Source organism: Melitaea cinxia, chromosome 16 (genome assembly GCF_905220565.1).
Source record: "Melitaea cinxia chromosome 16, ilMelCinx1.1, whole genome shotgun sequence".
Lineage (NCBI taxonomy): Eukaryota > Metazoa > Arthropoda > Insecta > Lepidoptera > Nymphalidae > Melitaea > Melitaea cinxia.
In genome coordinates this window covers 16334355-16406443 of record NC_059409.1, presented here as the reverse complement: position 1 = coordinate 16406443, position 72089 = coordinate 16334355, and the positions used below count along the sequence as shown (strand labels likewise).

General features: G+C 35.3%; 2 protein-coding genes across 2 annotated transcripts; one reads left to right on the top strand and one right to left on the bottom strand.

Moving 5' to 3' along the window:
* The first annotated feature begins 5546 nt into the window (after positions 1 to 5546).
* On the top strand, positions 5547 to 9458 carry LOC123660992 (piggyBac transposable element-derived protein 3-like). Its single transcript, XM_045596008.1, has 2 exons — positions 5547 to 5638; positions 9113 to 9458. Exons 1-2 carry the CDS (start codon positions 5547 to 5549, stop codon positions 9456 to 9458), a joined length of 438 nt encoding a protein of 145 aa, XP_045451964.1.
* A 23412-nt stretch (positions 9459 to 32870) lies between these two features.
* LOC123660991 lies at positions 32871 to 43233 on the bottom strand. The gene is made up of 13 exons (XM_045596007.1): positions 43107 to 43233; positions 41951 to 42152; positions 41620 to 41818; positions 41346 to 41492; positions 40885 to 41092; positions 40144 to 40285; positions 39748 to 39859; positions 38187 to 38274; positions 37143 to 37562; positions 35918 to 36045; positions 35433 to 35541; positions 33579 to 33713; positions 32871 to 33133 (listed from the first exon to the last, which is right to left on the bottom strand). Exons 1-13 carry the CDS (start codon positions 43231 to 43233, stop codon positions 32871 to 32873), a joined length of 2280 nt encoding a protein of 759 aa, XP_045451963.1.
* Positions 43234 to 72089: the final 28856 nt, after the last annotated feature.

Genomic DNA, 72089 nt, shown 5'->3' with positions numbered 1-72089 from the left:
GACGCATAAAAATTATTGTGTAAATATTAGTTATTAAGAATAGTCCTCAGGCAGTTATGCAATTTTTTGTATGTCTTTTTCAATTTAGTTATATTGGGTTGTACAACCGTTTGATACAATAAAAGTGATATAGAACTATATGCATACTTTTTATTTACACAATATGGAAAAACTGATTTTTAAATAATTATTTCTTTCGTTTTCAAAGATGACTAAGCAAACAACTATAAATAAATAAATAAATAAATAAATAAATAAACGCTTCACACTCAAAGGCCCCCAGTAGGATTTTCTCCTGTGTTGGGGGCCTGGAAACGACGCGACCGCCAGCGCAACAGTACTGTGACCGCTGCGCCAACGCGTCGTCAAAATAATCAAATTCAAAATAAATAAAGTGAAATTACTAAGTATAAAATTAATTTATTTTATATTATATTTTTAGAGTTTTTTTTTTTTCTTTATTATTTACGGAGGGTTTCGTCAGTCTGACGATGCCACCCTCATAGGTCTTACAAAATATTCAATACTATCTACGCTTAAGAGCTACTTTCACAATTTTATACAGCATTCTGGCTTCCTCAGATAGCGGGTAAGCCAGAATACAGTTACACTTGCCAACCTCATACATCTCTGGTTTCCCTTCAAAACGCATAAATCTTTCGCCTTTTATATTTTTTGAGTTCTGTGGCCAAAAATGCTAAGCCCAAGGACACAATAACGTAAATTATATCGATATTTATATACCCTACTCGTGTAGTCCCTCTGTTGTACTAATGAATGGATCCTTTTCACATTATGTATACAATTGCGATCGCTACGCCCTAAGCGTCAAATCATAGTCGAGAAGTCAATGCGGTTTTATAAAAAGTGTTGACTTTTTTGTTACGTCACAATGACGCCCGCCAGTGCGAGCAGACCCTCTGTTCTTTATTATTTTCGGGCAACAATGCTCCAAAACGATTTAAAAAAAAGCACAGGCGACAATAGGGAAGAGTTGAGACATGTGTGTTTCCAGAAATATTATAAATCATATTTGTATCAGAATAACATTAGATACAACTTTAGCGCTCAAATCTATCTGATACTGGTCCTCATACCTTCTTATACCTACACAACTATAAATAAGTCAATTTCCAATTTTCAATTCAGCTTTTTAAAACGAATTTTGATCGTTGCAAATAATCGCGCATTAATATAAATAAACGATCCCAAAGGGAACAGATGTTTTCATATTTATAGAAACATGATTCTTAGAAAGCTTTCTTAATCTTAGGATTTTGAGATGGAGATTTTTAAAATGATCCTCTCAAAAAAAATATTCAAGGCACATTCGAGGTTATCTGTTACTGAGGTAAGCAACCTACTGTCTGTGTTAGGAAACGTGCCCACTTCACCGATTGCCAATAACGCTAATTGACAGATGACATGATCCAGTCGCAATTGTAACTCGTAAAATTGAAGTAACCTGCTGATGTTTAAGTCTATCAGTAACTTATGTGCAAGATAAACTTAAAACGTGTGGCTACGGTACCAAAGAATATAGCCACCCCCTCTCTTCCCGTGGGTGTCGTAAGAGGCGACTAAGGGATAACACAGTTCCACTACCACCTTCGAACTTAAAAAGCCGACCGGTGGCGGGATAACCACCCAACTGCTGGCTTTGAAATACACAGGCCGAAGACGGGCAGCAGCGTCTTCGGTGCGACAAAGCCTGCGGTCACCAACCCGCCTGCCCAGCGTGGTGACTATGGGCAACACACATGAGTTCACGTTATTTTTGGCGTAAACTTGTGGAGGCCTATGTCCAGCAGTGGACTGTATAGACTGTAATGATGATGATGAGTCATACAGGACCGTTTTATTTTTGTAGTCAGTATTCGATTTTTTAAATCAACCATTAGGTCACCATGGGAACGTCTATGGTGGTCTTACCCCTTTGCTACTAATAACACAGTCTTTGTATATTTTTTAATTTCTAATTTTTTTTGTCTTTGTCATGTTCCATAGAAAATATTTATGTATATATACGGGTATGAATCATAATTTTTTTTCTCCCAACCTACTATAATAATTGTGTTTTCTCACAAACGAAAAAAAACCAACTTCAATTACTTCGACAAGTAATGCAACGTAAATAGACGAAAAAAATAACAAACGCACTCGTTACTACGATTTTCGAGGGTTTCCCTCGATTTCTCTGGGATCGCATCATCAGATCCTGATTTTTTATCACACTACCATACTTAAGATATCTCCTTTCCAAAAAAAAGGATTATCAAAATCGGTTCATAAACGACGAAGTTATCACTGAAAAAAAAAATATATGCGGTCGAATTGAGTAACCTCCTCCTTTTTTGAAGTCGGTTAATAAATCAAAGACCTTGAAATACCAATGGGACAATATTTGAAATATGACTAATATGTAAGTCTTCCGCTAGCTTAATGTTATACGAAATCTATATATATACATAATTGTGTTTGCTTATACACACTTGATAAGTAATAATACAACGTTGGTAGACAAAAAAAATAGTTAAGTACATAAGCATTCTTAAAGGTAACACAAAAATTGTTCGTCACATCTTGATGAAATTTAAATGGGACTACATGATAAGTACCAGCTTCTGATTAAAAAAAGATATATCGAAATTCGATATAAAAAAATACAGTCGAATTAAACCTCCTCCTCTTTTGAAATTGGTTAAAAGTTTGATACGTTGTAGATTTTTAATACATGGATGGACTGGTGCTAAATTAATAGTCAACGCCACCGTTTTGTGAAATCTCATTGAATATTTCAAAAGAGCTGCACACAATTGAAAGCGCTCGTCATCGTCCGGTGAGCCTCGGTTCAGTTTATCGCAGCGATCCTGAATGTGCCACAGACTCACAACATGCACAAGACGCGCTGTGAATGAGATCTTCATCAGCGGTCAGCGCCAACTCATGCAACCCTTATTGACACTTCGTGTACAGATAGCAGCGATCAATTATCTTTTTTTTTTTAAGTAAAATAAATAATTATTAGAATGCAATTGAGTTTTTTTACAATTCATGTTATCCACATTCGTCACTAAATTCTTTGTTTTTTTTTTGATAGTTCTAAGCTAGATGGATATGGTGGGAACTTAGATTTGTAGCGACATCTATCGCGCAACATACGAACTAAGTACTGACTTATTCTACATCGCGATATCAAAGTTATCAGAGCGATTGAACAGAGTATACAAGAGCCCGACAATAACCGTCGGGGCAGTAGCCCACCAGACCAACACACGTCTGGTCGGAGGGGGAGGTCCCCTCTCCCTCCAAATATACCACAGCATGTCTTTATATACAACGTTCACAGCTTTTTGTCATTAGACAATTAAAACATATTTTCTTTAGAGGTTATTCTTGAAAGACTGACATATAATTGGCTATGTGAAAAACACTAAAAACACTTATCGTTCAAATCTTAGCCTGCGACGTTGAAAGTTGACCCTGCGATTTAAGTTTACTCAGTTCTTGTTGAACCTTAAAACTATTCTTATGATTATAAACAAATTGCCATATGATAAGTGTGTGCAGCAGTAAAATATAGTTTACTTAATATTCGTTCGAATAAAAATAAAAGATAATCAACAATTATCAACAACAAAAGATATCTTTTATCTTTGGTTATATTTTTATCGACGTATTACAGATTAAAATAATGTTTTCAAACAAATTGTTATTAAAATAATATCAAAATTTAAGTCGATTTATTTTGAATAAGAAAATAAGTGATTTGCACATATTGTAAATAAATAACAGTATAAAAAAAATCCAAATAACTGGAACTTTGTTTACTGTCTGTACCTGTCCCAGTGGACATAATCCCGGTCCACGCGGAAGGGTTCCACGCAAAAGACGGGCGCGATGTAATCCCTCGCAACAACAAACAAAACAGTAGCAAAATATTCTTTACGTGCTAGGACTTAAAGATTAATTTCTCTCGTGAGAAATTTACAGCTGCGAAATTGATGCAGATGTCGATTCGTTGCAATATGACACGTTCTCTAAATTGACAGTTATTGGTACGGTTTCCTATTTACTAGCGGACTTATTTTTCATATACATATTAGCTATTGAATACAACTCAACCGCGAACGACTTTTGTTAAAACTTTTGTAGATAACTGACAAAACATTAAATTTATAAATGTTCTCGATAAATTTTAATGTTTTAACTGTAAGGACTGAGTATCAAAATTAATTTTAAATTACCGAGATAGTCATGAATGATATTCGAATTTATTTGATCTAACAACAAATCAAATTTAAAAGTTTTAAAGCACGTTTTAATTATGTTGTATATTAATTAGTCTCTGAACATTGGATTATGTGATTGATTGAATAATATGAAGCTGTCACCGATTCTTAATCATAACAAACGTCTTGATATACGGCGAGGGTTTAGGTTGCAGGTCTTTATTAGATTTTCCCAACTGTATTTACTTTATAAGCTTTTAAAATACAACTTGTTATAGTTTTATAATTCCGATGTCTCTTAATTACGATGTATGTATTGTGGTTCATTCATGCTTCATGATTTTTATCGTCATTATTTATTATTATACGTATGTTTTTATTATGAAATTTGGTATATTTGTTATTGGTCATTTAATTGAAAATGATTTTGTTGTGCATAACTTTATTTCTATGTTGTACGTCTGTTTTCTCTTTCTGAAATGTGTGTAATACCTTTAATTATGGCAACACTTATAATTAATATTTTTATGAAATAAACACACACTTTTCCTGATTTTGTTACAAGTGTATATCTGGTTAGTGTAAAATTATTCCTACTAATTATATAAATGTTAATATAAGTTTGTTTGTTACGCTTTCACGCAAAAACTACTTAACCGATCATCATGAAACTTTGTACACATATTTTAGGAGGTATCAGAAGTAGCATAGGATACTTTTTATTTAATATAAAATAAATTATAAAAGTTCTATGCGAGCGAAGCCGCGGGTGAAAGCTAGGATAGGATAACGGTCGGAGCTAAATCCACCACGCTGCTCCCCCGCTGGTCGACGGATATATTCCCTACCATGAGTAACGATTGCTATCAGATGTATAATTATGATAACAACCGAGACCGACTGCTCAACATTCTCTCCGAGGCATGGCGGGGAGACCCACAGAGACAGACAACTGGGAAAGAAATACAATAGGTACAAATACAAATATATGGAAATTCGGAATTGTCCGAGCGGGAATCGAACCTGCATTCGCCAGAGTGTAAGCGCCTACACATTACACCCACCACTACACCAAAGCGTAACATCGCCTTAACTTAGAATTTAGATACTAGCGGGTAGGAAAATGACTTTAGTTTAGTTTCGTTAGTCAATGTTACCAACATAAACATTCTGCGTTTTGAATGACGGTATTAGAAGAAAAAATAATAATGAAATGGTTAGTTCATACATTTATGTAGTTTATGTCGTAGTGAAATAATATTTAATACAATTTACTTAATTAAAAGTAAAAGAGAAAAATAACACGTCGTCATAATGTCGGACTGCGTTTATTTTTACACAAAACATATTGTGTCTCAATCAGAGGAGATGGCGTTGATGGCGCCTTCTGGATCACCGATGAACAGGTATCCTTCTTTTAATCGTACCTATTTTTTTATATATAAAGACTAGCTGACCCCGAAAACGTTTTTTTGCCATATATATTATTAACCCCCTTAATCCTTTGCCCTTTGAACTTTGGGGTATGAAAAATAGATGTTGGCCGATTCTCAGACCTACCCGATATTCACATAAAATTTCATAAAAATCGGTCCAGCCGTAGTTTTTTAACTAACATTGTGACAAGAAAATTTTATATATAAGATAGGCTTGCGTTTTACCACTATTTCACCTGATGTTAAGTGAAAATGTTGAAAGGATGGAACACGCGTACCTAGAAGGAGCCTATTCACTCGCGACTTAAATTATTTACACACATACTATATATATACTATATATTAATTATTTATTGGAATCGGCTTAGTCGTTATCAGTAAACAAACTGATTCTATAAATGTAAATAAAGTGACTCGGTGGCGGTAGCGTTGCTTGAGGTGCTGTGTTACAGTTGACCCTAAATTTATAAATATTAAATAAGATTAGGACAAATAAAACCACGTTTATTTCTCCCAATCTTAGGGCCAGTTACAGCAGTTGTGGATAACGCTATTTGACGGATGACTGTATCCGACGGTAATTTTTTTTAATCATTATTCTTTTTAACTGTCGAATTCTACTATATTTATGAGATATTGCTATTCGCATATTATTATTGCAGTTTACTATTATTATTATATCATTCGATAATCCTACTAATATTATAAATGCGAGAGTTTGTATGTATGGATGTTTGTTCCTCTTTCACGCAAAAACTACCGAGTGGATTTTAATGAAAGCTTACAATAATATATCTTACATATTAGAATAGCACATAGGCTATAATTTTTAAAGATAGTGTATGAATTGTACGAAATATAACGATAATTACGAAAATTATTCGAAAACGGCATATTTACCATGTTTTATTATTTTCTCGACTCACGAGAGTCTCGTGATCAAAACATTCGAAGTCAATGTCGAAACATCGAGCTCCGCAAAGCGAAAATAATAAACGAGGTAAATATCCCGTTTTCGAATAATTTTCGTAATAGAAGTAGGTAACCATGTTAATCTAAAATCTTCTATAACGATAATTGTCAAGTAGGTCGCAAAAAAATCTGCCATCTGCGAGCTATTCTGGCGTGCGCTGCAAAAGCTGTAGAGTTTACATATAATATCATGTATAAGAGAAATGTTTGTCTAATTAGTCCTACAAAAAAGTCCGCGACAGCATATATCTATCTTTTATGATGATGGCTTACCATTATCGCAAAAACAGTGAACCATAAATACAATAAAAATTGATAATATAATAGATTTCTAATGCACATTGGTAGTAACAAATTGATTTTTATGTCGGAGAACCAATTTTGATGAATTTTGGTATAAAGATAGATATTGAGGAGATAATAAGCTGCTCGAAGTACTTACTAATCCTGCGCAGACGAAGTCGCGGGTACCAGCTAGTTAGTAAATATTTTCGCAACCCCTTTTGTGGTCAATCATTCACATCTCCAGCAGTACTAGTAGGCGGCCCGTGGCCATGTTGTTGTTAGAGACATTCACGCGGGAATGTTTGTGAATTGTATGACACGTGGTCTTCAATGTAGTGTATCGTTCAAATGTAGTGTCTTGTCTTAGTGTCTGTTATAAGTATGGGTGTATATTTATTTAGCGAGAAAAAGTTTATAATATTGTGTCTTATTTTAGATCTAGTTTAAAGTCTGACCATTTACAAAGACCGTTAATATAAAAAAACGGTAACAGTTAATGGACAACTGTAGATCGCATTCCGTCCCTTTCCTTTCAATGGGTCTCGCTCAAACAGGTAGCGGGACCAACCCTTTTACGGTACTGCGTCAGCAAGGGGGAAGAGTTTTAAAATTTAGACCCCGCCCTCTTTTGTATAAAAGGAACCGTCAACTTCACTCGTCCAACTATTCTCCAGTTACTCGCCAGCCGTCGTGACACATCTTTTTATAATGTCTCTCTGGAAGCTAGTCATACTAACAGGTCGAATTGACGTAAATATGTGTTAAAATGAAATCTAAATACTTGTCATCAGCATTCCCACCATACTTACTATTTCCATCGAATCTAAAGCTCCGTGTCTCCGTGGTTCTGTCGTGCCTACCTCCTTACTGGTTTATCAAATAACAATCATAGTTAGTTTTAATAAGTCAAAGTGAAGTGAAAGTACATTGGGAAGTGCAAGAAGCAGGAACTCGAGAGGCACTTCGAGTGAATAGTTCAATGGTACGTCGAGTTGTACGAAAAAGTCATTAGAATGTTTTCATTAACCCTATACTTGACATTGTGAACTTAAATGCACATTTATTTAAGTTTTTTTTTTAAAATGGAATATTAACATTGAACCGCTTTAGTAAAAATTCAAAGTGACTTCGTAGATGTTTCTTTGCATAAGAAAAAGAAAATTATATCCCTCTCGCACACATATTGTCAGTGGTGAACAAAATGGCGAGCCATCGGTCAACGCCTGCGCAACACCCTGTAAGTATCTTATTTTATCTAAATATAATTAGGTTAAATGTATAAAATTTTTATAATTTTACTTTCTGAAAGCTTTATGCAATTATTTGGTGATATTATTTTTGAGCTATTTGTTTTGTATATATAGTTATTCACAATTTTTGTTATGTGTGCATTAAAATACGCACTGCCTGGTTCACCGTGAATGACTCAACATTTCTTGTGTATATTTAAATGCACACTGCCAACGTCACAGACTATAACTGTTTGTAAATGTTGTGTCTTAAAGTGCACATTGCCTACTGTGCTACTATATATTCAAGCCTTTGCTCAAACCGAGTTTTTTTTCATAATGCATGACAACAATTTATATTACCCGTTTTACCAAATCCCTATTCCTTAGCTTGCAACACTTTTCTTTCAGATGACTAGAAGTAGAAAAATACTAGCTTTGGTGCCTAAATGCGGAGTTAAGTATCTGATGTGGAATCCAGCGAATCTTCGGAAGATGAATTCCAGATATTATTTATTATTTATTTTATACTTTATTGTACACCACAAATACATATACAAACAAAGCATAAAAATAGTTACAGACAGTGAAGTACAATAGGCGGACTTAGCCATTTCTTCCAGACAACTCATAGATAGATATGTAGGCCTTGTCAAGACATCTCAGAAGACAGTTCCTCTGTCCGATCAGTAGCGTCTTCTGTCGAAAATGTAAACATCTCCGATAGTGATGACTGTGAGTATCGAGAAATATGCGCCATTGCTTCTGTCCATGAAGAGTCGAGATTCAGACAAAAAACTGTCGATTCTACTACAAACTCACCTTCTATTCTTCTTCGAACTGATGCATCATGTGAGGAATGAGTACGGTATATTCTCTTTAAGTACTATTAGGGCAAATCGACTTCGAGGGGTAGAGAAAAATAACCAAGTGATAAGGATTTGAAGAAAAGGGGCAGAGGGGCTTTTGCTCAAGTCGTGTCCCACGAACATAATATCGCTGTTGTAAAGTGGTTTGACAATAAGTTTGTTTTAGCTGCAAGTACTTATGTTGAAGCCCATCCTGTACAGAATGTAATGCGGTACAAGAAAGAAGAAAAGAAGAATGATCTAGTCACATGCCCAAATTTAATAAAGCACTATAACGGAAATATGGGTGGAGTTGATCTAGCCGACATGCTAGTCGCTTTATACCGTACTGAGTTGAAAGGTCATCGTTGGTATTTAGTATTATTTTCACAGATTCTGGACATCTGCATCAATAATTTCTGGCTGCTGTATCGTCATGAAAACAGTGATAAATAAAAACTATTGCCACTCAAGAAGTTTCGAGTCGCATTATTTAGGCAACTGCGTTTATTTGAGAGGAGTTCTTCAAATCTACAACCTGTTGCATTTTCCAAATTTGTGAAAAAAGTAAAAACGCCAGTTGCGGAGAGACCTGATGACGCTACTCGTTATGACCTGACGGGACATCTTCCTACTTTTATGACAAAAGACAGGTGTAGAAACTGTACCAAACACCAAACCAAATGTTTTTGTCCAAAGTGTAACGCATGACTATGTATAGTTAAAGGGCGAAATTGCTTTATGGATTTTCATACTAACAATAGTGATTAAGTTTTTTATATTTTTACACGGTAGATAGATAATTAAGTAAACTTTGATCTCAGAGCATTATGACTGCATTTTGTGATAAAAATTAATATAAAGTTTAACATTGTTTTTTTTTTAAAGTAGAACTATATGTGATAATTATGTCGTCACATACCATACTCATAGATTTAGTTCCTAAAAATTCTCAAAACTTGTTGATATGTTATAATTTAGAGGCTTTTATTTTAAGTATTTTAAGAAATTCATGTTATTTTTTATGTTTTGTTTCTTTTTTAGTTTAGTGATTACATGGCAGTGTGCACATAAAGACACATAATATATCCTGAAAACTGAAATTCAGGGATTTTTTATTTTATTTTTCCTTACATCCTTTTAATCCAATTAAAGCAGAAAAGTAGCAAAAGTTTTTTTTTTTTTAAATTAAAATTCTCTGCCAAGTATAGGGTAATTCCGTGTGACGAGCGGAAAAGATAACTAAGCCAGTGACAACGCTACATCGTTTTTGCTGGTAAGCTAAAACACTGTGTCTGTATGTGTAATATCGCGCTAAAAGAACCTAATTCACATTACAATTATTATTACCTACATATCCTAACTGTATTTTCTAAGTCGTTTTCTGTACCTGAAGATTGTATTGAAGAGGTCACTGTTCTGGGGACAAGATCGCGTTTGTTAATACTTCTTTGAACGTTACTATTACTAAGTATTCACTTTTCTAAAATGGTGTTACACGTACAGCTATAACTATCCACGACACATGAAATTTTAACCATAAAACAAAAAAGAAAAACAAGGAATTATTCTAATGCAACCTTTTGTGAATTTATTCCAGATGACCGTCGATGGCGTCAGGCAGAAACGCTCTGGTAGCAGCGGCACAAGAACCTCGCCTGCACGTGCGCTGAACCGACAATATGCGCGGGGCAGCGACACGTGTGTGATTACGGTAAATACGGTAAATAATAAGTTATTGATATATTGCAATTGTAAAGAACTCATCATTACAGCCTATACAGTCCACTGCTGGACATAGGCCTCCACAAGTTTACGCCAAAAATAACGTGAACTCATGTGTTTTGCCCATAGTCACCACGCTGGGCAGGCGGGTTGGTGACCGCAGTACTGGCTTTGTCGCACCGAAGACGCTGCTGCCCGTCTTCGGCCTGTGTATTACAAAGCCAGAGAATTTATATTGACTCGAAAATGTTATAAGGTATAATACAAAAAACAGTCAAAAAATACGCGTTATCAAAGATTATTCAAATACTAGTAAGCAGATCTCGATCAAATTTTAGTAATACTAAATGACGAGCATTCGTTTTCGATTAAAGTAAGAATTATCGAAGTCGGTAAACCCAGTAAAAAGTTATGCGGCTTAATATAACGTAGATTGACGAATAAATGTCAAGTAAATACGCATCATAAGATAAATATCATAAGAAATTAATAGATGTTGGATCAAATGACACGCAACACCTTTCGATTTAAATAAAATTCATTGAAATCGGCCCAACCAGTCAAAAGTTCTGAAATAACACAATTGTGTACTATTTTATTAATCTTATAATTTAAATCAATTATGGTAGAATTTCAACCACAAGGTGACCACTTGTATATATTAATACGCTAATGTTAAATGTTTGCCTTCCTTTTTAGAAAAAAAAACCTCACAATTACTCCACGTATATTATCCTATTACCTACGTGAAACGGGCTTTAGATCTATTATTTATTTGTTTAGGACTTCTTACTATCTGTACCACCACCTACATACCTAATATTTGAGTAAGTAAATTTATAAAGTGTACGTAACAGATATTGTAAGATTAATCGTTTAAAGAATACGTCTACCCCAGCAAGGTTTAATAAAATTATTTTTTTTTTTTTTATATCACTAGGTCGGCAAACAAGCGTACGGCTCACCTGATGGTAAGAGATTACCGTAGCTTATAGACGCCTACAATACCAGAAGCATCGAAAGCGCGTTGCCGACCCAATCCCCAATCCCCCCAGGAGCTCTGGTCACCCTACTCACCAACAGGAACACAATACTGCTTGAAAACTGTATTATTTAGCTGTGGTCTTCTGTAAGGTCGAGGTACTACCCCAGTCGGGCTGCTCCATATTTTGAGCAGGAAATTCCTGCTGTGCCCTACCTCAGTTAATATTTATTAATAATTATATTTTATTGTTACATCCAGTTATATTTTAGCCACAGTTATATAAGAGAAGAAGGCTAACCTAGCCTGTCCCCCGCACGAGGCAGTACCTGCTCTTCTTAACCGACTTCCAAAGAAGGAGGAGGTTCTCAATTCGACTGTATTTTTTTTATGTATGTCACATCAGAACTTTTGACTGGGTGGAGCGATTTCGACAAATTTTCTTTTAATCGAAAGGTGGTGTGTGCCAATTGGTCTCATTTAAATTTATTTGAGATCTAACAATTACTTTTCGAGCTATATCTAATAATGCGTTTTTACTTGACGCTTTTTTCGTCGACCTACGTTGTATTATACCGCATGACTTTCTACTGGATGTACCGATGTTGATAATTCTTTTTTTGTTGGAAAGGGGATATCTTTAGTTTAGTACCATGATAAGAAAACCAGGATCTGATAATGGGATCCCAGAGAAATCGAGGAAACTTCTTGAAAATCCGCAATAACTTTTTACTGGGTGTACCGATTTTAATAATTTTTAATTTAATCAAAAGCTGATATTTGTCGTGTGGTTACATATAAATTTTATTGAGATCTGATAACTACTTTTTGAGTAATCTTTGATAACGCGCAGTTACTTGACTATTTTTTCGTCGATCTACGTTGTATTACTAGTCGATGTAATTGAAGTCGGTTTTTTTCGTTTGCGAGCAAACACAATTATTGCGTATTATAATCCGCTAATAGTAGGCATTGTCCGCAGATGTCGAACTTGTCCCTACTGACGTCATGGTTACGGTTTTGTTCATAAAAAAATCAGATAATAGAAAAGAGTTGAGGCACGTGAGCGTCGCATGTTACCTGAAATATTGTAAATCATATTTGTATAAGAATATCGTTAATACTACTCACAAATATTACAACTGTATTACGTTCTGTTCGATTGTTAGAAACATCCGCACATCACTATGAATAACTTGTTTAAAGTACAGTTATCTCGGTTTCATTAAAACTTTTAGGAAACAAGAGATTTTTACTAAAAGTGTCGTAACATTTGGCAGAAAAGTAAAAATGAAAACTAATTAGGTATTGTCTAGGATTTCATTTGGCCGAAAAAATTCGCAACAGTACAAGAATTGATCTGTAGTTTGTGTGTACATGTATGTAAATTTACGACTCGTACTCTTATATTAGGAACTCTCTAATTTAGACATACACATATTTGACAGTTTCGAGAAATTTCGAGAAACAAGACCGTAGCAATAATTTGAATGGTTCTAGGCTCTAACAAAGCATTGACTAAACTTAAGTAAAATTTCAAACAAAGTATTTAAACGTTAAAAAAAAATTAGCAAAGTATTGCTGTAATTCAAAAAATATTGCATTTGGTAGACACAAAAAAGGTTCACAATCTGTCCTCTTGCTGAATGGCAAACAACAGATTGACAAAAAAAATGTAAGGATAGACAGTGCCGGCGGTCTCATCCATTCAACCGTTTTCTTTGAACGGATTTATCTGCTTTGTATAAGACCTTCACACGAACTTCAAGCTAATGATTACAAAAAAAGTTTATTTAAATTATTTTTTATTTTATTTTCTTATTTTTTTTTTCAGTTTTCCATTCTTGGTTAATTTCCTCGTCATCGGTCACCTATCAACAACCTTCTGTACGATGTATCACTGGATCCACTTGAACGTAAGAAGAAGAAGAAAGAACAATTGTTATTATTTAACATAACCTCATAAATTAAGTATTCTTCTCATCATTCCAGGTGAATGGCAGTAGCTACAACAAATATAAACAACAACACTGAGAGAGACATAAAACAATGTATCAGAGAGCGTTATTATCACAGCAAGTCATCTGACGGACAATAGTCAGGAAGACGGACGATTGTGTTTTAGAGAAAGTAGAATGAAAGTGTCTTTCAGTTATTCAATTTGTATGTATTGTATAATTATTTAAGTTCGTCATTATTTTGAAATTATTATGATACTTGCAGTTTGTAAGTCACAACTAAGGTGCACAATAATGGACACCCTCACGCGAAAAGTGAAGGACAGTTGGCGAAGAGCCTAATTGCTATGGTGCCGCTCGACCTCCACGCACTGGTGTTGGCGAAACTAGCAGACGTGTGTAGTGTAGAGCACGCAGGTGGGTTTATAGACGCTTGCCGTGTGGTGGCATGTCTGTGTGTATCGCTGGATCCACTTGAGCGTATTGTAATACGAACATGCAATCACTTGAGTATTAGATAATTATAAGCTACTTCAAAGGAAAATTACAAAATGTCTTTAAGGTAACTACATAGTTAGTAATTGTAGAACATTATCGATAATTACGCAAATACTGCATTAGTTAACAGTACCTATACATAAGTTTATTTCCCTTTTTAGGGTTCTGTACCCAAAGGGTAAAAACGGAGCCCTATTACTAAGACTTTGCCGTCTGTTCGTCCATCCGTCCGTCTATTACCAGGATGTGTATTAAGAACTGCAATAGCTAGACATCGAAATTTTCACAAAGTATGTATTTATGTAAGGGGCCTCAGCAGGTAGGCACTTGAAATATTCACGAAAAACTTAATTAATTATCATCATCATCATTACAGCCTATACAGTCCACTGCTGGACATAGGCCTCCACAAGTTTACGCCAAAAATAACGTGAACCCTTGTGTTTTGCCCATAGTCACCGCAGGGCTGGCTTTGTCGCACCGAAGACGCTGCTGCCCGTCTTCGGCCTGTATATTTCAAAGCCAGCAGTTGGATGGTTATCCCGCCACCGGTCGGATTTTTAAGTTCCAAGGTGGTAGTGGAACTGTGTTATCCCTTAGTCTCCTCTTACGACACCCATGGGAGGAGAGGGAGTAATTAATTATAAATATATATAATTTAATAATAAGTAATAAAATTAAAATAAAATAAAAATATTTGGAAAAAAAAATTGTACAAATATTTTACCTAGTCAATGGTAGATACGGAACCCTTCGTGCGCAAGTCCTACTCGCACTCGATTTTTAATTTTAATGATTTTTTATCATCACTGGTAAATTAAATATAATTAATAACTTATGAGTGCACTGAACATTATTAGATACTAAGAATGATAAATTGTTTAAAAACATTATTAAGTTAATGATACACTCACACAGACACACACAGAGAGCATGTCGGACCTACATATAAACCAAACGGACAAAAACTTGTCATTCGACCGCGTTCACGTTCGAAGTGAAGACCGACCGACCCCATATTATCATTAAACAATAATGGACACCCTCACGTTCAAGAGTGAAGGACAATTAGCGAAGAGCCTAATTGCAATGGTGCCGTTCGACCACCACGCACTGGTGTTAGCAAAAGTAGCTAACATGGTACTGTCGTCAAATATCCCAAAGAGGTTCAAGACAAGCCTCATATTGAGATGTCTCGATATCCTCAGAGACATGCTCAATTATGAGTTATTTGACGACTGTTTTGTCGAGTACTTGCCACATGAGAAGTGTGGCAAGATCGACAAAACCGTGTTTCGCGAGCTTTGGGAGCTGCCCACAGGCAACCAATACATGTGCTTCGAATGTGGGCAGCCTCTATACACCTTTTTCGTGAAGAGGTGAGAAGGTGCACCATGCAGAAGGCGCAGGACCAGACTGAGTAGAGAACATTGTGGAGGCCTATGTCCAGCATTGAACTATTAATGGCCGATGGATGGATAGATGGATGACTGACTACAAACGATCACCGTAGCAGTATGTCGACCTAATGTGTATCGCAGAATAGGAGGATCGTCTCAACAAAGGTATTTGCGTTTATATTTTTGCTTTATTTTTTTTAATATGTAATTAAATATTAAAATAATTTATTTGAGTGAGTAGGTAATAATATTCAATTTCCCACCGTGAGATGCGCCAATGTTAAGAAATGAATGTTATTTATTTATTTATTTGTTGTTTTTAAAACAGTTTTGAGTGCAAATAATCATATAGAACAACTTTGTCCATAACTTTTAGGTTTTATTTTATAACTATTTAAAATTATTTAACTGATATCTTTTTAAATGATAGCCACATATGTCTAATTTTGTTATGAGGTCAGCGTGTAATCAATAGTAAACTAGAAAATATTGTAGTTTAAAAAGTATTTGAGTGTTTAGGTACGGGAGCTATCAGTGTAGTTCTGAATAGTAACGAGTTTGTTATTATAGCTTCGTTCTGTCAAACACGACTCGCGAACGATCATTTTCTGTCAAAGTTCACCTAAAGAGTGCTTAGTTCATATGAAGAACAAATTTTGTATTCAAAAATATTTTTTGTTCAAATTTAAGCTGTTGCAATACAAAAATAAGTTGAATAAAAATATATTTTTTAAGCAAATATGAAACAACTTCTGCATAGACATGTAATGATTAGAATTGTATTAATTTGTAACCACTTCACGCATTGTTAAAAGGATAAGGGAACATGAACGTTATTCTGAATCATATTGCTGCTGGATGGAATCTACCGTTAAAAACAAAAAACTCAAAATCTACTAAAATTTGACGCCAAGCGAAGTGGATTAGATTCGGAAAGTAGTCACGCAGAAGTATTTTATTCGAACAATCGGTAAGCCGGTACGATCCGGATGGATCTAGGAGTAAAGCTTTCAGTGCAACATACTCGTGTTCAGAGTAATTTATATCATTAAACTTTACACGCATTTGTTAGATTGTCACATTCATATTTAGTTTAAAAATAATTTCTATATAATTATTACAGTAGTGGATTATTCCACTTTTCTGATAGCAAATTTTTGAAAAATTTATAAATAAATGTCGCCGCTGTGCCGACATCTCATCAGAAAAAACAAACTTGTATTTTTTGTGAGTTTATTGTATCGGTGTAACGGAATCCCTCGCGTGCGAGTCGACTCGATAGTAGATCGACGGGCGTGGCTTGCGTCAGCGTCGCTTTGTTATCGCTTTATGTGCGTTAGTTCCGACCAATAACGCGCGATGACGACCGTTTCGTAATTGTATCATTTGGTGGGGTAGCGTGGGGGGTGCCAGTGGAGCCATGGCTCCGGGTGGCATACGAAAGTGAGGCAAAATCACCACAAATTTATCAATTGATAAAAGAATATTCTAAATCGCGTAAATAATAAAGTATAATTGAGAACCTCCTACGTTTATAGGTACTCGTAGCATTCTCCGACAGCCGAACTTTCTTGTAATGTTATAAAAATAGTTTAGTAGGTACTGCTTTGGCAACTCCACCTCTAGTTTGTGACAATAAAAACAGTATTCAAACGTGACAAGCAATAAAGCAATGAACAGACGTTGATAAATTAATGCGAGCAACGTTAAACAATGAGAACATACAAGAACTCTAATGTTTTGGCAATCATTAAATAGACTCAGGAAAAGAAAACTATTGTTGCGTTAGAAAGTAGAGCTCTTTCAGAGACAATGTCCCGTTAGTTACAAGGAAACCTCGCTGCGAATATTATAATGCAAATTAATCAATTCGTACTTAAGTTTTTGTTTTACACCGAATGTATTGTACCGCAGTAATTGTACCTGACTTCGTTATTTTCTGAACAAGTTTAAAGCTTCTTTTTAACTTCAATTTTATTTCTATTTTATTGGCTTGGTTCCACACTATTATTAAAAAATTTAGATAACAGACGACAATTTTGCAAACAACAATGAAATGAAATTGAATGAAATGAAACAATGAAATGAAAATGAACTTGAACAATGAAAATTGTTCTTCATTATCAACAATGGCTTCGCACAGCCACCGTGTTTATTTTTTTAAAGTCATCTATCTAAGAACACTTGGGCTGCTAAGGAAAATCTAACGATTCCTCAAATATGTAAATTACAATATCATACTGACATGACATTCTGTATATAAAAATAATTTATACGTACAAGTTATTACCAATTACGAACATTTAATATGTACCTATCTATGTATTTCGCGTATTGTACGTTAAGTAGGTTCACACATTTTTTTAATGTTGTGTAATTTTAATTGCAGGATTCACGGCGGAGACTGCAGATCTTCAGCACTGCGACAACTGCACGGAGCGATAGGGAGCAGGCGACACTGCACTATTCGCCGAATTTGTTGTTAATACTTATTGAAAACTTTTAGTTATAAGGCGGTAGTGCAATTTTCTGTATCAATTTTTTTTTGATTTGATGTAAATGAATTATTAGTCGTTGAGTTGCTTACATACATATTACTTATTTAGAATAGTTAGTAATAGTTAGAATAGGTAGGTAGTGCAATTTTTTTGTATATTGTTTAATTGAGTATTAGTCATTAGTCCTATTTTGTAAGTCTTAAGATAGTGTAGTGCTTCAGTAAATACTACAAATGGATACATATAAGAATATACTAAAAATTATTAAGTAAATAAGTTTAGGATATATTTTTTATTTACATAATAAAACATATTTAATCTATGATAACTGTTTTCTTATTGAAACCTTTTTTCGTTATCAAAAACATTTTAGACGTCGTAAGACGTGATTAATAATAACAATAAATATTCTTTATTGTTCATCACGGACAAATACAACGTATTATAGGTACTTATTAACCACTTCCAAAAAAGGAGGAGGTTCTCAATTCGACTGTATTTTTTTTTATTTTTTTTTTTTTAATTTTTTTTTATGCATGTTACATCAGAAGTTTTGACCGGGTAGACCGATTTCGACAAATTTTGTTTTAATCGAAAGGTGGTGTGTGCCGATTGGTCCCATTTAAATTTATTTGAGATCTAACATCTACTTTTCGAGTTATATCTAATAATGCGTTTTTACTTGACGCTTTTTTCGTCGACCTACGTTGTATTATACCGGATAACTTTCTACTGGATGTACCGATTTTGATAATTCTTTTTTTGTTAGAAAGGAGATATTCCTAGTTTGGTACCGTGGTAAGGAAACCAGAATCTGATGATGGGATCCCAGAGAAATCGAGGGAAACTCTCGAAAATCCGTAATAACTTTTTACTGGGTGTACCGATTTTGATCATTTTTAATTTAATCGAAAGCTGATGTTTATCATGTGGTCACATATAAATTTTATCGAGATCTGATAACTACTTTTTGAGTAATCTTTGATAACGCGTAGTTTCTTGACTATTTTTTCGTCGATCTACGTTGTATTACTAGTCGATGTAATTGAAGTCGGTTTTTTTTCGTTTGCGAGCAAACACAATTATTTACGAAATAGTCTTAGCTTTGAACAATGGCGGCCATATCGCTAACAACTCAACTACTACTACCAGGCAACAGTGTTGCGGAGGATTATAAACAGTGATTACACACAGGCATACATAGGTGTACTTGAAATCTCTAAACTAAACGATCTTGAGAATATAACAGGTCATGAGCTGGGTGAACGAGTTTAACTCGGTAGTTTTAGTAAATCTTGTTTTTTGGAAATCATATTTAGATACGAATTAGATATTGATTAAATATGAATAATATTTTTCGATTTTACCGACATAATAATAAAAAATATGAACTGGTTATTTAAATAAAAAATCATGAGTAAAATTATAAAAAAGGAAAAAAAAAAACCACAAGACAAGTATCCGCTTTCGATTAAAACGAAATTCATCAAAATTATTTATAAAGAAAAAATTGCTACCTTAGCTAATGCAGCTCACTACATTATAAAAGATGTGGCCACGTTACTTCCTTTGATCGTTATTCATTGAAGTAGTTTTACCTGATTCAGATAGATGGCGTTGGGCATCTGGCGTTTCCACATAGTTACGCGCCGTCTCATGAATACGCGTCATCAAAAATTTCTAAAAAAGTACTCATTATGTCTCGATCTTATTCAAATGGGACCACATGACAAGTACTAGCTTTTGATTTATGAAAATGGGACTATATGACATGCAAGACCATTCAATAAAAAAAAAACATCGAAATCGGTCCAAGCAGTCAAAAGTTTTGAAGTACATAACTTAAAAAAATATATAACCGAATTGTGGCGACAGAACGCCATTATATACCCTGACTATTACGAGAAGCCATTGAAATTACTAAATATACTGATATCAATAGGAAAGATGGGTTGCAACTAACGTGGGTGTGGAATCCGGTGATTAGGTTATGAAGAGTTATAAACAATTGGCGAATCGATATTGTGAGTCACATCTGTAAAACACGGGATCGAGTATCGAATGTGCGCAAAGCAAGGGACAATGGTAAGGGTGAAAGTGATAATGGTAGTGGTTACCAGTGTTTACGAAGCAAATGAATGAGAAAGGAGGTAGTCCGATATGGACACTGCTAAAGCCATCGAGATCTACCCACAAATTTCATTCTCGTGACCAAGACATTTGCAGTTAGTGTCGACTTTTTGAATTATGTTGTATATCAGTGTTTGAACATTTGTATATGTGTCTAAGATTTTTATTTTTGTGTTACCCACATTAGGAATTCTAAACATTTTTGAATATCATATCAAAAATTGACCGCTCCAGCGGGGTTCGAACCCGCGTCTCCGACGTACCGTGTCGGCGCTCTAGCCAATTAAGCTATGGAACGATACACCCGCTCGAGCGAAATTTTCGATATGATAATTTTTAAATTACGGTTTAAGCGAACCGTGGCGCCGTCTATAGTGAGCTCTTTACAGAAACCCGTAACTATTCAAAGTTTCATATTACAATGAAAATCTTTGACAGGAGACGACACCGTGCTATTTTTAATATCTAAGATTTTTATTTTTGTGTTACCCACATTAGGAATTCTAAACATTTTTGAATATCATATCAAAAATTGACCGCTCCAGCGGGGTTCGAACCCGCGTCTCCGACGTACCGTGTCGGCGCTCTAGCCAATTAAGCTATGGAACGATACACCCGCTCGAGCGAAATTTTCGATATGATAATTTTTAAATTACGGTTTAAGCGAACCGTGGCGCCGTCTATAGTGAGCTCTTTACAGAAACCCGTAACTATTCAAAGTTTCATATTACAATGAAAATCTTTGACAGGAGACGACACCGTGCTATTTTTAATATCTAAGATTTTTATTTTTGTGTTACCCACATTAGGAATTCTAAACATTTTTGAATATCATATCAAAAATTGACCGCTCCAGCGGGGTTCGAACCCGCGTCTCCGACGTACCGTGTCGGCGCTCTAGCCAATTAAGCTATGGAACGATACACCCGCTCGAGCGAAATTTTCGATATGATAATTTTTAAATTACGGTTTAAGCGAACCGTGGCGCCGTCTATAGTGAGCTCTTTACAGAAACCCGTAACTATTCAAAGTTTCATATTACAATGAAAATCTTTGACAGGAGACGACACCGTGCTATTTTTAATATCTAAGATTTTTATTTTTGTGTTACCCACATTAGGAATTCTAAACATTTTTGAATATCATATCAAAAATTGACCGCTCCAGCGGGGTTCGAACCCGCGTCTCCGACGTACCGTGTCGGCGCTCTAGCCAATTAAGCTATGGAACGATACACCCGCTCGAGCGAAAGCGGAGCGGTCAATTTTTGATATGATATTCAAAAATGTTTAGAATTCCTAATGTGGGTAACACAAAAATAAAAATCTTAGATATTAAAAATAGCACGGTGTCGTCTCCTGTCAAAGATTTTCATTGTAATATGAAACTTTGAATAGTTACGGGTTTCTGTAAAGAGCTCACTATAGACGGCGCCACGGTTCGCTTAAACCGTAATTTAAAAATTATCATATCGAAAATTTCGCTCGAGCGGGTGTATTGTTCCATAGCTTAATTGGCTAGAGCGCCGACACGGTACGTCGGAGACGCGGGTTCGAACCCCGCTGGAGCGGTCAATTTTTGATATGATATTCAAAAATGTTTAGAATTCCTAATGTGGGTAACACAAAAATAAAAATCTTAGATATTAAAAATAGCACGGTGTCGTCTCCTGTCAAAGATTTTCATTGTAATATGAAACTTTGAATAGTTACGGGTTTCTGTAAAGAGCTCACTATAGACGGCGCCACGGTTCGCTTAAACCGTAATTTAAAAATTATCATATCGAAAATTTCGCTCGAGCGGGTGTATCGTTCCATAGCTTAATTGGCTAGAGCGCCGACACGGTACGTCGGAGACGCGGGTTCGAACCCCGCTGGAGCGGTCAATTTTTGATATGATATTCAAAAATGTTTAGAATTCCTAATGTGGGTAACACAAAAATAAAAATCTTAGATATTAAAAATAGCACGGTGTCGTCTCCTGTCAAATATTTTCATTGTAATATGAAACTTTGAATAGTTACGGGTTTCTGTAAAGAGCTCACTATAGACGGCGCCACGGTTCGCTTAAACCGTAATTTAAAAATTATCATATCGAAAATTTCGCTCGAGCGGGTGTATCGTTCCATAGCTTAATTGGCTAGAGCGCCGACACGGTACGTCGGAGACGCGGGTTCGAACCCCGCTGGAGCGGTCAATTTTTGATATGATATTCAAAAATGTTTAGAATTTGTATATGTGATTGATGGAATAATATGAGCTATATTAACTTGATTCTTAATCATAACAAACGTCTGATATGTGGCGAGGGTTTAGGTGGCAGGTCCTGATTACATTTTCCCAGCTATATTTATTTTATAAGCTTTTTAAATGTAAGTACACCTTGTTATGTTTTTATAATTCCAATATTTTTTTATTACGACGTGTGGTTCATTTATGCTACATGATTGAATTTATTAATTTTTAACTGACTTCCAAAAAAGTAAGAGTTTCTCAATTAGATTGTATTTTTTTTAAATGTATGTTACTTCAAACATTTGACTAGGTGGACCGATTTGACAAAAATTTTTTATTAAAAGGTGGTGCGTGTCATTTGGTCCAATTAAAATTTATTTCAAATCTAACAAGTATTTTTTGAGCTATATCTAATAATCCGTTTTCACCTGACTATTTTTTCGTCGACCTACGTTGTAATATACCTCATAACTTTTTACTGGGTGTACCGATTTAGATGATTTTTAATTTAATCGAAAGCTGATGTTTATTATGTCGTCACATCTAAATTTCATCGAGATCTGGTTACAACTTTTTGAGGGATCTTTGATAACGCGTGACATTTTTTCGTCTACCTACGTTGTATTGTAATTGAAGTCTGTTTTTTTTTCGTTTGCGAGCAAATATAATTATTATTGTTATTATCTTTTATCTATACAAAAAATATGATTGGAGTGTCTGTTTGTAATATTAAAATAGCTGCTTTTTACTAAATGAATATGGATATACTCGGCACATATACCAAGAATACATTTGTCACAATTTTTGTCTGTCTGTCTGTTTGTTCCGGCTAATCTCTGAAACTGTTGGATCGATTTTGACAGGACTTTCACTGGCAGATAGCTGATGTAATAAGGAGTAAGTTAGGCTACTTTTATTTAAGAAATTCATTTATTTTATATCACTGCAAACTGAACAATAATTTTTTGTTAAATTCCACGCGGATGAAGTCGCGGGCACAGCTATTTATATATATAGGGTAAAACCGGGATAGATGCCTCACTTTTTGAAATAGCCACCGAATTTTAAAAATATGATTTTTATACGGATAATTTTTATTAATGTAGCTAGCTCGGTCCTTTATGTTGAATTATTACTATTTTCTTTTAACCTACCCAATGCAGATTAAGCAGAAATTAGCTTTTCGTGAACCCCTTTTTTTGAGGATAGATGCCTACCTATATGGATAGTTGCCCCATCATGAAAATAGTGAGTAGGATAGATGCCCTTTAAACCGTGTAAACGAAAAACCCAAAACCAAATGTTAGGTAGTTCTACTCCTAATACATCGATTGTCTCCAAGAAACATGGGTCATAGTAATGAAAAACATTTTGTGTTTTTTAATATTTTTTAATTGTTATAATTAGAATATAATTTTTATATCACACATATTACTACACCTAATTAAATTTTTAGAGCTTTTGTTTAACTAAAATATAAATTCTTAAGTTTCAACATGAGTATGATATATATATATGTGTGTCCGTGTGTCTTTATGTGCAATATCGCGCTAAAAAAAACCAATGCACATTACAATTATTAGTACCTACACTTCCTAACTGTAATTTATAATTTGTTTGATTTTATTTTTGCGTTACCCACACATTAGGCAATTCTAAACATTTTTTTTAAATATCGTATCAAAAATCGACCGTCGTTTTCTGTCCCTGAAGATTGTCTTGCAGAGGTCACTGTTCTGGGGACAAGATCGTGTTTGTTAATACTTCTTTGAACGTTACTATTATTATTTTACTTTTACGCTGTTACGGCAGTAAGAATATAGCCATCCCCTTTCTTACCGTGGAAGTCGAAAGAGGCGACTAAGGGATAACACAGTTCAACTACCACCTTAGAACCTAAAAAGCCGACCGATGGCGGGATAACTATCCAACTGCTGGCTTTGAAATACACAGGCCGAAGACGGGCAGCAGAGTCTTCGGTGCGACAAAGCCAGCCCTGCGGTCACCAGCCCGCCTGCCCAGCGTGGTGACTACGTCCAACGGCCTATGTCCAGCAGTGGACTGCAATAGGCTGAAATGATGATGATGAAAATGGTGTTACACGTACAGCTATACCTAACTATCCATGACAAATGAATTTTTTACCATAAAACAAAAAAGAAAACAAGGAATTATTCTAACGCAACCTTTTATGAATTTATTCCAGATGACCGTCGTAGGCGTCACGCACAAACGCTCTGGTAGCAGCGGCACAAGAACCTCACCTGCACGTGCGCTGAACCGACGACACGCGCGGGACAGCGACACACTGATTACGGTAAATGCTAGAAGTTGTTAATATATATATATGTACAAGGAACTAATTACGAACATTTAATCTTCTATATATATAAAAATTTCGTGTCACAGTGTTTGTTAGCGATAAACTCCGAAACTACTGAGCCAATTTTTATCAAATTTTGTAAGCATCTGTGATTTGGCCCGACTCGGGACATAGGGTATTTTTTTACCTCAATATTGGTTATTGCAAATTAAATATTTAGTATACGACTTTAGTGTGTAGTTACCAGCTTGTTCTATAATATCCTAATAGATTACGGTTTCGCGTATGTCCGGTAGATGGCGCCGTATTTTTATTTCTAGATTATAGATGGCGCGTTTGAAGAGAGAATTTACATATCTCTAGATAAATAAAAATGAAAGTTGCTAAGCCACCAATTCGACTAATTTATTTTTTGTATGTTCTTGAGGCCCACGGTAGGTTTAATACAAAAAATAAAATAAAAAATAAAAACAATCTATACAAATAAAAATCTTTTAACTTTTGACACAATGAAGTCTGTCCGGGCAGCTAGTATTTTAATAAATATTTCACGCTTAGTATGTTAAGTGGGTTAATTATTATTTTTTTAATGTTGCGTAATTTTAATTGTAGGATTCGCGGCAGAGACTGCAGATGTTCAGCACTGCGACAACTGGATGAAACGACAGAACGGAGCAGGCGACACTGCACTACTGACCGAAGTTAATTTATTAATATTACTTATTGATAACTTTTAGTTATAAGGCGGTAATACAATTTTCTGTATTTAGTTTTTTGGTTTGATTTAAATTAATTATTGGTCGCTGACTTGTTTAAATGCTACTTATTAAGAAATATTAATTAAAGTAGATAAGTTATTAGTGGTAGTGCAATTTTCTGTATTATTTAATTGATTATTAGTCATTAGTCCTCTTTCGTATTGCTACTTAGTGCTTCAATAATAACTACAAATGACATATGAAATTATTAAATAAGTCTAGGATATAATGTTTGTTTTTAATTAATAATAGCAAATATTTCAACATATTCCTAGTATAATTGAAATTGAAGTCTTGAATCAAGCTCTGTAACCCATTTGTCTTTTGGTAAAGATGAGACTATTTCATCCTAGGATTTTCCGAACACATTTGCGCTTCAGCCTGTAATATCCCACTACTGGGCATAGGCATCTTTCCTCATGTAGGAGAAGGATAATTATCGTATAATAGATAATTGTCGTATATCCAAACTTTTTTAATATTGCTTAATGGTTGTTGGTCTACCTTATTTAAGTCATTAAGGACATTATCGACAATTGCGCCTAAGGATATAAAGGAAATAATAGGCTATAGAACTCCGTAAACAGGACTATTACTAGCAACTGTGATTGTGCAGGTCAAGGATGCGTCCGGATTTATGTAAGCATTTCGAGCCTTGTTTGACAGTGGAAGCCAATATAACTCTATGATCAAAGCAGCAGTAAATCGTTTTGCAACTGGAAATACCTCCATCCTCTTCTCACATAAGCGGTATACGTGAAGCACAAACTTTAATCGTTGTTCAATGTACGTTGGCAAAGCGCTCATAATGATAAAATTATATTTAACTTAAATATGCATATCATTAATTCAATTTGCGGGTACCAACCCATCACCAAATTGAAAACAATCGAGTGGTCACATATCCAATCACTAACTTTGGCGTATCCAGGATTCGATAGTCTTGGTTCGATTCAATTTAATGCAATCAAATGCAGAATTTTTCGTGATCAATACACCGACTTTATGGAAGAATATCATCACAGTAATCATATGTCGCTCGTTCCAATAGATGAAATGGGCAGAAAGAAATACTTCATCCATCCTCATTGCATTTTGCGTCCTGATTCCGTAACTACTCGTCTCCGTGTCGTTTTTGACGCTTCAGCTAAGGATCTCCGTTCTCGATCTCTGAATGATTCACTGCTTATCGGTCCAAAATTACAACTAAATCTTTTGGAAATTCTATAGCGATTTAGAGAACATGAAATCGTATATATCGCTGATGTTCGCGCCATGTATCGTAAAATCCTAATTTTACCTGAACACCGCTATCATCATATTCTTTGGAGATTTTCCCCTGCCGACCCACTTCGTGAGTATCGACTAAATTCCGTACAGGATACTTATAGGGATCGAATCCCTTTGAGCGCAGCTTATATGTGGTCCGATTCTACAGTTGTGTTATCGTGTTTAAGGTCTCATTCATTACGCTGGGTTACTTTTGTTGCAAATCGGGTGAGCCACATACATGGTATAATACCAACTGAATGCTGGCAACATGTGTCCTCAGGAGAAAATCCAGTCGATGTTTGTACAAGAGGACAGTTTTCGGATGAAATCACTCACAATTCCCTTTGGTGGGCGGGGCCATCATGACTATCAAAGGGTCGAACTACGTGGCCAAATTTATTTGAAAGTCTATCTCCATCTAACGAGGCAGTCGTAAAAGCTGAATCCAAATTATCATCAGCTCTTTTAATTAAAAAGCAATTAACCGAATCAGATCAACGTAATTTAGTAGTCATTCAAAGTACTACTTCAAATGTTAGTGTCTAAATTCTCAACTTTACAAAAATTGTTGAACGTTCTGGCATACATAAATCGCTTTATAAGAAATGTAAAACTTTCTAATCGCACTAATTCTAACCTTTATATCACTAACGTCAAGCGACATAATGCGCTCATGCAGATCGTCAAACACGTCCAACAAATTTCATTCTCTCGAGAATTTTTAAATATAAAAGCTAAGCGACCGATTCTTAAACAATTAAAAAAAAAAACTTGACTTCACCTAACTTTACTCGAAAATAATTTTTGCAGTTTTGTACAACACTGACAGTCCAATGTCCATGGAACAAAAAAAAAAACAATTTTAAAAACTTACCCCCTTTTTTTGGACGATTGCGGTATTATTCGTGTTGGAGGTAGAATATCGCGATCAGGGCTTGAATATGAACATAAGCACCCTGCATTGTTATCACCTGACCATCCACTAACCATTTTAATTATAGACTTCGCTCATCGTAACTTCTGCCATACGCGAAATGTATTCAATGTCATCGAACAAATCCAAAACCGTTACAGCCTTTTATGTGTGACCTTCCATCCTGTCGCATTTACCAAATAAAACTTTTCTTAGTAGCAGGTGTAGATTTCGGCGGACCCTTTCGTATTAAGCTCGGTTCTCATCGTGGAGCAAAAATTGATAAGGCATATTTGGACTTGTTTGTCTGTCTCGCCACGAAGGCTGTGCATCTCGAGGTAGACAACGAACGTAGACACGTTATCTACATAAGGATTTATTGCTGTACTATGCCGTTTTATTCGAAGACGCGATCGGTGTAACGGGATTCATGCTGATTGTGGCACTAACTACGTTGGTGCTAGAAATCAACTGCCCGCTCTTATGGAAAGAGGCCCTTTCTGAGAAAATAAGCCATTGCTGCGAAAATCGATTTCAAATTTAACCCGCCCTCGGCATCTCACTTCGGTGGCGTTTGGGAAATCCAGATTAAAACCGCAAAATCACACTTATATCGAATTGTAGGCGACCAATTGCTCACTTTTGAAGAACCGACTACACTCTTCGTTCAAATCGAGTCAGTTCTGAATTCGCGTTCGTTATATCCCCTAGATATTCTGATCCTATCGATCTGACTGTGCTTACGCCCAGACATTTTCTCACCTTAGAACCGTTAACTGCCGATGCTGTTCCCGATGAGGATCTCACTAATAATAAACTCCACCGGCTTCATAGGTGACTGCTGTTATAAGCTATTCATCAAAATTTCTGGTCTAGATGGAAACATGAGTATCTTAATTAATTAACCGACCGCGCCAAGTGGACCAAAGAATCGAAACCGTTATCAGTAGGTTCAATGGTGATAATTAAAGATCATAATTGTGTACCACTTCAATGGCCACTAGGTAGAGTGGCTGATCTACAACTTCGCAAAATCACTTGACTCATCATCCATTTATTTATTTATTTATTTATTTATTTACACTTTCGCACACTAATACAAGGTTTTAACAGCATAACAAATGAAATATAAAAATAAAATTTGCATCAGCTGCAACAGGCGGCCTTATCGCTAATACAGCGATCTCTTCCAGGCAACCTTTGGGCAGAGGACTAAATAAGAAGTGTGGGATGGGGCGCAAAAATTTTATGTAACATACATATGAACATATTATAGTCACAAACGTACATGTACACCAAATACATTTACTTACATATACATAATACTTACTTACATATACATACATTCAGATATATACATATACATATATATCAATAATAGTAAAAAAAAAAAAAACCTGATAAATTTTAAATGACAGACAGAACATCATAGCATAAAGTACTTATTGAAATAAAATTGCTTGACATACATTAAGACGATAAATACATTTCTTTTGTGAGTTTTTTTAAATGTCTCTAATGTTTGAGCATTCTTTATAGACAGTGGCAATGAGTTCCAAAGACGACAAGCTTCCACAGTAAAAGATTTAGAATAAAAGGATGTAGAATGTGGAGGGATCTTCAATATCCAGCTTTCTTTCGAACGGAGTGGCCGTTCGTGAGAGTTACTGAGAAACTCAAATCGATTTTTTAAATAGTGCGGAGCAGAAGGATTGAAGAGGATAGTATAAAGAAGAGTCAATATGTGAGTATTCCTGCGAAGTATATAGGAAGCCACTTGAGTTTTTTTTGAAATTCAGAAACGTGTTCATATTTGCGAAGTCCAAATATAAGCCGAATACAGAGGTTTTGTAGTCGCTCAAGTTTATTTACTTGTTCCTCATTTAGATTAACAAAGCACGTATCGGCGTAATCAAGAATGGGAAGTAGAAGAGATTGCGCTATCTTTATTTTAGTGGCAATAGGGAGAAAGTTACGTAGCCTTTTTAGCAATTTCATCGAGGCAAACAATCCTACTCACTTCATTATTATGAGGAATCCAAGAAAGATATTTATCAAAAGTAACTCCCAAATTTTTAACCTTATCACTTATCGGTAAACAAACCCCATCAATTATTAATGGCGGTAATTGCGCCCAGTTGATACGGGAAATCAACTTCTGACTGCCGACGACAATAACCTGCGTTTATGTAGGATTAACTTTTAAACCATAAGACTTACTCCATCGTTGAATAGATAAGATAGTAAGATCTTTATTCAACAAATTTATACATTGCGAGATTTCACTGAGATGAGATTGTGAGTAGATTTGAAGATCATCTGCGTACAAATGACAGAGAGAAGAGATGTGATTAGTGACAGATGATCCATTGCTCAAGTTATGCCCCTCTTCCAATATATTCTAATGTATATAGAAGCCCAGAATAACATCTTGTCTGATTGGTCTTATTTTTGTATTATTTTCATTGAATAGTGTTTTAATAATTGTTTGTTTCCAAAATAAATAAAATAAAATAAAATAAAACATGCGGCTATAATTATTTTCAGCAATTCACACATTCCATTGAAAGCATTTCGGCTTATAATTAGAAGGAGAGTCACTACAGGCGAGTACAGTTCTTTACAGTCTCATACAGTTTCATACTGTAGTGTCAAGGAGAGACCTCAGGCGAAGATCACACGTCATACAATTCACATAAATTCCCGCGTGAATCTCCTTAATATCAACATGGGCACGAGCCGCCTACAAGTATTGCTGCAGAGGTGAACGATTGACAACAGAAGGGGTTGCGAAAACATTTACTGATAATAATTATACACCAACATGCATACAATAATGTATTACACACATATCGAGAAAAGAAAACAGACGTACAACATAGAAATAAAGTTATGTACAACTAATTCATATTCAATCAAATAACCAATAACAAATATACAAAATTCTGCTGTTTAATTATTGAACACGCATCATTAAAACTATCATTAAAATTTATCAGCCAACATTGAAACAATAATAAGGAAGGACCTTAATTAATAATCAAAATATCAGTTTACTAAGCAATATTCATTCATAATTAAAAACATACGTATAATAATAGATAATGACAATAAAATCATGAAGCATAAATGAACCACAATACATAATTTAAAACACTAACAACACAAACACTTTAATCAAGAAACGTTGGAATTATAAAAATGTAACAAGTTCTACTTACATTTTAAAAGATTATAAAGTAAGTAGAGTCGCGAAAATCTAATAAAGATCTTCAACCAAAATCGTTGCCGTATACGCTTCTGCCTTCGTCCCACTGCTGGGCATAGTTCTCTTTCCCATGTAGGAAAAGAATCAGAACTTAATCCACCACGCTACTCCAACGAGGGTTGGTGGATATATTCCCTACTATGAGTAACCATCGCTATCAGGTGACACAAAAAATTAACTCTAAAAAAATAAGCAATAATATTTCATCATCATGTGGCTATATTCTTTACTGCCACACAGCGAAATAAAATTTATGTCGACCGATAATTAGTACCGAATAATTAGTATCTTTAGCCGACTTCGAAAAAAGAAGGAAGTTCTCAATTCGACTGAATTTTTTTACGTGTGCTACCTCAACTTTTTACTGGGTGGACCGATTTCGATGATTCTTTTTTTTATTGCTAGATGGTGCTTATCATGTGGTCCTTTTTTTGGTTTAACGTGAGGAAAATCCTCATGGGCACCCTCCGACATGAGGGGCACCGGTGGGGAGTCAGACTCCTACTGAATAAAAATCTCCACGTGTGCGCGCTCCCTCGCCATTGCCGCATCGCAGGAATACAGATTCTTCAAACCCCGGTGGCGTTGCCCTTACGGATCCTCCCCTTGTGTGTGGCGCGCGGCGGCACCGCGCGCACCAACCCGGGCCAGATTGATAGTTGGCCGAAAGCCCCCCGGAATCGACCGCCTGACGCTTAGGCTGCCCCGCACCGCCCGGACAGCGCCAACGTAAGTCAGCAAAGACCGGGGTAGCACTAGGGAAAGCGCCTAAGTGCCCTCCCCGGGGCGGGCGAGTGAAATCATGTGGTCCTTATTTAAGTTTGATTGAGATTTAACATCTTTAATAACGGGTATTTACTTGACGATTGTTTCGTCTAACCACGCTGTATTATTATTACTATTTTTAAATACGAAAATATATTATAACTAATAATATTAGACACGTGTGTACAATAACATTGATCAACAAAATTTACAGAGAGAAGAAAGCGCCTAAGTGCCCTCCCCGGGGCGGGCGAGTGAAATCATGTGGTCCTTATTTAAGTTTGATTGAGATTTAACATCTTTAATAACGGGTATTTACTTGACGATTGTTTCGTCTAACCACGCTGTATTATTATTATTATTTTTAAATACGAAAATATATTATAACTAATAATACGAGTATGAGATATGTGTGTACAATAACATTGATCAAAAAAATTTACAGAGAGAAAAATATGATAATTGACAATTTATTCTGTATGTAGAAAACGCATTATAATTGAATATAACGTGTTTTACAATGAACGATAAATCTACAATATGATAAAAATAGTTATTTATATATTAATAATATTTTTAAATATATTTGTAAATCTTAGATTTAGACACAACATTCACATGTGCATGCATTGTCTTTTTTAATGTATCAAGGAAGTTGCAGTAAAATTATTAGTATACATATAATTTTTTTGTAATAATAATTTTTATTTATTAAAAAGTTTTTTACACAAATCCACTAGTGATTGTTGCCTCCTTTTAAGCATTGCCAATCTTCGCTAGTCTCTCTCCGTTAGCGTCCACGTTTCGCAGGCGTACTTGACTACAGGCCTGATAATGGTGCGGTAAATAGTCAGTTTTGATTAATATAAGCTAAGCAATTTCGAGGAAAAGATTTTGCTTCACGCATAGAATCACTTATTACCGCCAACAATCCTTGCCTTTATCTCATCTTCAGTCCCACTCTGGCCAGTCAGCATTGATCCCAAACACTTGAAGCTCTCCACCTCTTCAATATCACTATCGCCAACCTTGATGTGATTTGCTGGTTCTGTCAGTCTACTAGTTGCTAGATATGTTGTTTTGGATGCATTTATCTGCAATCCATACTTTGCAGACTTGGCTTCGAGGTTCGAGCAACGATTCATCATGCTGTTTTGAGACCTGCTTGATATGTTCTATCGTCAGTGTATGCGGCTACTTGTGACGTATTGTTGTCGATTAGTTCCCTGATGTTCAGTTTTTGAATAACAGCTTCAATGGCAAGGTCAAATACGACGGACGTGATTGCATCTCTCTGCTTAACTCCGGAATGTATGTCAAAAGGCATTTCGTTTTGGATGGCCACCACAGATTTGGAGTGCTCCAATACGGTTTCGACAAGTCTTACTAGCTTGACGCAAAGTAACACTACAAGAAAAACATTACAAGAACATTACAAACATTAATCAGTTAAAGTCAATTATATTATTATCAAATATATAATTATTATCAATTATTAATTAAAAAACAAAATAAAAACAATTTAGTTAGACAATTACAAAGCAAAAAAAAAAACATCAATAATTATGTTGTTTGTTAATAATGATATAATTGAACACTAACAATTAGGGAGACCCTTAATTCTTTTCTTGACCAATCCCAATGGAACTGAGAAATAGTCTATTTCTGCATACACTTTATTATTATTATTATTATTTTCTTTAATATTTAAAGAGGGTTTGTTCAAGTGTTGAAGATGACACCCTCATAGAAACACCTTAAAACTACCTTCGCTTATATGTTAAGTTATAAATATAATATAGAATTTTTGCTTCTGACGATAGTGGTTGACTTAATATTACATTAACTATACCTATATCAATTAGATTAATATCGTTAACAGTAATAAAGGTCTGCCTTTCCGGTTCGACCCGCACAGATTCCATGAGTATGTGATAAACATCTTCAATATGGTCGCACTCGGCACATTTTGCAGACTGTTCTTTCCCTACAAGTTTTGCAAAGCTATTCAAGGGCCGGATTGAAGTCGAAAAGCCGTGACTAAATCTTTTCTTTTTAGTTTTACGTCAGCTAAGCTACAGCTCATGACTATTTAGATACAAAAACAAAAATTCTAAAAAGTCTTCAATTTTTTTTTTAGAAATTTTTAAAGTTATTCAGGTGGAAAATTCTCAAAAATATATAAAAAAATTCATAACTCGAAAACTATGCAAAATCGCTGAACATACATAGGGGTGATTCGGATACCCCAAGGGGTGCCCTATCTCTGGAATTCCGCTTATCACTACTTTTTGGGACACCCTGTATATATATAGTTATAGGTATTTAATGATACTCTACTAATAATACCTTATAAAGAAAACTAGTAAATAAACTCTGTCTTTAATTTATAATTTCTATAAATTTTATAGAATGTAAAAAGAAATATAATTCGATTTAAAATATATGCTAATGGATTCTTATACTCATTCAGTATAAGACTCCATTTGTATATTAACTTTGAATTATTAACCGACTTCCAAAAAAGGAGGAGGTTCTCAATTCGACTGTATTTTTTTTTTTTTTTTTTTTTTTTTTATGTATGTTACATCAGAACTTTTGACCGGGCGGACCGATTTCGACAAATTTTATTTTAATCGAAAGGTGGTGTGTGCCAATTGGTCCCATTTAAATTTATTTGAGATCTAACAACTACTTTTCGAGTTATGTCTAATAATGCGTTTTTACTTGACGCTTTTTTCGTCGACCTACGTTATATTATACCGCATAACTTTCTACTGGATGTACCGATTTTGATAATTCTTTTTTCGTTGGAAAGGAGATATCTTTGGTTTAGTACCATGATAAGGAAACCAGGATCTGATGATGGGATCCCAGAGGAATCGAGGGAAACTCTTGAAAATCCGCAATAACTTTTTACTGGGTGTATCGATTTTGATAATTTTTAATTTAATCGAAAGCTGATGTTTATCATGTGGTCACATATAAATTTTATCGAGATCTGATAACTACTTCTTGAGTAATCTTTGATAACGCGTAGTTACTGGACAATTTTTTCGTCGATCTACGTTGTATTACTCTTCGATGTAATTGAAGTCGGTTTTTTTTCGTTTGCGAGCAAACACAATTATTTCTCTTTTTCCATTTTATAAAAATATTGAAATTATAAATTAAAGAAGAGTTAAATTAAAGAGAGTATTAGGAAGCAACAAATAAGACGCGAAGTAGATAATTGATTTTAATTATTTATTTTTTCGTTTACAACATTTGTGGAAATACTTTTTTGCCTTAACTTTAAAGTTATCGTCATAATCATCACATTCCCGTTTGTTAGTAGTTACAGTAATTATAAATGAAAAACCTGCAAGATAAATTTATCAAATAATTGATAATTTTTTCTTTGTGCCTATTGCAACTTAAGTATTCAAAATCAATGGAACTAAATATAATCGTCTTTATTAGTTCCTTCAGGTAATTTTTATCTAAATTTGTTTTTAATATTGCAATATTGATATCTTGCAGGCTAGATATGCAACACAGGAATGCGTCACTTGGACTACAAAGCTACTGCTTACCAGAATATTCCCTGTATTTTATATATTCTGCTTGATTTTTATTTAATAAATCTTTTTTACATTGCTTACACCCTTAAACACATTCTTTTTTGTATGTTTTACAAAATATCCACTGACATATTGTAACCCACCTATTTGTCTGGGATCACTTTTGTTTTCAAGGGGTGTAATTGCTATGTCAGGTATATTTTCAATTTCACAAGCTGGTAACGCTTTGCAGTCACTTGTTACAATTAATTCCTGTAAACCTTCACAATTGTCTTTCTCACAGTTTGCCCCAGGGGCAGGGGACACTAGAGATTGTTCACCAGTAATGTTGTGAATGCCGACTCAAATCTGTCTGGTGTTGGATTTGTGTTGCGGCATCCCTGGCTTCTTATAGCACCAAAAAAGTTTTCAATGGGGTCTTGATTGAGATGCCGCAACCAAACAGATGAGACATCATATTTTTCTTTGAGATTTTTTAATAATATTTCTATTCCGTCTAATGTCCACACCCAGTTATTAAGGGTCTGTGTATGCTCTATTTGTCCTGTGTTACAATTAACAAATTTCATATTTTTAAGCATTTTTTTGATTCATTCCACAATTGGTGGTGTGGGGATTTTGGCGTAACGGGTCCAAGTAGAGGCTTTCCATGCTTATTTCTTTTGTCGAAACTTTCGTTTAGAGAGTCAAAAAGCTTGTCAAATAATATCAAGATATCAGCAGTATCTTTGCACTGAGGTGGGAGTTCACCCTTATCTGTAATAATAAATAATTGGGCATTAGACTAATAACAATTTTTCCATACATTAGAAAAAATATATTCATTTTTCTTGTTTTTTATGATTTCAGGAACTAAAATAATTTAATGTAGCCAAATATTTAATTCAGTTTTTTTTAAAACAAGAATCAAATTCACATGTAAAAAATATATATTAGTGAAGTTAGCTAAAGCGCCAATAACCTTGAAAGGGCTGAAGCGATTGAACAAACATATTTAATATCCATCACCAAGAAATGTGCTTTCAAATACAAAAACCGCATCCAAAACACCCGTTCACCCGTTTAAGACCTACGGTTCCACAGACAGACACACACAACTAGTGGTCATATATACTAATTATAAAATCCCTTGTAATCTTTTTTTCTTCGGGGGATTAAAAATTTATAACTTATAAAAATTGCACACTGAATTATAGAAAGTCCCTATAGTGTGTTTTTCATTAAATAGAATAGTTTTAAATATAAAAACCGCGCATCATTCTATGTTTTAGTTTTCTTTATTTCTGTAGAGGATAAATCACAAATGTTATAATATGGAAAGAGAAACAATACTTTTTCGAGCATGTAATGTGAAAACAATATTAATTATTAATATTTTACTTTTGCAAAGTAAAATACCACAGTATCTGTGACATGGGACTTCACAAACAATTTCACTATAAACACTTTACTGTTAGTAATTGAGTAGAAACTATTTTATTAACTGCAAGGTATCCCATATTCATACCCACTGTCTGGCTAAATATCTGTGTGGCAAATTTAACTTTCATTTTGTTAATTTTATTTGGTATGACATGGTTGTCAGTTAATTTGGGAACCAATCTAATCCCTCTATATCCCAGGTTTTCCGTATGGAGATATGTAATATCTTCCCATTTGGCAATTTTTTCCTTTCCGTTTTCAATATATTTCAAATCTTTATTGAGTAGATTATTGCGAATGCCTTTTATGAGATGTGGTGGTCATAGAGATAGGCACTATTTCATGACCATTAATTTCAAATAAATTTCCTCTGGGTTCTTGGCCCTTCCTTAAAAGAGCAGTGTGAGTTTCTTGGAGAAGTAATTTTATACAGTGAACATTGTTGGTGCCTTGGTCGCACACTGTCGCCACAACAATCAAGCCAGCATCTTGCATCTGACTGATCACTGCTTTCAGCTGTTTGGCCAGTTCTGGTCCTTTTGTTGCAGATTGTGAAAATGTGTAACACACTGGCTGCTTGTAATTTTTTAATATCCCACGGACCATGAATACCTGCGCATGGTCAGCAAATTCTGCTACTGTTTTGTCACCATTTGAGACAAAGCCAATGACTCTATCTTTCCTTTCGTTATATGTTATATTAGCTTTGAGGGACATTTCATCAAATAATATGACGCAAAGCCGTTCTTTCACTGTCATTTTTTCAGTAGCTTTTAGAATTTGCTTTTTAATATTTTCATTTAGTCCAGGTTTCATGTCTGCTTGATTTATTAATTTTAAAAGAGTTTGCGCTGCAGGCAATATGAATATTTTTCGCAAAAATCTGTAGCTTTTTGGGCTTTGTTTCATAATGGACAAAGCCAGCAATTTTTCTTTAATTGAAAATCGGCGACCTTTCCCCCTTTTTTTGCCTCTCGGAACTTCATTATTACAGCCTATACAGTCCACTGCTGGACATAGGCCTCCACAAGTTTACGTCAAAAATAACGTGAACTCATGTGTTTTGCCCATAGTCACCACGCTGGGCAGGCGGGTTGGTGACCGCAGTACTGGCTTTGTCGCACCGAAGACGCTGCTGCCCGTCTTCGGCCTGTGTATTTCAAAGCCAGCAGTTGGATGGCTATCCCGCCACCGGTCGGCTTTTTAAATTCCAAGGTGGTAGCGGAACTGTGTTATCCCTTAGTCGCCTCTTACGACACCCACGGGAAGAGAGGGGGTGGCTAAATTCTTTAGTGCCGTAGCCACACAGCACTCGGAACTGCATCATAGTTAAAATTTTAGCAGGGCTAGATAAATTATCTAATGATTTTAAATATTGCGGGTTGTTAGAAATTTTCAACAAATTCTTTAGTTTTGCGCCCTGTTTTTTATTTTTATTCTGGCATTTATTCAACTTATTGGCCAATTGGACTAACTTTTTATGTAAAGCTTGTTTGGCAGGCGTCTAAAAGGTGCATTTTCGCTTCCTGACAACAATTTTTGGGGTTTCTTCAATTTGAGACACTGCAATTAATAAGAGAATAATAATAAATAATAATATTCATCTTATATGCTTCACATAAGATTTTGTCAATTCATTTAAGGGTTAGATATAGTTTTTAAATAATAGAACCAAAATATGTAATGCAATGCTAGAACAATTTTGATGAAAGTTTTAGACAAACTTCATAATAGTAAGCAAGTGATCATGTAAAGTTGCTTAAAATTTATGTGAATATAACTATTGTATTTGAAAGGCTGCAAAGTTGTTGTTTGACATGAGGTAGCCCTAGTGATTACAAATAAAAAAAGAGAAGAAAAATTTAAAGTTAAAAAAAAATTCGTGTGAAATGCAAACATAAATTTAAAATTTTTATAATGAATAATCTATACTTATTCTTGTTGTATTTTTCTAATTTAAGGATAAGTCCTTAGTAAGTAATTAAAATATAACGGAATATAAAATATAACGGAATTAATTACTATTTATAAAAATTATACAACCTTAAATACTAACCTTTAAAACTTTGACGTGTTTGTAAATTTCGCCACGGAGACAATTACACACACGAGCCAAACGCTTCCTTGCCACACGAATATCTGTGGATATCTGAGGTACGGGGTGACTTCGACTCCTACTTATGCGATTAATTTTTATTTGTGAGTTCGGTATGTTAGGTTGTTAGAACATGAGGCATCTATCCCACTGCGGCATCTCTCCCGGTTTTACCATATATTTTTATAGATTTTCATATCATCTGCACAGAGATCTATATAAAAATAATAACATAATAATATAAAAACTTGTCGCGAGATTTTGGTACTGGTCCAGACAAACAAGTAAATTAAATAACTTGATGTGATTGATCGTAACTATTAAATTTTCAAACTAAGGAAATACGAGTCCTCAAATCTCGGGACAAGCTCTTCTGTCATATAAATTATGTAATGACTTTATAAGTAGATGATAGTAAAAGTATTAAAGTAAAATTTATTTATTTCATTTTGCGCATTAAAATAAAAGTTTGTTTTTAAAAAAGGTTTTTTTATTTTTAAATTATTTCTTTTGTTAACAAAGTATATCAACGTATGTTTGAAACTAAAGTCTTACCACCGTTTTTTTTTTTTTTTTTTTTTTTTTTTTAACGCTGGGAAATGCATTTACGCACTAGCCCCGCAGCCCGAAGGCAACGGGAGTGTGGGACTCCCGGCAAGGACATAACGCGAACGGACTACCCACTAAAACCCAGCGGTGCCTTATAGTCATAGTGGGGCGCCGCGGGATCGCTATCGCATGCAACCGTGACGCCCCGTCGTATGACCTACCTGTACACGCCGTCTTCGCCTAAAGAGCACTCACGGGCACCTTGAGCGCTCCAACCCAGCGATTGAGGACAGGATATAGCGCCCACCGTCACAGAGCCTGCCGCTGGGGAGCATCGACAATCCATAAGAGCACAGGGTGTCTGAGCTCTTAGGGTGCTCAGCCTAACCTACGGGTGGCACAAGCGTGTCCTGGCGCCTGTAAATTAGAAGATATGGCACCCGTGGTGTTTGAGGGCTCAGGACTTGAGCGAGTGTCACCCTTGTTACGGCTGAGTCATCGAACCTGAAATGGGAGATATTTTATAAATTAACAATTAGTAAAGTTTCTACAACTCACTTAAGGACTATAAATTTGGATTAGTTTTCTAAGTCGAGATCATCCACAGAGATAGGTACGCCTAATGTGATTACAATTGTACACATTCCTAAATGAAAAATGGAACATATTTTTTATTACTTCATTGTATCTTTTATTAAAAGTGTTATCCTAGTATTATGAAGCAGTAAACGTTGCCTCTTTAAATATCTAAAGTTTGATTGGGATTCATTAAAAAGTATTTATCTCACCTCAGCCACCCAGCTCGGCCGTGAAAGGCATCTGTGACGTAGTGCCCTTTGGCTGCTTCTGTCCCGGCGTGAAGAACAACAGCCAGCAGTTTGTACTGGCGTTGGCGTTGCTCGGCGTACGTGGATGTTGATGAGACCATTCCTGTTATTGTAAAATATAATTTTAGATTTTGTGTATGAGACAGGCATGTGTACCTGATATACACCATGACATAATGAGCCAGTTGCAGTATTCTACAGTGTATCAATTTGTTTGAATAAATTCTTGTCGAATTTAAGTTTAAGCCACTCAAAGTCTTTCAGATCGAGGCTCTTAAGTTACAAGTTAAGCAAGCTAAGAGAGTTCGAGAGACGCCGCGTTGGCGCAACGGTCATAGCCATGGATTGTACCTGTAGCGCTGGTGGTTGCGGGTTCGATCCCTGCACATAACAATTATTTGTATTTGTGTTGTCTCGGAGAGCACGTTAAGCCGTCGGTCCCGGTTGTTATCATGTACACCTGATAACGATCGTTACTCATAGTAGGGAATATATCCGCCAACCCGCATTGGAGCAGCGTGGTGGATTAAGCTCCGATCCTTCTCCAACATGGGGAAAGAGGCCTATGCCCAGTATTGGGATATTACAAGCTGAAGCGAAGAGAGTTCTAAGCAGTAGGCCGGTATATTCAATTTACCAGAACCAATAAAAAAAATTTTTACTAATAGTAAAGGATACCGAGACTTAGGTAGATATACATACGTCGATTGACAGTCAGGTCGACGGGGAAATCGATTTTTTTGACTGTCTTATGTGCTTGACCTCTTGCGCCAAGCTTGAAGCACTTCAGATGGAGCACCAGTACCGCAGGTAAGTGCTCCATAGAAAGGCGTTGCCAGGCACCAGGCACGCCTTCGATGTGCTCCTTGGCGACTAAAAGGTCAAGCGCGCTCTCGACCGAGTCGGAGCGCTGTTGGAAACAAAATAACACTTTAATTTTACTTCAAACGCTTGTTTTATATTACGAGCACACTTATAGAAATTTATAGTTCTTAATATTATAAAGCTGAAAGGCGTCTTTGTTTGTTTGTTTAAACGAGCTAATCTCAGGAACTACTACTTAATTCGAATCCATTCACCGCGGAAGGCTATAGGCTACTGTTACCGATGAACATGTAAATATCGTGAAACGACATCGGCTCGGGAGGCTCGCAGACACTCGCCTGGACGTCGAGCTGCAGCGTGAAGAACGGCTGCGTGGTGTCCGCGGCGCGGCGGTGCGGCCGGTGGAGGCGCGAGCGCGTGCGCCCGCGGAAGATGTCCGCCAGCGGCGTGCGGGCGGGTTCTGCGGGCTCGCTCAGTCGCATCGCCTGCAGTCATAAGACGAACACTCACTCAGTGTACCTACTACAAAACCTAGGGAATATATTCACAACTAATTGTTACCCAACAAATAGTCAAAGAAAGTTAAGTATGTGAATTTTCAACGCTTCTCACCCCGAGCATCTCATCATGGAGCGAATTGAGGAGGCAACTTAGGAACTCTTCCGCATCCTCCTGTCTGCCTCCCTGTGATCCGGAGAACTGCCGCAGGGCCCTCAGTACGCGGACTCCCGCAGATCCGTCCAGCGGCGGCCCGATGACGGCCGCCCGCCTGTTGCTCGCCACCGTATCGTACTCGGAGCAGAATTGTACGCTGAAAGTTAAACGGGGGAAAATATTAATTTTTTTCTATAATAAAAAATATAATAAAGTGAGAAAACTATAAAACAATCGCAAGCGAGACGCTCTGGTGGAAGCATCATAAAAACAATAGCCGGGTACTTACAGCGCATCGAGTACGGGTGTGCTCGAATTTAATCGACGCGTTTGCTGCGATACCCGTAGCGCTACCATCAAGCTATAAAACAGCGGGCAAGCGATCAATGCTTGCAGGATAGCATTGACGTAGCAGTAGTTCCCGAGATTGATGATACCGCGAGGCAAGAGCGAAACAGGACGATTTTCCGTTTCATATCTCGCCAGTATTGCTGGAAAAGAAAGCGGACAAAGTTTTGGTTTGTAGTAAAAAGATTTGTGATGTATGCATCTATACGTAACGATATATATATATATATATATATATAACGATATATATATATATATATATATATATATATATATATATATATATATATATATATATATATCGTTACGTTATATATATATATATATATATATAATTATGTACACCTTTAGATATGATGTAAAATATAATCAAGTCTATAATGTAAGATAAGTTTATAATGAGGCTACATTAAATTAAAAATTTAATACTCATAAAAATTTAATGTCATACCTACGAATTCAAACTGGTCGTATGAGAGTATTCAGAAACATAATTGTGTTTGCAGGCAAACGAAAAAAAAAACCGACCTTAATTATATCGACAAGTAATACAACGTAGGTAGATGAATAAATAGTCAAGTAAATACGCATTATCAATGATTGCACGAAAAGTTTAGTGTGACCACATGATAAACATCAGCTTTCGGTTAAATTAAAAATTATCAAAATTAGTACACCCAGTAAAAAGTTATGCGGATTTTCGAGAGTTTTCATCGATTTCTCTGGGATCCCATCATCAAATCCTGGTTTCCTTATCATGGTACCAAACTAGAGATAGCTCCTTTCCAACAAAAAAGGATTATCAAAATCGGTTCATAAGCAACGGAGTTATCCCCAAACATACATAAAAAAAATATATATATACGGTCGAATTGAGTAACCTACTCCTTTTTTTGAAGTCTGTTAAATATATAGTAGTTAAATAATTGTCTTTGCAGACAAACGAAGAAAACCGACTTCAATTATATCGACAAGTAATATAACGTTGGTAGACGAAAAATAATTTCGTTTGCGAGCAAACACAATAATAATAATATAGTTTACTTGCTAATTTGTATTCTCGATATTGACTAAAATAAAACATAATCAGTAATCACCTCCAACTTTGTGCGAGCTGGAATCAAGCCCTTCAGTCGGCAACAAATTATCCTTTGAAGGACCAGCCGTATTATTTTTAAACAGGCTGGCCCAGGTTTTTGGGGGCGGCGACTGCAGGGTTGTCATAATTTATTAACCTGCAATTAGGACAGATTTACGCGTATTGAAAACATAAATTAGATATAACAGTACCTAGATAAATAAATAAACGGTTTATACTCAATGGCTGCCAGTAGGATTTTTTCCTGTGTCAGGAGACCAGAAATACACACAATACACAAGTACAAAGCCGGAACCATGACAAACATCTATATGGCCTATACAAATGTCTGTCATGAGCGGGGATCGAACCCGCGATCGCCAGCGCAATAGCCAATGCTGTGACCGCTGCGCTAACGCGTCATCAAAGTCTATCCGATTAGAAAAAAGGTCAGGCTCAACCAGATCATGTATCCGACCGGATCAGGATAGAATGAGGCATGTCAGATCCGGCAAGCTCTATCATGACCAGGTCTGATCCAGACAAGGATAGCCTGATGTAAAATATAATCAAGTATGGTAAGGCATACTGGACCAGCACCCGGTCCGGTCCAGATAAGGACAGCCTGGTGTAAAATAGAATCAAGTATGGTAAGGCATACTGGACCAGGACCCGGTCCGGTCCAGATCAGGATATCCTGAAACAAATTACGCGAACTGAGCCTGAATCGCGCTATCAATGTTTTTAAGCGCACTTAGTATATATACAGTTATCAGGATAGTCTAGCAGGGAGTCCATTCCTACACAGCGGAGCAGTCGCAAGTAGTAGGAAGTAGTTAATTAATATTTAATTATTAGAAGTTAATAAATAAAATTTAATTAATAATAATAATTAATTAATAATATAAAAATAAATAAAAATAATTAATATTTAAAGTAAAAATATAAATAATACATTGGAAAAAATAAACGAAAATAAATATCATAATACTTATGTTAAGTAACATATTTATAATATCAATTCCCTCCTTTTTATCAAACAATTTTTTCAAGTATATACATTCGTGTTTTTTAAAAGGTCTGGACCGAACCGGTTGATCAGAAAGAGATGAGGTTTCCTAATCTGGACCCGATCAGGAAATCTCATCTTATCCTGATCAGGTCCAGACAAATCTTCTGCTTTACATACGTTATCCGGTCCAGATCAAGCATGCCCGGTCCGGTCCTTCTAAGGAACACAAAAACAATTCTATTCATGTAGATAGGTAGGAATGTGTTAAGGCGAAAAAGTGATTACAAATACAATTGTTGCTTCCGCCACCTACTATGAATTTCTGTCATAAACTATTGCTCCAATTATTATAAAGCTTGTTTTATAATATATTATTATAAAGCGTGCTTTAATAGCTATAGCACATTATTGGGTTCGATATTTTAATGATTAATGACAAATACAAGATCAAGAAGACAATACGTCGCTTAAACCGAAACTAAAATCATCATATCAAAAATTTCGATCTAGCGGGTACATCGTTCCATAGCTTAATTGGCTAGAGCGCCGACACGGTCAGTGTCGGAGACGGAGACGCGGGTTCGAACCCCGCAGGAGCGTTCAATTTTTGATATGATATTCAAAAATGTTTAGAATTCCTAATGTGTGGGTAACACAAAAATAAAATCGTTCAAATACAAGAAAGTTTAAAAGCGCTGCGTTACACCGAAGAAATAATACCATTTATAGCGGTAGAAAGTTTTTTTTCAGTTGTAGGTACTGAATAGTCTTTTGCTGACTATTCTCTGCAGATTTTATATTCCTAGTCTCTCAGCTCTGTAGCTTCTCGTTAACCATAATTATTTAATTGAGATTCAAAATTGATTGAGATTCAAAATTGATTGTAAAGCCTACCTTATACCTGAATGAAATTTTAATTTTACTACTTCGACAAGAACGAAATTAAAATTATGTATACAATTTGAACTATATTTTGAATGAAAAATATGAAGCGAATCAAACAGAACACCTTACCTTGAGTAGAGTAAGAGTAGAACCAACAACACTTGAACGTTTGAGCAGAGGTCTACACTGAATACAACACGACTAGCTCGACGTCAGGCCAACGACACTGTCCTAACACGACTGACCAACGCATTAGATGGCCAGGTAAACGTGAAGGAATATTCCTTTCCATTCCCTAAGGGTGGGGGTACAGAGTTTAGTATTATTGGTTGTGACTTGCGGCAAACAATGACATTCCTACTTTCGCTTTTTTTTTCATTTCGTGAAGCAACAATGTATGCTTTGCAAGGGCTCGACAATAGAGTCTGTGTGTTATTTATTTATTTATTTAACTATCAACGTTTATAAGTGAGCGTGTCGGTTGATGTAGTATTTGTATTATAGCGTTTTTTGTCGCCTTTTTTTCTATATATAGACATTTTTCGTTGTTCGAAATAATTAAAAAAACTATTTAGGACTAGGAGGATTTTTAAAATAGTAGTTATTGTGGAAAACGATATAAATAATGGTTAAGAATGTCGATTTTTAGAGTACTAATGGAGTTAAGAAGACTGTGTGGGTTAATTAACAGGTTCAGGATTCACAGAACTTGGTAACAGTAGATAAAACACTTTATCAAAACTTTTCATTCGTTAAAAGTTGTAAAATATAATATGTTCAAGTGATATTATTAAAAATGTTATAAAAAAATTACTTAAAATCGACACTGTTACATCACTCAAAGATGACCGTTAAATTGGCGGCTTCGTTGAGTGACGTGTCACCGAGTCAACTGAGTTTTACAGTTGAGGGGGCCAATCATATCCACATGAAATTTCTTTTCAAATGTGTCGGTTTTAGAGTTACGTAGTAATGAACTTGTACCTACTGCTTCATTTTATCATGTAGGTATAACTTCTACTCCGGCATGCCTCCATGTATCTCTATACGGCCCAAAACGTAAAGACATGAGATTAGTAACTCGTTCTTTAAACACTATTTCGCGATGAGGCCGCCTTCGTATGTTAATATTTGTGTGAGTGTTCTGTTTACCGACACACTTAACGACACACGTTAACGTAATTGAATCATATTGCAAGACGTGGAATGTTACTGTGTCTCCTCGATTTAAAAAAATATGTATAAATAGTTACGCTTTCTAAACAAGCAAATTCGAAACTAAATTGTTTATGAGGGTTTATAAAAAGACAATAAAAGATAGGAATTTGTCTAAAGTTGTCGCAAAACAAAAGACAATGAATAAGTGGCATTGTTATTTTTATATGCTGTACGAGTACCTTACCGGCTGCAAATTCTTATCTATTGTCGATCAGAGTTTGAAAAAAAAATGGTTAAAAGGTAGTATCAAAAGGGTGGTGAAATCTCTATCGAATGTAAAGTATAAAAAACCCATTATTCCTTACGACCTTGTAGATATTATTCTTTTTTTGTAAAAGTAAATGACTACAATTCCGAAGAATAATAAAATTAGAAAGCCTGGGCATCCATAACGTACGGTAACCTCTTATCGTTATTCTAGTGATACAAAAAAACCCTTTGTTATTTCTAATTCCATAGCAATAATCAACGTATAAGACAATTTATTTAGAAAGTACAGCTATTAAAATCGCATAGAGTGAAACAGTAATGTTCTATACCTACCACGTTCTGTTCATACATATTTTAGTTCCGAGTATTTACACAATGACGCTGTCGTACTCGCGCTCTATTGGTCGGCAGCTACACCAGGCGCTGCTGACGCGAGCCTCGCCCATTCCGATAGTAAACACTGCGGGTCTGCCCACACACGGCGGATGGAAAAGTGACGAAACAATTCGTAAGAGCCGCTACTGCTCTACGTGGTGGGCGTGGCGATCACATTTACCTATATATACTTGTATTCTTTGAAACAGTTCTGGCATCACTATTGATTTCTGACCCAGTACACTTGCCACATTGATTCTGCCAGTATACTAGTACCTAATCGTTATTTTAGACTTATGAAATCATCAATGGTAAATATGGTTATCAATAGGTATAGCTATCTAGAACGCAAGTGTGGCAGATAACGAACATTTTGACTTTGTAGTCATCTGTTATTTAAAACAAAATTTAAATAACAGTGTGGAACTAAACGGACAAAATAGAAACAAATTCCAAGTTAAAAAAAAACTTAAGTAGTGAATAAACTTGTTCAGAAAAAAAAAAAACGAAATGAGGTCCAATTGTGGAACAATAAGTTCAGTGTAAGAACAAAAACTTACGAACTGATTAATTTGTATTGTAATATTCGCAAAGGGTTTCCTTGTAACTAACATTGTCTCTGAAAGAGCTCTACGTTCTACCGCCACAATAGTTTTCTTCTCTTTAGTCTATTGTCTGTTTGATGACTTGCCAAAACAGCAATGTTGTGTGATGTATTTATTGCTTTATGTTGCTCGAAAACATTTAACAACGTCTGTTTATTGCTTTATTGCTTGTAACGTTTGAATACCATTTTATTGCCAAAAACTAGAGGTGGAGTGACCAAAGAATTGCTAAATTATTTTTGTAACATTACAAGAAAGCGCAGCAGTCGGAGAATGCTACGAGTGTAATAACAACATAATTTAGCAGATTCAGAATTTCCATTATGTTGAGAAGGTCCTCAATTATACTTCATTACATATGTGAGTTACATTTCGGAAACGATTTGGAGTAAATTTTATCGACAATTGATAAAAACCATGATGATGTTGTCCCCCTCTCGTATGTCGTAAATGGGACACTAATTACGGTAAATGCGAAACAACGATCTCTTTTAAAAAAAATAAAACAATGCCTACATTCAAATTGAATGATTTTTGAGTGTAGATTTCGAGTTTTATGTTTTTATTGTAGATTCCGTCCAGTATATTCACACGTATAATGTAAAAGACTTAAAAAATACAATCGAATTAAGAACCTCGACTATTCTTAAGCTGAAATTAAAAATAATTACTTTGAGTTTATACAGAAGGTATTTATTTACCAAGATTCAAGTGTATTAGTTTTAAAACAGAGTTGTCATCATACGTGAAAAACACAAATGATGTCGCAACATGGTTAAAAGCAAGAATCACAATTTAAATTTACTATAAAATTATCTCGCTATAGGTACCTGTCTCAGTGGACACAGTCCCGATCCATGCGAAAGGGTTCCGCGCAAATGACAGACGCGATGTGATCCAACAGCAAACAAACTAGACCGTAGGAAAATGGGCTTTTACGGCTTAATGATAAAGGTAATTGTCGCTTGCGAAATATTGGTAGCTTTTGAATTCGACGCAGGTGCCGATTCTACAAAATGACAAGTCACTAAATTGACAGTTATTCGTACGGTCTATTTACTTTTCCTTTTCTCAAGCCTTTCCAACTTGTATAATATATTTATTGACTAATTTGTATGTGAAATGTGGCAATGGCAAGGTTATTATATAGCCTAAAGCCTTCCTCGGGACATGGACTATCCACCACAAAACATATTTTTCAATTCAAACCAGTTGGTTAGAGATTAGCGCTATTAAACAAACAAACACTTCGGGTTTGTCCGCAAGATGTATACTTATTATTTTGTATTCAGTGTGTTTCTATAACAGCCCGTTTTTTTAAATATAAATAATTTGAATATATTCTATATAGGTATACCTATATAGAATATATTATACACCAGTTTTATAGACTTACGCCCGGTTTCCGAAAGGCTGATTAACGCAAAAATTAACAAATCATATGTCAAATCTCTTGTTAAGTATCAAATGAGTTGCTAAAGCATGGTTATACTACTTAATTTAATCATCCTGTCAGTTGACATAGTTTGTCAAATTTGACTCTGGAATCGTATGTTAACCGCCATTTTGGGTTTCTGAAACGTGAATTAAGCTATAAACGTTGATCAAACGTCTGTCAAATACTCGGTCAATTAATTAGTGTATATTGGCGAATTAACTTAAGGAAAACAATTATTTTCTACGTGAAACTACATTGTTTCTTTAAAGGTATGTAAACCATATTTATAACCAAGTTATATATGTAATATATGCTTTTTCTTATAAAAGTCTACATTTTGGTCTTGTTAAACTAAAATTTTCTTTGTTGTAGGTTACACAGATGTCTATTATTATCACCAAGAAGAAACTGGTCAAAGTTCAATAATAAATGAAAACACTTCTGTGTAGTCATCTCTATTATTAATACATTTTAATTGTTAAGTTTTAAATTTTATTAGTAATAATATATAAATAATAGGGAATTTCAAAAAAAGGTCATAAAAATAATTTGTTTAAATATCAATCAGGAATTTTTTTTTCTTCATCTTGTTCTATCCGTATTATCAGATTTATTAAATAACATCACAACTAACAGTTTCTGTAGGTCTTGATACATCACAAATATATAAAATAATATTTAATAATAATGTTACATGACCAAATGTTACAAAACGAATGTCAAATCAACTTAATCGAGGATTAGCTAGTGTTTTGCTGTGAATGACGTTTCATCAACTCAAATTTATTTGACAGCCGTGTTAAATCTAACAGTCGTTTAGCAGACCTATACTTTGACAAATGTTTCAGAAACCGGGCGTAAGTTTAGTTTAGAAATCTTAGCGGTGTCAGCCCGGATTCTATGATCTATTGTCTGGTCTAGATCAACGTACTTATTCTATACACTGGGTCATCTTAGCTACAGTCACATAAGATTACAATACTTGCAGTTACTGTTCCAGTTATACATTAACTACAAAAAAATAATAATCAAGTAGGCTTACAAAAGCATCTTTTAATCGTCATCTTACACAGTAAATTTTTTATTATCGTTAAAATGAAGCTACCACTAACACTAACTTAATATATAAAGAATACATTTTTATCCTTCGTTAAATACAAGAACATGACAACACAAATGAACAAGACATGAACTTCACAGTACTCTGTAGTGTAAGTAACAACGTGATGTCATACGGCCTTTCATTCTCAGATACACAAATTATCAAATCTAAACAAAAAAGTTTAAATACCGGACCAACAGACTTCAATAAAAACACAAATTTTGTAAAAACTAATTCCTTTGGGTTATTAAGTGTGAACAGACAAATGGTTATGTGGAGAGAAAGTTTTCTTAATTTTAAAAACAACAGCTATTATATTTAAGTTTACTCAGAGACAAAAACAATCAAAGAACGTTACTACTTTAGCAAGTCATTTAACAGACAATAGACAGGAAGGAGGAACGCTATTAATGCATAGAAAGTACAGCTCTTTTAGAAAAAATGTGCCGTTAGCTACTAGTAAATCCCTTGGAAATATCACAATGTAATTTATTCAATGTGCACGTTTTTGTTTTACAGTAAGTTTATTGATCGGCAATTACATCTGTTGCGGTAATATATTGACAATTTCAAGGACTTGTAGAGATTATTTATTTCCTTTAAAGTTTATGTTTGAAAAGTATCGTGATATAAGTATATGTAATTCAAAACAATAACCGACTATTATCTATCAGAATAGTTTTACTAATTATAACTATTAGGTACTAAATAGAAAAGACGTATTGTGAGAAAGCATCGTAACACACCTATGTAGGTATGTGATAAAAACTGCTCTAGATAAACGCCTATTGTCGCTCATTGTCTGCATTTAGGGGAGAAGTGGCATGAAAGAGCCAGTTTACTAAACAGAGCAAAGAAATATACTTTTAATGAACGAAATAATGATATTTTTTTGTCAAACTATTATTTATTTATTAAAGTTTGTCATTTCATGCGAAAAAACCTTAAAAACATTACAATATCAGTGCTGTATTCATTTTTAAAAAATGTGTCTTTTGGCTGTTTCATAACTTTTCGGTATTGAAAGAGCCACGAAAAGTTATGAATGAGCCAGTCAGTATTATAAAGTGTAATTGTGAAAATTATGCTGAATAATAATTATTATCCTATAACAAATAAAAAAAATAAATAAAAGAAACGACGATTCTAACAAATCCTTTTTATTATAAACGAACGACTTTAAAAAAAATAATAATTCTATCAGTCATTTTAAGTCATTAATCTTAACATATTATTCAGTCATAACTATTATAATATATATAATCTTAATATATTAGAGGCGGATTATTTTTCATTAATAACAATCTCAAAAATTTAACAAACAAAAAAATAATATCTTCTATCAAAAACAACATCGTTAAATCTTTAACAACTTCAAAAAAAAAAAATATGCTCACTTTGAGCTTTAAAGTGTTAACTATGAATTGGCTTAGCTTTAAGATTCAGACTTTTTAGGAACTTTAGAATATAATGTCATTTTCTTAAAATCAGAAGCATGTCTTGCAAAAGAAGTTAAACTTCCCCTTAATGCCACAGGATTCGTGAGCCCAACCAGAACAAACTTTAACTTAAACCAATCTTCATCACTGTTTTCCTATGTTTTGTGACAAAGTACGCAATCATCACTGTTTTTCTTTGTTTTGGAGTTTGTTTTTCTTCGAACAACCTTTTTTTTACCTCAGCCAATACGATAAAGTTAGACATAATAGAGTCACCTTGCAGTGTGGATTTTTTTTATTTATTGTTGAATTTGTTTTAAGGGCTTTTATGGACTGTTTTGTAGTCAGTTTCTTAATATTTTTTGTTTTCTTTGCATTATCCTCTTTCTCTTTTGATTTTTTCTTTTCGGGTGTGCCAGTTACGATGGCAGACGATATTTTTCTGTTATTGCTTGTCGTGTTTTGTTGTTGTCCAGCTTTAGAAAATGGTCTTATCATTTCTGGTGATATAATTTGTTGCCTTGAAGTACTCAGCATCGCAACCATAGGAGTAGAGGTTAAATGGAGAGATGGTCTGATATTCTGGTCTATTACCTCATTTTCTTCGTGAGCTTCAGGTGGTTTTGTAAATTTCAAATGCAGGGTTATGAACGAGCCGGTTATGAAAGAGTCAGCTCTTTTATGGCCCATTCACCCGGCTCTTTCAAAACTTATTCTTAAAAAAAATATAACATTCAAAATAATAACAATTTCAAAACTTTTGTGACTCAATTGTTACGCAGCTGCAAAGCCAAATATATCCACAAACTCCTTCCTCCTTCATGCCACTTCTCCCCTACATAGTTTCTTAATTTCAATAAACTCTCTCAAGCGCCACCTTTTGCATCTTGCATCTGTGAACAAGCGTCTGCGCATAGCGTCCTCTCGAAACGCGAGTCATCGCTATTGTCTCCAAATAAACGCCTCTATATAAATGAATTAAACGGCATCGGTAATTGCATTCTGATCGGCGAGTCACAGCCAGAATTATCCTTTGCGTCACTTGCGACGCTATCTTTCTCATTTTTTTAATGTATAATAAAGTCGCCACCATTATAAATACGATTCGCAGGTAAGACAGAAGGTAATCTTAGATGTTCTTTCATGTGGATTTTAATCGTATTTTACGTGTCAGTCGCTTCTCTTCATGACTACTCTACTGGTTTTGGTTCGCGCTAGGTATTTGATTTCCCTAGTACCTCCCATATCTGGGGGGCATTCCCCTATCCACCACCCGGGGACGCGGTCGATGGGAGTCCAGCAACTCCACACGACTTGGTTGTGTTAGTTTTTTCTTTTCTTCTTGGAATTAAAATCGCTAACACAGGTAAAATAATATTAATATCACTGTACAGAATAGTCCGTAACCGAACACTTTCACTAATTCTACGTTTTTTTTTCACAGCGCTAGGTAGTTGACTGTCCTAGCGAGATACACCACCTCCCATTCTTCGATGGCATTCGACTATCGGCCGACTCCACCACGGCGACGTGGTCGTTGGGAATTCAACATCTCCTCGCGGATTACTCGCTTATGGGTCCAATAAGGCGGAGCTATGATGTCGATCGGAGCAGACGGTGGGGGTCGCGTGTAGATAACTGGACCCGAGGGTATCTGATCCGGAGACACCTGCTGCTGCGTCTCCGTCGCCAAACGCTCGACATTCTTGCTCGATCGCCGTCTCCTGATGCACCCGAAGGCGATCAGTTTCACAAAAGTCCAGACCGAATCGGACATGATTTTTCGATAGAACAAAACTGCTGCAAAAAATCGGGTGAGATGCTTCTGATTGAAGCGTCGCTGAGATAATGCGCTATATCTCGCTATGTGGAAATATGTATGGGCGTTATAGGGGTCTATTCATGCTTTTTTCCATCGAAATCGTCCAATCGGGATCGAGTAGTGTGCGAGCGAGACAAAGATACGTCGCATATCACACAATGCGGTCACGGATGCGTCACTGAGGAAAGACGATACGTCGCATTATACGGCCCCGCAACGTCCGGGGCTCGACAAAGATACAGGTAATATAGTTATATATATTGTGCTGGTAAGTGTGTAGGTATAAAAATAATCTGTGTCATTATGTTCGAAATCTATTGTTGGGAACATATACAAAGCGACGACTATCGAATGTCTATAAAAATAAACAGGAATAGAGTCACGTGGGGCAAGCAAGTGCACTCAAGCTTTGTTAGGCCATAAAATCGATTTTCTAAGTAAAACGATGTTTTGATCCCTGCACATGACAACTATTTGTATTGTATTTATTTATTTTTTAATAATAATACTCTTTGTTGGACATAATCATAAATTATACAATACAGACTACTCTGATTCCTGCACTAGTTTGCACTGTGTTGCAGAAGCCAGTATCATCCCCTTTAAAAGGGTACTAATTTTGTATGTATAGGTAGGTTAACCGTTAGAGTAGGTGAGGTGCGTGCGACCACCACCGCGGAAATTTCGCTGGTCCACCACCGCCTGCGCCCCGCCCCGCTTCCCTCGAACTGCTCCCCGCACGTCTCCAGCCCCGCTCGTTCCTCAATCAGTCTGAGGACGTCCTTTAGTTAGAAACGATAAAGGTGGACCAATTAAGATTGTCAGAAAGTGTAAAATTAATCTGATAAAGTAAATCGTGTTTTATTTCTCAATAATAAAATTAACGCAATAAATAGTAAATGCAGATAATTTGGAATACTGAAATACCTATTCAAGTTTCTAATTTTTGAAATCTTTCAAAAAACTCGACTCAGAAAAATCAAAGCAGCGAGACTCCGCTGGCTCGACCAGCGATAATCCAGTTGGAAAGGAGACGATCACGCAGCGAAGAGAGTATACTTGGAGAAACCTGAAGGCTGTAGGCCCGTGGGACGCCCCAAGTCTCGCTGGGAGGACGAGGTACAGAGAAACCTGCGCGAGTTGGTGACAGCGGACTGGCGTGAGATAGCTCTGGACCGGGACCGCTGGAGACTTGTCGTATTGGAGGCCAAGATCCACTACGGGTCGCTGATTCAGAGGAGTAAGTAAGTATTAATTTATTTTGTACGATTATATTTTTGTGTTACCCACACATTAGGAAATTCTAAACATTTTTTATTATCATATCAAAAATCGACCATTAATTAATTTATTTACAACATTGTTTTGAATGTACTTGTAAAATAATATGTCATAAATTATTAATAATTAATTAATTAAAATAATAAATTTATTAATTAATAATTATATTGTTATTTTGTAAGTAGCTTACATAGCTAAAACACTAAGACATTTGTCTTCCCTTTCGCCTGGTCTGAAAAGGTCTTCCACAGGGCTCTTTCCTTAGTCCTCTGCTTTATAGCATCTATACACAGAATCTCGAATTGTCTGTGAAATTTTTTACAATATACTACAGTATGCAGGTGACATTGCTATTTATCATACGAGTGGATGCAGTTCAGTAGAAGACATTACTTATCGCATTATATCTGCTTTACACTATCTAGGCCAATGATCTCTGATCACGGGTTATCTTTATCAATAGCTAATCGTTATCTTTACTAGAAAACGTTACATTCCAGTTTTAAATTTGTTTTTTGAGGCTCAATACATCAATTTTGTAGACAAGGCTAAATTTCTCGGGATCATACTAGATCACAGACTCAATGGAGTTCGCCATACAGATTACGTAGTTTAAAAATGTCAAAAAGCAATCAATACTCTCCGTGCATCCGTAGCCATATGGACTATGGCTTATTTGTTCTGGACTCTATCCAGAAATCAGTATTTGTAAAACTTAATAAAATTCAATTAAAATGCCACAGAATCATTCTAGGTGCCATGAAATCATCACCTATGAATGTCATACAAGTGAAATGCGTAGATCGTCCACTACAAATTAGAAGACAATATATAAGTGATCGCTTTGTCAGCAGGACATTACAACTCTCAAGTCATCCTTTTTGGGGACTGCTGAATGAACTACACGAACTAAAAGAAAGGAACAGGATGAATTTTCAACTGAGTTAAAAGAAATGTTTAAAGAATCACTACTTATATCCGAAGCAAAAAAAGGAATTTACTGAATTTGGTTAAAAAAAAATAATACCAGAAGAATTGGACCCTTGGTACAAAAATGTAAAGACGGTTAGTGTTCCCGAAGAGGCTGAAGAGGAGCATGAGATGTCTTGCGAGGAAACTATGACATAATTTCCTTTAGTCGTATTTTTTCTTGATAATATTTTTAAGTACTAATTTATCTACAGGATTAAACTGTTTAAAATTAATAAAGCTCACAATTAATGAAATAAATATCGCCTATTTGTTTTTTGATGTAGTAATTTTCAAAAAAAAAAAAAAAAAAAATACAGGTCGAAACAGATAACTGAGAATTTTTTTTTTTTTACCCGTTTAATTAAAATATTATTTCAATTGATTTTAACATCAACTTATTCAATACAGGACAGTAAACCGTTTGTGTGTGTGTGTGTGTGTTTTTAACAGATTTACAGTTTATTTACGTATTTCAAGTAAAACAAAATAACTGCTATACGTTCATGCCAACTTTCCCCCTTTTTTTACTTGTTATGACAATTATTGCATAAATTAAAGTATCAAAACAATCTTAGATTATGTATCAAGTACAAGTAGTGATTTTTTCTCATAATTATTGCTTCGTCGTTGACTCATTATCACCCAAAACTTTAAACGCGTTTTTCTCATTATAATAATTATAACCAGTATCACTACTTATCTGGTTCTCGCAGAATACGCTCGATTCGATCTTTCATTAACCAAATTTAATTTTCATATTAAACATATATTATCTAACGGTAATGTTAATGAAAATTAAAAAATTATAATTATTACTATCATTTTATAATAATTTTTAATTTAAATTCTAGTTAATAATCTAAAATTGTTATTAATTGATACGATTGGTATTTATTATTATTATCACTGAATGTCACTTATTTCACACACTTTATTATTATTATTATTGTAATCGGTAAATTGAACGATTTTCACACTCTCTGTAATCTCACTCATTCATTTGAGTTTGCTTGGTTTCGTAAGGCGCATCTACGCCATGTACTTGTTAGGTGTTAACAATCTTTGGAAACTGTTTTGGTGAAGATTTTTTAGATATTGCACATATAATATCTATATGTGCTATTTATAAAAAAAATATTAAATACTGTTTGTTCCGTGAAATAAATAAATAAATAATAGACATTGAAGTTAATCATTATTAACAATTTCTTAGAAACTGTTAAGCGCGCGCAATTTAAAAAATTGTCAAGTACTCTGTGATTTTCAAGTTTTCTCAGAAATGTTGTGAACTTTTCATTTCGTAAGAACCCTTTACAATTTATTTGAAAACCTAATATACAATGAAAAAAAAGACTGTACCAACACATCAATAGTATGGTCTTTCTCGATTTCGGCGCTTAGCAACATAATTATTTAGCGAGTTGTGGTGTCGGAGGTACGAGGGGCAAGTGAAACGAATGACGTTCGATATTAGACTGTCTTTATTGTATTAGAATACTATCTTATATACTACTACACCACTACACCTCCGGGGGTGAACGAAAAAAAAAATCAAATACATTTAGATTTTTTTTGTTTAATAAACTAAAACTAAGTATAATAGTATAAACATGTTATATTACGTTATTAATTACTAAGAAAATTATCAACTAATAAACAGTTTTGTTCTATCTTTATGAACTAATTCTACTTTATTATTTTTATTTATTTTAACATTAGAACCCATATCTTCTAATACGCGATAGGGACCTTCAAATATATTATCTAATTTTTTAGTACATTCATTTTTTATTAAAACTAAGTCATTTATTTTATAAGTGATTGGGTTACATTTCTTATCATATACATGTTTTCTAGTCTCTTTACTACGTATTAAGTTATTTCTTGCATCATTTAGAGCAATTTCTAATCTATACTTTAAATCTAAAGAAAAATTATCTTGGTTATACAAAGGTTCTATATGATGAGATATTGATTTTGGAATGTTACCTGATCTTCCAAAAATTAATTCGAAAGGAGCATATTTAGTTTCGCTATGAATTGTATTATTAAAACTAAAGCACCAAAAAAGTATCCAGTGAGACCATGAATAGGTATTATTACTGCAATAACAAAAATGCACTTAAATGCTTATGAGCATTTTCTAGAGACCCAATCGATTGATGGTGATAAGCTGTTGACGTTAGTTTGTTTGTTTCCAATAACTAACAAACTTCTGCCATAGTTGATGAGGTAAATTCAGAACCGCTATTTGTTGCTATCGATTCTGGTATACCAAACCTTAATATAAAATTATGTACAAAGGCTTTCGCCACACTCACCGTCTCCTTATTTTTAATTGGATACGCCTCTATGAACTTTGTTAGTTCACGCTGGATCGTGAGAATGTAACAGTTACCATCTTCGTCTTTATCCAGTGGACCAACTAAATCTAAATATATTTTTTGAAAACCAGCTGAGGCTGTTGTCGAAATTGTCATAGGCTGTTTTGTGTACCTACGATATTTTGTCTTTTGACACTTGGGACACTTGCTCACAAAGTCATAAACATCTTTTACAAGACCTGGCCAGTAAAATTGTCTCTTTATATTATTCGTCATTCTGCGTACACCAGCGTGGCCACTATCCCTACTAGTGTACAAATTTCTTTAATGTTCGTTTTATTACAAAATTTCTCTAACTTAGTCACAAATTCGACTCGCGAGAATTGCGCCCTAAAGTTGAGATTTATACCTAACGTATTCTTGCTAGGAATATAAACGAAACACTCTTCTTCTATACTAATTAAATCATTTTTCCTATATATATCTACCTTATATTTCTCCATTAAAATCATCTCTACCATATCGCACGGTTTTCTTAGTAACTAGTAACATATAATAACGTCAACGTCAAGTCGCGCGAAGTATTTCCGTATTTTGTTCGTTATTACAATTAAATTCATAGCGTAAATAATAAAACAGTGTTCATAAAGTGTTAATATAGTTCTAAAGCCTAAGTATAAATGCTATCTCAGTGTGAAATTAGGGGGAAGTACGTTTAATTACGAAGTTGTATCAGTGCAAGTGAGTGTCAACAAAAACTTACATCGAACTTCTCAAGCCCTGTTATTGCGCACTATTCGACTTAAATCAGAGCATTAACATCAATATCACTCCTAAAACAATAGAAAAATAAATAATCTGCTAACAATAACACTCAAATAAACAGTGACAAACAAGACTTTTTTGTGTACCCTCAACCTTAATAACATTCATCCAGCGTACAGTGTGAGCGGGGCGCCTGCAAAAAAATTAAGGCAACACCGTATATGCGCACATTTGTCTAAACAAATCTTCAGGTTTCGTCGGACGTGTAGTATAAAACGGCGCCTACCTATCCTACAACTTACAAGAACATCATAGGAGTTCAATATGAGCACAAAAATACCTAAAGCTAAGAAATGTGCTGCCTGTCTAAACGACCTCTCAACGGCTGAACAACTTAAATGCGTTACATGTGGCCTGAAATATCACTTTGATTGCATCAATGCGCCAGGCAAAAAATTCAAGGAGCTCACCAATGAGTTCAAATCCGAATGGATGTGTCCTTCCTGTCGCCCCAAACAACCAAGGGGAGACAATACTAATACGCCTGTGCGTGCCCCGGCTGGCATGTCTTTCGATACAAGTCCATCGGCCAATATCACGCTGAGGCGCACGCAGGCATCGTCTCAATCCCAGACACAGGAACTCATTGCGATCGAAAACGTCAAGCAACTAATAAGGGAAGAATTAGATATCTTACTGGTGAAAATGGAAAAAAACTGGACGAAAATACTTGAAGATAAAACTAAAGAAATGGTTAACGAAATAAACCAGATAAAAGATTCCGTGAATTTTATTAATAACCAATACGAAGACTTAAAAAACGAGATACAAGGAAAATTAACCCAGATTAAGGAACTAAAAAAGGAAAACGAAACTCTTAAATCTACAGTTAAAGACCTCAACAGCAGACTAGGTATAATGGAGCAACACTCGAGAATGTGTAACCTGGAGATACAATGTTTGCCGGAGCATAAAGCCGAAAACCTCCCAAACATCATTCAACAAATTGGCAAAGCAACCGGCAGCAGCATTATGGACGCCGACATTCATAAATGTACCAGAATCGCTAAGTTAAATCCTGAAAATGCGCGCCCGCGATCTGTCATTGTTAAGTTCTCGAGTCCACGTATCCGGGACACATTTCTAGCCGGAGTTATTAAATTTAACATGAAAAACAAAGAGGATAAACTAAACACGAGTCATGTTGGAATAGGAGGTGATAAAAGACCAATTTATGTAGTTGATCACTTAACCCCAGAATTGAAGAAAATACACGCACTCGCCAGGTCAACAGCTAAGAAATTAAACTATAAGTTTGTATGGATAAAGAATGGACGTGTCTTTCTGAGGAAATCGGTCGACTCCGAACACATCGCTGTGAGAAGTATCGAACAGCTGGAACAGTTAAAATCTTGATGCAGCTATCTTTTTTTTATTTTTGTTTTTTATTTGGTGTCTAGTCTATTTTTACGATACTGTTAGCATACGATAATTTAAAAATATATTACCAAAATGTTAGGGGAATCAGGAGTAAAACACAAGATGTAAAACTTAATATTTTATGTAATGATTATGATATCCTTATATTCACTGAGACATGGCTAAACGATGGGGTCTTAGATGGAGAGTTTATCGATGGCCGCTACAATGTGTATCGGAGAGATAGGGAACAAACAGATATTAATAGGTTAAAGAATGGAGGTGGCGTCATGATTGCAGTCAATAACAATCTTAAATCTAATCGGGTATCACATTGGGAGAGCAAATGCGAAGACCTGTGGGTGACAGTAGAAATACTCGTACAAAATAAGCCTAGCCACTTAGCCATTTGCTCTGTGTATCTGCCACCACCCGTTAAAAAAGATACACTCAATGATTTCCTTTCAAATACCTCCAAAATTATCAACACCAACAAACACGTGCTTATTATAGGAGATCTTAATATGAGTGGTCTATCATGGTCCAAATTGCCGGAATTAAACTACTTAAATCCATCGTGTAGTTGTTGTCTGGATTCCACCTTCGTGGACTTTATTGAAGAACACGATCTGAAACAATTTAACTCCATACCCAACACTAATAACAGAATACTTGATCTGGTCTTATCGAACAACGCCCAAATTACAGTCAACAATACTCCCAACCCCATCAGCACAGTCGATAATCACCATCCACCTTTACTTATAAGCCTAAAGCTGGGTATGATATCTAACATTAACGAAAAAGTTGTGGAAAAGTATAATTTCTATAAAGCCGATTATGATGCTATCTCAAAGGATTTGAACAGCACGCCATGGTTAGATCTATTTCAAAATTGCGACAGTGTTAATGGTATGCTTACAATATTTTATGATAAACTAAACTCAATTATTGCTAAACACGTACCTAAGACGAAAGCCAGAAACATCAGATTTCCCGTATGGTATAATAATAAACTTATTTCGTTGTTGAAACTCAAAAACAAATATAGATTAAAAGTCAAGATTTATAAAAATCCTCTAGACATATTGAAGTTTCAATCCTTAAGAACCGAATGTAATGATCTAATCAGGGAGTGCTACAATAGTTACATTGAATCAATCGAAAATAATCTGACAAAGAATCCAAAATATTTCTGGACTCATTTAAAAAATTTAAAACAATCAACTAACACGTATCCAGCCAGAATGGTTTATAATGATAAGGTCGCTACTGATGGCCCCAACCTGTGCAACATGTTCGCTGATTACTTCGCCTCAGTCTACGATACTAATGATCCTCCCTACGCCAATACGTATGTACCTTCCAATTCAGAAAACTCCCTCTGTCATGTTAATTTCACCGTGAAGGAAGTTATTATAAAATTAAAAAGACTTGATACGAGCAAGGGGGCTGGCCCAGACGAGCTCGCCCCATTACTTATTAACAAATGTGCTATCTCATTATCAAGGCCAGTCTGCATGATATTTAACAAATCATTGTGCACTGGGTCATTCCCGGATTTATGGAAACGAGCAAGGATAGTGCCAATCTACAAAAAGGGTGGTCGCGATAACATTACCAACTACAGGCCAATTTCAATATTGTCAGCTCTGTCGAAGGTTTTTGAGTCTCTCGTGCACCCAATACTCTCACGCCATGTACTGCATATGCTTTCTGAGGCTCAGCATGGTTTTATTAGTTTTAGATCAACTGTCACAAATTTATCAAATTTCATAAATTTCGTCACAGCCGCCGTGGATTCTAAACTAGAAGTAGATGCTATTTACACCGATCTCTCAAAGGCCTTCGACAGAGTTAATCATAAACTGTTAATAAAAAAACTATCGTCTTTTGGAATCGGTGGATCGCTCCTATCGTGGCTATCATCGTATCTCGTCGATAGAAAATCTTATGTAGCTATAAAAGGATATTCTTCCCAGTTATATAACGCATTGTCAGGTGTCCCCCAGGGTTCTATATTGGGGCCACTTCTATTCAACATTTTTATAAATGACGTCACGGATTGTATACTTAATTCTAAGTGTTTAATCTTTGCGGATGATCTAAAACTAGTAAAGCAGATTGTGAAAGATAACGACGCTCTTTCCCTTCAGGAAGACGTAGATAGAATTGCTAGTTGGTGCAAACTAAATGGCATGGATCTAAATCCCTCCAAGTGTTCATATATCAGTTTTAGTCGCAAACGCTCTGTAATAGAAAGAAAGTACACTATTAACAACTGCCCACTGCAGCGGGTTGAATCTGTCCGGGATCTGGGGATAACTATAGATGCAAAATTACGCTTTAATGTGCATATCGAAAACATCTGTAGATTGGCACGTAAAATGCTGGGGTTCGTGATCAGAAATGCTAAGCCTTTCAAAAAACTCAGCACCATTAAAACTCTGTTCGCAACTTTAGTAAGAAGCAAACTTGAGTATGGCACGGTGATATGGAACCCTAGCTATCAGGTACATAAAGATCGTATAGAAAGCATACAGAGGCGATTTACCCAATTCTATTCCACTGGAAAACATAAAAGATCACCTTATTGTACTCGTATCAAAACCTTCAAATTGCTCTCACTGTCAGATAGACGCAAAATTCACGACATGGTCTTTTTGCACAAGCTCGTAAACGGTACATCGAACAACTCAGAGTTGTTGGGCCAAATCTCTTTAAAGGTTCCCATCCGAACACCGCGCTACCCTATTCCACTCTTCACCCACCGATTCTGTAGAACCAATCTTGGTCGTCACTCTTTGATACCCAGATTAAGTAATTTATACAAACATTTTGTTGATAAGGATAACTCAATTGATATATTTAAAGACAAACTGCCAAATTTCAAGGATAAAATACTAAAAACTCTTGGCTAGCCAGATTCTAATTATAATTTACTGTACTGCTTTTTTCCATTATTCTTTTTTTTAATTAATATAAAGTTCTTTATTGTTACTTTTGTTTGATTAGTTTTTATTTGTTTTATTTACTATTAGTTACTTTAAGATGATGTAGTTTTTAATTTCACTCAGCGTCGACTTGAATAATTGCTATGCATGCTGTAGCTACCTTTAAGTTGAATCATATGTTTATATAGCACCTAAGGCTACTATATATATTATGTTTGTATTATATATGATTCTGTTGGTGGCGCTTTAAATAAATAAATAAATAAATAAATAAGTAAATAAACTCCACAACTCTTGGTTGATCAGACCTTTTGTCAGTAGCTTTACTAAGAATCGGCGAAACATTCTTACTGTTCTCATCCAATTTCCTTTTTTGTGCCCTAGTCAAAACATTCAATGTCATGATTCCCTCATGCATACTCTTTAGCTCATCAGACGTTATACATACCCTGGACAATGCATCCGCGACTATATTGTCCTTACCTTTCAGATATACTATCTTAAAGTCATATTCTTCCAGAAGTAAACGGAACTTTAACATTCTATTAGATGGATCCTTCATTCCAAACAAATAAACTAAGGGCTTATGATCAGTCATTATTGTAAATTTCCTCGCATACAAGTATGGCCTAAAATACTTTACAGCCCAAACTATAGCAGTGAGTTCTTTCTGAATTGTAGGATAATTCAGTTCAGCTTTATTTATTGGCCTACTAGCATAAGCCACGGGTCTTAAATTTTGGTTACATAACACTGCACCAATAGTTTGAATTATAAATTCGTTTGTTTCAGAAAAGTTTGGATATTGAAGTATAGGTGGATTCATTAAAAATTGTTTCAAGAGTTCAAATGATTTCTGACATTCATCGTTCCAACAAAAAGTTACATTTTTTCTACACAATCTATTCAAAGGTTATGTTATTTCGGCAAAAGACGGTACAAACTTTCGATAGTAGTTGCAAAAGGCGACAAATCGTCTGACTTCATCAACATTTTTAGGTATAGGGTAATTTTGCAAAACTTTAGTCTTTTGAGGGTCTGGCAAAATGCCATCACCAGATACAAGATGTCCTAAATACAAAATTTCTTTTTTCAAAAACTGACACTTGTCTGGGTTGAGTTTCAAATTGACTTTTCTTAGCCTTTCAAGTACAGAAATTAGATTAGAATTGTGAATTTCCAAGTTTCGTCCAAAGACAACCAAATCGTCCATATAAAGAAAACATTTTTCATACGTCAGACCAGATATAGCTATTGACATTACTCTACTGAAATTACTACATGAAGTCTTAAGACCCATCGGTAATCATTTTAAATGATATTGACCTGTGCTAGTATTGAATGCGGTGTATTTACGGCTATCGGGACTAAGACTAATTTGATAGTAGCCTTGGTTTAAATCTAAATGCGAGTAGTATACAGAACCTGAAAGCGAATCTAAAATTTCGGTGATGTTTGGTAGTGGAAATTTATCATCAACAATAACATCATTTAATTTCCTATAGTCTACTACCGAACGCCATTTACTTGATTCGTCTGACTTTTTTGGTACTAATAGTATTGAACTGGACCATTCACTTGACGATTCCTCTATTATGTCATCTTTAAACATTTTTTTTATTTGTTTGTCTATTTCTGGTTTCAATGACTGAGGTATACGATATGGTTCTACATAAATTGGACTAACGTTTGGTTTAAGCGTTATAGATTGTTCGTATACATTCGTTTTATTAAGTTTATCTCCCGGTAAAAAGAAAACTTCTGAATATTTAGAACAAATTCTTCAATCTTCAATCGCTGGAACAAAATTATCTAGCTTAACTTCTTCTTCCCTAATGTTTAGTATCCTAACTGGTATTCTACCATCTTTGGGCTTCACGATAGTTCCTACTAAAAACACATCATCATACAACTCTCTCGCGCTTACAATACAATCAACTTTCACATTCTTATTTAAATAAACATAATGGATTGACTCACTGCGAGGTGGTAAAACAAGATTATTGCTAAATTCTGGTTTGTCTAAAAGAGGTAAATTAACTAAGTTATTATTGTAATTAATAGTCAAAATATTACAAGATAAATCAATGTTACAGTAATGTTTTGAGAGAAAATCCAATCCTATGATTCCACTAACTGTTAACGGCAATTTTTCAAATACATGAAATTTATGTAACAATTCGTCATTATTTATTTTGAGTATAAGCGACACTTGTCCTGTAGAACTAATCTGTCCTCCTATGCCATTAATTACGGTATTATCATTTGATATAGCAATATACTTTGGTACCTCATATCTTTTAATAACAGATATCGAAGCTCCAGTATCTATTAAGAATAAACATTTCCTATTGCTAACGTAAAATAATACAAATTTACATTTGCTATTGAAGGTTAAAATAACCTGTTTAAGATCGAAAAAACTGCTTATTTACATCTAGTGGGTTTTCACCATCGGAATGTTGTGACGTGTTACCATTTTTATTTTCGTGAGCAGTGAAAACATTTATATTACCTCCACGCCAGTTGCTGTTACGACGATTGTTATTATTAAACCTACCACTATTAAATCTACTTTGATTATTATTTTGAAAAGTTCTCACGGAACCACAAGGATGGTAATTGTTACTGTAAAAAGTTCCACGATGACTTTGTCCTCTAGCTATCGAGCAAGGTCTGTACTTACCTCGAGCTCTGCGTGTAAACTGCATGACATCAGCTGACCTGCTTGAACTTGACGGAGTTGACGTGTCTTCGTCCTTGGCCACCTATATCGCGTCCTTGAGGCTTTTGCAGTTCCGCGCAGCTACGATGGTACTCAATCTGGAATCCTTTAGCCCACCTGAAAAATTTTTAATCGCCATCTTTTCGTTTAAAGGTCTTAATACAGCGAATGTACTCGCATCGCCTTCAGCCTGAGATATAGTAAGGTCATTAAAAAGTTTTTCTAGTTCAGAACCGTACTCATCAATAGACCTCCAACCCTGCTTTGTACGCTGAAGTTTAGACTGGATAGCGGTAAACAATTTTTTAACTAATAAATGTTTTCTCAAATCCTGAATAAGCCCGTCAACGGTATCGTAACCAGCTGACAAACGCAACTTTGCGTTTTCGGAAAGTCGACCTTTTAAAACGAATTTAATTAAACATTTTTTCCCGCAACGTCTAACATTTCCGCATACATATCCACGGCATCAATCAACTGTTTCGTGTTCTCCTCTTTACCATCCATAAGGGGTATCAAACTACAAGCAGTTCGCATATCGAAATCCATTTTGGTTTCAAAGGTTTCACTCGAGCTCTTTATACACAACTGGGATATTTCTAAAAATAATTGATAAATTTTATCATAAATCGCAAACAACGATGTAACTACGCTTGATTTTTCTTCTTTTAATTTAGATAACATAACATGCGCTTTGTTATACAAAATTTCATCTTTTAAATTTATTCGAAGCGATAGTACCAGCATATCTACTCTGACCCTTCTTTATCAAATACTTTCTTATTACCAATAACTCATCATATATCTGGGTAAAATTTTCAGCCATAAGTATATGTAACTACAATTAACATTATAGCACTGTCGAACTTCGACCCGATTGTTTTATTAACGGGTGACAAACGCAGAACAACTATTCCAAACATGACCATATTCGTCGAGAGCTATCATGTTCGGTGAGTTGTAGAGCCCGATTTATGCAAGTATTCTTTATAAACGTAATGAATAAAACTTATTGACATTCTACACAGTATGAATTCGTATGCTATTTTTAGATTAAATCTTTTACATTTTTTTTTAGATTAAAAATTCTTCGGGTCGGACTTTAAAAAGTCGACGACGAGCACTGATTCATATAAACGAGTGTTCCAAAATTGTTATTATAATGTGTTATTTTATATATTAGTTCATTTCTAATGATTAATTAAATTATTAGTAAGATGTTTAATGTATTAAAATGAAAAATAAATTTTTGTTTAGAACACTAAAATACGGTTTTTTTTTTTTTGTTAAACATTGGCCCACCGCTGGTGGGTTCTAAGGGCGTAAAATATGTCCTAGTTAAAAACTAATTTAAGGTTGATAGATATGTCGACTTACTCAGCGAGTACCGGGGGCTCCACGATCGAACGTAATAACATACACAAGAAGGACTTCGCTTCGAGACGACCAATATACGCCCCCTATCCAGTAACCGTCCGCGCCGCCCACTAAAACCTGGGACAGCTTTTTCAACAATAAAACGGCTGGTCCTTCAAAAGGTAATCGAGCGGTTGTTGATGAACCATTTCGTTGCCGAGTAAAGAAACTGATCCCAACTCGCAAAAAGTTGGAGGTAATTACTGCATACGTTTATTTATTTATCTAGGTACTATTCTATCTAATTTATATTTTCATTTCATGTAAATCTGTCTTAATTGCAGGTTAATAGATTATGACGGGGTCTACAAACCTGCAACCGCCGCCCCCAAAAAGCTGGGCCAGCCTCTTTAAAAACGAGACGGCTGGTCCTTCAAAGGACATTAAGTTGCCAAGTGAAGAGTTCGATTCCAGCTCGCACAAAGTTGGAGGTAATTACTGATTACGTTTTATTTTATTCAATATCGAGAATACAAATTAGGAAGTAAACTATGTTATTAAAACTTATAATGCATTTATTATACTTTGCTAGGTCACATTATTCTGTACCTAATGACATGGAGTAGTCTTGATTGCTACATTGATCATTTTGCACACAATTGTTGCCATTAGTAGCTTATAGCAAAAAAAAAATTAACGAATTCTAATTTAATTTCAGGTCAATAATATCTATTTATTCAACGAGTACATTGGTCTTAGTCCGTCTATTGCAGACAATTTAGACAGTGTCAGACAGACACTGTGTCGCCTAGGACACTCTTCAGGAAAACGCAGAGTTGCCTAAGTTCTGCGCCTCCCTCTCGACCTCACTGGCTAGGCCCACAGGAACGACGAGTCGATACGCGTGGAGCCAGTTCGACTGCAGGAGTCTTTCACATTTTAGAGCTATGCCATGAATGCTTGACGGAGACCCCATTCCGGGTTTCAAATGAAGTTTTCCTTTTCCAAGACCCTGATGATTATGAGCCATAGGTGGTGCTATTCTACTTGGCTGGCACCGCACGGCATCAACGAGTACAACGGACTCCACAATCGTACGTAATAATGTACACGAGAAGAACTTCGAGATGAAAAATACATGCCACTGTCCTGCAACAACTGCCGCCAAAACCTGAGACGAGTCTTTTTCATGTTACTCATAATATAGATCCGAACCGCCACTCCGCAGTAGATCGACGTGGTGGGTTAGTCTCCAAGCCTTCTTCTACGTGGTCCAAGCACTTTCACGTTCGAAGCGAAGACCGACCGACCCCGTACTATAACTTAGGTACTATATAATGGACACCCTCGAACCATCATCAAAGTGCAAAGAAAAGTTAACGAAGAGGCTGATCCTGATGATGACCATGGAGGTGTCGGCCGACTAAAACGCACTGGTATTGTCCAAAAGTCACAATTATGGTGATATCATCAAATATCCCGAAGAGCATAAATACAAGTCTTTGAGGTGTCTAAATATCCTCACACCCGACGTTATCATTAAACAATAATGGACACCCTCATATCGAAAAGTGAAGGACAGTTGCCGAAGAGCCTAATTGCTATGGTGCCGCTCGACCAACACGCACTGGTGTTGGCGAAAGTAGCAGACATGATACTGTCGTCAAATATCCCGAAGAGGCTTAAGACAAGTCTCATACCGAGGTGTCTCGATGTCCTCAGAGACATACTCAATTACGAGCTATTCGACGACTGTTTTGTCGAGTAGATACTTGCCACGTGAGAAGTGTGGCAAGATCGACAAAACCATGTTCTATGAGCTTTGGAAGCTGGCCGTGGGCAACCAAATATGATTCCCAGAAGGAGAGTAGGTATATATCAACACACACTTTTAAATATCGTCAATGAATAATGTCATTTATTTATTTGTTGTTTCCAATAACATCAATATTTTAATTAGTTCTCTCTACGCAGAAAGTGCTAACTGATTCTTTAATTTGTGGCATATTATGCTTGGTTTTTAATTTAATTATTTTAATAATGGGATCCAGAGCAGGTGGTAAGGGCCAGCCATCTTCTGTGATTCCACATTAATAAAAATTAAAAATATATAAAAAAAGGCAAAAATCAAATTTGATTTCAATAATCACATTTATCATTAAAAATAGTAAAACATGTCGGATAAACGATTGCTTAAACAATATAATTTAATTACAAAAACAATAATAATTTAGTCTACAAGACTACTGCACGGTTCACTATAGTCGTTTACTCGCCGAACGCCATAAGCCATTCTGCGAAGAAGTAGGGTAAGGTTGCTCAAGTCGTACTACCGCCTAAGTCGTACCTCGGTGATATCCCAGCTGTCGCGTATAAAAATTGTCATGTGATGAGGTAGATCTGAACTAAATAGCCAAGCAAGCACGTGAAAACAATCGGACGGCCGGCCGTGTTGCGGAGCAAAAATAATTAAAAAGTAAGTTTTTTCAACAGTTTTCAATTAAATTTTCAGCTCATTCGTAAGTTTTTTATAAAAGGAAAGTAAGTAAGTTTTTTATAAAAGGAAAGTAAAAAGTAAGTTTTGAAACTTAGAATACCTCACTGCATAAGTCGTACCTGTGCAGAATTCTTTACTCGTACCGGTACGACTTAGGCATTCAGAACATTGTGTGTTTAATTTACTTAATTTTTTTAACCATTATAATAGTTGGAAGCGGGAAGACATGAACGAAACTTTAGAGAAGCATCGGAATGGTGAAATCGGATTTAATGAATACCAAAACCTACATTACGGAGACATTTGAAAGGATTGAATAAGACGACAAAATTTGGAAGACCTAATGATCAGATATGGAGAGATAAGTCATCAGATATGGAGGAGATGTTGGCACAGCATTTAATAAATTTGGGGTCTTGTTTTTTCGGGTTAACTACGACTGAATTTAGAAAACTTGCGTTCGAGCTTGAAAAAAATTTCAATTACCCCATCATTTTAACAAATAAAAGAGAATAGTAGAACTTACTTAAACATATTATCTCCTGTTCCTTGCATAACAACATTTATTAAAAATAATAATAAAGGTACTAAACCAGCAATGGAATTAACTTCCAGTCCCCACAAAAATGAATTAGAAACCAAGGAAAACATAAATAAAAGAAAGAAGCCTGTATTGGATATTAAAAAAATCAAAACAGAAAATAAACCCACAAAGAGAAGAAAGGCGGACGGATTATCTAAGAAGAACAAATAAATAAAAGGAAAAGAATCGTGGCTATGTCAACTATGTAAGGAAGATTATCAAGAAAATATGATTCTGTGTGGCTACGGCACTAAAGAATTTAGCCACCCCCTCTCTTCCCGTGGGTGTCGTAAGAGGCGACTAAGACAACAAGGTTCCACAACCACCTTGGAACTTAAGAAGCCGACCGATGGCGGGATAACCATCCAACTGCTGACTTTGAAATACACAGGCCGAAGACGGGCAGCAGCGTCTTCGGTGCGACAAAGCCAGTACTGCGGTCACCAACCCGCCTGCCCAGCGTGGTGACTATGGGCAAAACACATGAGTTCACGTTATTTTTGGCGTAAACTTGTGGAGGCCTATGTCCAGCAGTGGACTGTATAGGCTGTAATGATGATGATTCTGTGTCTAAAATGTAAAGGTTGGGTACATGACCTATGTGCTGGCGTCGAAAGTAAAATAAAAAAATACGTTTGTGATATCTGTGTTCAACCACAATAATTGTCTAAGGTTAACTTTGTATGATTAACAAGTTATAATTTTGCTTCTTGGCTTTTTGCTTTTGTTTTGTCTGGCACGAACTTGGGGAGGCCTATGTCCAGCAGTGTACTGAAATAGGCTGAGCTGAATTTTGTTTTCTATTTTTAGTTTAGTTTATAGGTCACTATGACTGATTTTGTGACTATAAACCAAAGAAAGATATTTTAAGTTGATGTTAGAAGTTCAGACTAATTTGTTTGTAAATTTTGTTTATTTTAATGTGATCTCTTGTCATTACTTAAATATTTTTCTATATCGTTTATAATTTCTTAACTAAAGACTTCTTCTAAGTACGATTTAGGCTATAGGTGGTACGAATTAGGCGACTAGGTGCCTTAATCGTACCGAAGGTACATTTGTGAAAATCGTTAAAATATCTATGTTGCTAAATGACTTTTAAATTTCTATGAATATTGATTAAAAGGTAACTAAATGAAGATTATGTTCATGCAAAAGATTTTGTTTTATTTGAAATGCATTAAATACTACAACATTATTTCCTTAGGGGGTACGACTTGAGCAACCTTACCCTATATGTGCGTGGTAAATTTATTTTACTACTATAACCTAGCCCATCGGTCTATTTAATATAATTTTTCTATAACTATTGGTTTATACATAATATAAGTACCTACACTTTATCTGGTTGTGTTAATTTGCGCTGCACCATAGTGGTAGGTTTTTGTAATGGGATGTGGCTCGGACTTAAGCTGTCTCGATGCCTACTCACACAGTTGATCTCAACTCGTACAAAGTTTGAGGTAATTACAACATGTGTTCTATGTTATTCAATATCGAGAATACAAATTGGCAAGTAAAATGGTCATTCAAAGACTTTCATGTTAGAAGAGAAGACCGACTGACCCGATACTATACATTGTAATGGACACTTTCACATCAAAAAGTGAAGAAATGGCTCTTTCTTTCCTTAGCCCTCTGCTTTATAGCATCTATGCACAGAATCTCGAATTGTCTGTAAAAATTTTTACAATATACTACAGTAAGCAGATGACATTGCTATTTATTATACGAGTAGATGCAGTTCAGTAGAAGACATTACTTATCGCATTAACTCTGTAGTGTGTGTGTGTGTAAGATTAATGTGTATTTAACAGATTAACAGCTTATTTACGTATTTCGGGTAAAACAAAATAACTGCTGTACTTTCACGCCAACTTTCCCCTTTTTTTACTTTGTATGACAATTATTGCATAAATTAAAGTATCAAAATAATCTTAGATTATGTATCTAAGTACAAGTAGTGATTCTTTTAATAATTTAGTGCTTTGTCGTTGACCCATTATCATTGAAAACTTTA

Coding starts and splice junctions, on each gene's coding strand:
- LOC123660992 (XM_045596008.1), top strand. CDS start 5,547: ATGTCGGACTGCGTTTATTTTTACACAAAACATATTGTGTCTCAATCA. Junction 5,639..9,112: donor TCTGGATCACCGATGAACAG/GTATCCTTCTTT, acceptor GAAAAGGGGCAG/AGGGGCTTTTGCTCAAGTCG.
- LOC123660991 (XM_045596007.1), bottom strand. CDS start 43,233: ATGACAACCCTGCAGTCGCCGCCCCCAAAAACCTGGGCCAGCCTGTTT. Junction 42,153..43,106: donor CAGCTCGCACAAAGTTGGAG/GTGATTACTGAT, acceptor TTTCTTTTCCAG/CAATACTGGCGAGATATGAA. Junction 37,563..38,186: donor AAACAAGCTTTACATAAAAA/GTTAGTCCAATT, acceptor TATTGCCTGCAG/CGCAAACTCTTTTAAAATTA.